Source organism: Amphibalanus amphitrite, unplaced genomic scaffold (assembly GCF_019059575.1).
Source record: "Amphibalanus amphitrite isolate SeventyFive unplaced genomic scaffold, NRLGWU_Aamphi_draft 000491F_arrow, whole genome shotgun sequence".
Lineage (NCBI taxonomy): Eukaryota > Metazoa > Arthropoda > Thecostraca > Balanomorpha > Balanidae > Amphibalanus > Amphibalanus amphitrite.
Genome location: NW_024881985.1, coordinates 138,420 through 210,508, shown reverse-complemented (window position 1 = coordinate 210,508; position 72,089 = coordinate 138,420). Strand labels below are relative to the sequence as shown.

General features: G+C 49.5%; 3 protein-coding genes across 3 annotated transcripts; all 3 read left to right on the top strand.

Annotated features, from left to right (window-relative positions):
* The first annotated feature begins 5,224 nt into the window (after window positions 1-5,224).
* LOC122392574 (keratin-associated protein 6-2-like) lies at window positions 5,225-6,262 on the top strand. Its single transcript, XM_043387614.1, has 2 exons — window positions 5,225-5,347; window positions 5,711-6,262. The coding sequence occupies exons 1-2, from the start codon at window positions 5,330-5,332 to the stop codon at window positions 6,026-6,028; spliced, it is 336 nt and encodes a 111-aa protein (XP_043243549.1). The 5' UTR covers window positions 5,225-5,329; the 3' UTR covers window positions 6,029-6,262.
* Window positions 6,263-11,873: 5,611 nt separating this feature from the next.
* Window positions 11,874-13,703, top strand: LOC122392571 (keratin-associated protein 6-2-like). The gene is made up of 2 exons (XM_043387611.1): window positions 11,874-12,805; window positions 13,152-13,703. The coding sequence occupies exons 1-2, from the start codon at window positions 12,788-12,790 to the stop codon at window positions 13,464-13,466; spliced, it is 333 nt and encodes a 110-aa protein (XP_043243546.1). The 5' UTR covers window positions 11,874-12,787; the 3' UTR covers window positions 13,467-13,703.
* A 13,316-nt stretch (window positions 13,704-27,019) lies between these two features.
* On the top strand, window positions 27,020-71,064 carry LOC122392558 (E3 ubiquitin-protein ligase PDZRN3-like). Its single transcript, XM_043387581.1, has 10 exons — window positions 27,020-27,301; window positions 59,613-59,780; window positions 60,215-60,349; window positions 64,071-64,238; window positions 65,513-65,608; window positions 66,607-66,695; window positions 67,678-68,827; window positions 69,115-69,258; window positions 69,547-69,774; window positions 70,032-71,064. Exons 1-9 carry the CDS (start codon window positions 27,281-27,283, stop codon window positions 69,718-69,720), a joined length of 2,145 nt encoding a protein of 714 aa, XP_043243516.1. The 5' UTR covers window positions 27,020-27,280; the 3' UTR covers window positions 69,721-69,774; window positions 70,032-71,064.
* Window positions 71,065-72,089: the final 1,025 nt, after the last annotated feature.

The window sequence follows — 72,089 nt, the reverse complement described above, 5'->3', positions numbered from 1 at the left end:
GCCAGTGCTCGGCGCAAACCGCGGAGAGCGGGGGATGTTTGAACACCCCCTCCCACTCTCCTTCTGACTCGGCTCCTGGGCCACGCAGCGACATGCGGTAAGAAGAAGCATTCAAAAGATCGTTTAAATCCAGGGTGAAAATATTGTCGGCATATTTTAGGTCAGATCAAAGGTCAGGTCACCAGACGTCATCAAAGATATTTCATTTCATTTTCAACATTTGAACATTTTTCGGAACACTGGCGCGCACCTCGAGTTAGGTATACCAATAGAGCTACAGAGCTACGGAAAAGCGCATTCGATAGCCCTTTTAACGCTCTTTCTAGAATAAAGCCTCAGAATCGTTCCACCACCAACTTTCTAGCCCCAGAGGGCAAATCCTCGAAAAATAGCCGCTTTATGATTTGATTTCATGTAATAACTTTGACTGAACCTGCGCCGTGCTAGTGGCCTGTGTTTTCCGTGTTGTGCTGGGGGGGGGGGGGGGCGTTTCAGCCCCCGTCTAACTCGACTCCTGGGCCACGTAGCGACACGCGATAAGCGCTAATCGAAAGAGCGTCAAACATAATGGCGAAAACATTTGGGTCATTTTTATGTCAGGTCAAAGGTCAGGTCACCAGAGGTCATCAAAGGTCAAATTTAGCCCATTTCAACAATTTTGGAAACTGCCAACGGCTAACTCGGGAACCAATAGAACTACAGCGCCACGGAAAGCGCATTCGATAGCCTTTTTACAACCCTTTCTGAGTATGTTATCAAATTTGACCTCAGGCTAACGGTTTAGCCTCCAGAGGGCAAGAACTCTAGAAATAGGTAGCCGTTTTCACGAATATAATTTTCGGCAATAACTTTTGACTCAAGGGACACACGACAATACTTTTGGCAGCATCGTATTCCTTTCGTCGAGACGCGTCGAATGGACTATTTGTTGACCTTGAAAGGTCATCTTGAAAATATGACCTCAGGTCAAGGTCATGACCCAACCGGAAAAGGTCATGGTGCATGTCAGTCGATCAGTATCGTCGAGGTGAACGCATGACGTGTTTTCACCACTCTAGCACGTCTCTATCAAAAGTTATTGCAAAACAAAACTGCTGGTGGCCGTTCATGGCCTGAGATGACCTCAGGGGCACACAGAGGGGTCACAACAGGTGCACTTTTCCGATTCAGTGTGTCACGTTCTCCTATGAACTGATGTTTGAGAGGGCTTTGAAAGACATTGATCCAAAAGAGGCGCATTTCAATTTTCTCCTATTGACTTGTAATGGAGAGGTCGAAAAATTGACCTGACCTTAGGTTACAGATATTACAAATCCGTGATAAAAATTATATACATACATATTGATATTCTTATCAATCGCTGAAAGTTTCAAAGTGATCGTTTGGTCGGTGCGTACCTATAGCAAGCCTTTGAACGTTTTCTGAGGTAAGGTCACTTGACGTGACCTGGTGACCTGACCTTGAGCGACCCGGGTCTGAAATTTTTACAACATGTGTGTGGAAAAGATGCATGAAAAGGTATACCAAAAACGCTTAAAAAAGAAACAACGCTTCTTAACCCGCGCCCCAGTGGCGGTCTCAGCCAACTTCGCCCTAGTGAGGGGGGGCATATGTTACCACCCACCTCTAACTCAAAAACTAAGAGGGCTAGAAAGACGGGGTAAAAAGCAGTCGATAGCTCTCAATGCGTACGTTTGAAAGTATTTCAGTCATTTTTCACCTTAGAGCAATATTAGGGTCACCAGAGGTCATCAAAGGTCAAAATTTGCCAATTGTCATTATATTTTTCAGAAAACATGCCGCTATCTCAGGAACTATGGTAGCTAGAATAACGCAGGGAATATGTAGTATTAACCCGCACCGCGCCAGTGCTCGGCGCAAACCGCGGAGAGCGGGGGATGTTTGAACACCCCCTCCCACTCTCCTTCTGACTCGGCTCCTGGGCCACGCAGCGACATGCGGTAAGAAGAAGCATTCAAAAGATCGTTTAAATCCAGGGTGAAAATATTGTCGGCATATTTTAGGTCAGATCAAAGGTCAGGTCACCAGACGTCATCAAAGATATTTCATTTCATTTTCAACATTTGAACATTTTTCGGAACACTGGCGCGCACCTCGAGTTAGGTATACCAATAGAGCTACAGAGCTACGGAAAAGCGCATTCGATAGCCCTTTTAAACGCTCTTTCTAGAATAAAGCCTCAGAATCGTTCCACCACCAACTTTCTAGCCCCAGAGGGCAAATCCTCGAAAAATAGCCGCTTTATGATTTGATTTCATGTAATAACTTTGACTGAACCTGCGCCGTGCTAGTGGCCTGTGTTTTCCGTGTTGTGCTGGGGGGGGGGGGGGGCGTTTCAGCCCCCGTCTAACTCGACTCCTGGGCCACGTAGCGACACGCGATAAGCGCTAATCGAAAGAGCGTCAAACATAATGGCGAAAACATTTGGGTCATTTTTATGTCAGGTCAAAGGTCAGGTCACCAGAGGTCATCAAAGGTCAAATTTAGCCCATTTCAACAATTTTGGAAACTGCCAACGGCTAACTCGGGAACCAATAGAACTACAGCGCCACGGAAAGCGCATTCGATAGCCTTTTTACAACCCTTTCTGAGTATGTTATCAAATTTGACCTCAGGCTAACGGTTTAGCCTCCAGAGGGCAAGAACTCTAGAAATAGGTAGCCGTTTTCACGAATATAATTTTCGGCAATAACTTTTGACTCAAGGGACACACGACAATACTTTTGGCAGCATCGTATTCCTTTCGTCGAGACGCGTCGAATGGACTATTTGTTGACCTTGAAAGGTCATCTTGAAAATATGACCTCAGGTCAAGGTCATGACCCAACCGGAAAAGGTCATGGTGCATGTCAGTCGATCAGTATCGTCGAGGTGAACGCATGACGTGTTTTCACCACTCTAGCACGTCTCTATCAAAAGTTATTGCAAAACAAAACTGCTGGTGGCCGTTCATGGCCTGAGATGACCTCAGGGGCACACAGAGGGGTCACAACAGGTGCACTTTTCCGATTCAGTGTGTCACGTTCTCCTATGAACTGATGTTTGAGAGGGCTTTGAAAGACATTGATCCAAAAGAGGCGCATTTCAATTTTCTCCTATTGACTTGTAATGGAGAGGTCGAAAAATTGACCTGACCTTAGGTTACAGATATTACAAATCCGTGATAAAAAATTTTATACATACATATTGATATTCTTATCAATCGCTGAAAGTTTCAAAGTGATCGTTTGGTCGGTGCGTACCTATAGCAAGCCTTTGAACGTTTTCTGAGGTAAGGTCACTTGACGTGACCTGGTGACCTGACCTTGAGCGACCCGGGTCTGAAATTTTTACAACATGTGTGTGGAAAAGATGCATGAACAGGTATACCAAAAACGCTTAAAAAAGAAACAACGCTTCTTAAGAGTGTGTGAGAGAGAGAGAGAGAGAGAGAGAGAGAGAGAGAGAGAGAGAGAGAGAGAGAGAGAGAGAGAGAGAGAGAGAGAGTGAGAGAGAGAGAGAGAGAGTGAGAGAGAGAGAAAGAGAGAGAGAGAGAGAGAGAGAGAGAGAGAGAGAGAGAGAGAGAGAGAGAGAGGGAGAGAGAGAGAGAGATACTAACTAACATTGATTTTCAAATTAGATTACATAACTGACCCATGACTTCATTGGTAAGCGAGCTTTTGCGGCGCGATACTAAAATGTCTCGTGGAACCCTCAATGCCAGAGGATTTTTTTTTCACAGGAAAATGAAAACCCCAGATTTCAGTAAGCTCCCCATGATCTACAACTTCTGCATCTCGTATTGTTTAGGCATAGGGTCATCTGAGATTAGGTTAGTTACGAGAGCTCACCATTATAAGTAAATGGGGATATATCAAGGCCGCTATTTTGGTGTCGTTCAATACTATTTCACAGACACGAAATCATTATTTAATACATTTCTTGCAAAGGCCGATTACTACTTAAGCTTGCGTTTAATGTTTAGCAAAGTGAACTCAAGTATGAATGACCTTACTAAAGTCATTGGAATTTTTCGTCAAAAACTTCGATCAACTTGGACCTGTCACGAAGCGTCACGTGACAGGTCACGAAGCCAGCAATGAACACACCACCGAAGTGAATGATATGTGGCATGACCTTCTTTCATCGCATTTTTTGCCTGAGAGGTTGTGACCGTGCCCTGACCTGACGTCAACACGCTAAGTTGACTTGTCCTAAACAAAGCTAAGTGCTAAACAAATTCCATTCGCCTAATCATGACAAATACGTTGGTGCTAAAATTGCGGCTTTGCAACCTTGTTTAGCCAAGTTTATCACCTAACACCAGACCAATACATTAGAGCGTTCGGTCTGACCTCAGAGGTAATACGTTGACCTGATACATTGAAATTAGAACCTGATTGCTGCGTCGTGTCACTGCATCTCGTCTTTCCTACCAGGTTCTAGCTCATCTGGAGGCGAAAAGGCGACGGAACACACCGGCCTCATACCGCCGTCGGCCGAGTTGTATATGAGAAGCACCAATAGGACCGGAAGGGTGAGGTTGTCGATTTTTGAAAAATATCACTCAGAATCGGTTATGGAGCGTAAGCAGTGAATGACACTAACTAGAAATTGACAAATGTCTGACAATCATCTGGAAAACCAACAGACTGTTCCCGGATACGCCCTGTTAGTGACCTAATCGCCGTGCCGCCGCGAGTTAGACGGTCGGCTGATCTCGTTGGGAAACGGACGACTGCACAGTTAACATGGTGAACATTGCACCAGACAAATGGATTTGAGCAATTGGCTCTCATGTCGGCACTTTGTCATGAGGTGGCTGCGATACCACGAGCACCAGCCATGACGAGGGGCTCACACTGTTCAGAGCGTCCGATGGTCGGTTCCAATTTCCATTGACACCTTCGGTGATACGATGGTCGTTTGGACACCTGGGCGCTCGATGACCTTATCGATACCTAGTATCACGGAAACTTTATTTGCCCATCATCGATACCACGACGATTCCGATGGACCCATTGACATCGAGATAGGATGGATTGTCATCTTGTCATCCTGCAATACACAATAGACATGGCGCACAAGTCCCTTCGGAAGGCCATGGATTCAGAAAAAGTATTTCCAAGGCCACCTAAACCCACAGCCACCGCTCCCGCCCAGCTCCGACCCGCCCGTCCACAGGGTCGGCTAGGGGGGGGGGGGGGGACCGACACACCGCGGTCACCACCGTGACACCCCGAGTGCCATATAAGCGGGGGTCGGCCGTCTGGAGGCACCACTGTTCTGCAGCACCGCCGGAGACTCCCTCCCACACGGCTCAGTCGAGATGAACGCAAGGATTCTGGTAAGACATCCAGAAGAACCCCCCCCCCCCTATTGTCTCGGGTCGGCCAAATAATATCACTTGTTTTGTTAAACATCAGTATAGCTTTGAATCAAGGCATTTTGCAAAACATCCAACGCATCCCTTTAATCAATAAGGATTAATTCCGTCAAGCATTCTATGAATACTTCTCGCCGATTTTTAACTTCAAATATTTTGCCTTGTAGCCTTCAGTATATAAAAAAAAATATTCAGAACGAAAAAAGCCACTTTAATGTTTATTGGTGCCAAATTATTTCTGCAAAATCGTACGGTCTTGTGAGTTGTGAGAGACCGATGAAGGATAAAATATGTTTGTTTGAACCCAAAAAATCTCCTTTTCAGCTTGTGCTGTGCGCCCTGGTGGCCGCAGTTTCCGCCTCCGGCCACGGCCACGGTCACGGCCACGGCTACGGCCACGGCTACGGCCACCGGTACGGACGTTCTCTGGGGCACGGTTACCGTTACGGACACCGACACGGACGGTCCGTGAACTACGGCTACGCCAGCCACGGCTACGGTCATGGTAACCACTACGGCTACGGTCACCCCCGCTACGGCCGCTCGGCTCCCTACAGCCACCCTGGCTACGGCTACGGCTACAGCCATGGCTACGGCTACCTTCACCACCGCCACGCCCGCTCGGCTTCCTACGGCTACTGAGCCACCACGGCTACGGCCACGGCTACGTCGCTGTGAGGAGGCCTGTGTACGGCCCGCACCCGAGCCGCTACCTGCACCATTAGTGGGACCTCTCCGGAGTGACGGCTGCTGAACAGTGCTGCTTTGTCTCGGAACAACACGGCCATGTGATGGGGAGATTGTCTCGGGAGAGAAAATTCTCTCTGCATACTCAAGGCCCAAAACCTGTCATCAAATATATGTCACTGCTAAAATGCCTTTTGTTTTCTTTCAGAAAGACTCCAAACTGTAGCAGAGAAACGTTAAAATCAATAGTTTAGTAGGTAGTTATTAGCCGTTTTCACGACGGCAATCGGGTACACATTTGGTGAACCTCAGGTGCAGATTTGGCGCAGATTTGCTCAAATTAGGTTCATCGTGTTTCAGTTTCTTTAGAAGTTATCAGTTTGGGATGCACAGTTATACACCTGATCTTTCAAATTATCAGACATTTTCGATAAAAACACTGAAAGAAATTCATAATGCGATATTTTTTTTGTAAAAGAGATTTGGTGCAGATTTGGTCAAATTAGGTGCATTCGCCAGGTGGTTCCGTCGTGAAAACGACTATTGTTTCGGTATTGATAAGTCATTCTGGATTATCCCGCGCCCCACTGGGGTCTGCGTATAACACGCCCTACTGGGGGGGGGGGGGCTATTCATAGCCCCCCCTCCTAACTCCGAAACTACTGGGCCGATCGTCAAAAATCAAACGGCGTCTGATAGCCCCGGAAAAACTGTCGAGCGAAACCTAATTTCATTGACCTCGAGGTCACCGATGACGTCACAGGTCACTGGTCAGGTCAAAGTAAAAATTATTAGCATTTTGGCTTGTTCACGTTTTGGGCTCTGGTCGCCGTCTTACTAGTCAGATCAGGCTCATTTTTGGTTCACACACTCGTGAACAGATGCTCTAGATACCATGAGGGTACCAAACTTGTACTTTGATTTTCAGGTCAAGGTCAGGTCATCACAGGTCACGAAAATATTATATCATGCGTCGGTCATGTGACATATGTTTTATGGTCCATTTAGGCCAAAGATTTCGAATTTGATGTCGTTCGTGTCATTCGAGGTCATTTTGAGTCAAATTTAGCTTAGGTCAGGTCACTTTCAGGTCAAAAAAGGTCAAATTTTGAAGTTAACATCTTTCAACAAAAAAGGTACCTATTGGATGCAGTTTGGGCTCAGGATCACGATGGTGCTATTTATATTGGCGTACGATGACAAATACGTGCTGAAAAATTGATTTGAAAAAATTAATAATTGTGATTTTTTTGCAATAATGCGTATAACTTCGCCATTTTTGAAGATATTTAGCTAAAACTTGCTAGAGGTGTTCATGATAAGCCGTTCTATCACATATATTCCGTTTTTTTCGAAAAGTCAAAAACTTTTTGAAAAAAAAATGTAAAAATATAAATTTTGAATTTGATTATATAAAATTTTCAAAAATTTCAAAATTTCGAAAAACTGAGATAGCAGTTTGATATCACAGTCTTTTCTGAGTCCTCTCATGCAAATAAATTGGATCTAGCTTAAAAACTGAGCTCTTGGGAGCGATTGCCGTGGTTCAATGTTTTGCTTCGAAATCGGCCGAACATGACGTCACTCTGACGTCATTTCCGGCCGACCTATGGTAGCTACGAAGTTCATATTTTATCACAAGGTGTCAAATTGATGCAGCCGAAGGTACTGCAAGTTTGGCGTCGATACGTGAAGCCGTTTGGAAGTTATTGCAGAAAAACGGGAGGGGGGCTATAAATAGCCTCCCCCCAGTGGGGCGCGGGTTATAACATTGCTCAAGGCACAACTAAACAAAATATGTAGTATTAACCCGCACCGCGCCAGTGCTCGGCGCAAACCGCGGAGAGCGGGGGATGTTTGAACACCCCCCTCCCACTCTCCTTCTGACTCGGCTCCTGGGCAACGCAGCGACATGCGGTAAGAAGCATTCAAAAGATCGTTTAAATCCAGGGTGAAAATATTGTCGGCATTTTTTAGGTCAGATCAAAGATCAGGTCACCACACGTCATCAAAGATATTTCATTTCATTTTCAACATTTAAACATTTTTCGGAACACTGGCGCGCACCTCGAGTTATACCAATAGAGCCACAGAGCTACGGAAAAGCGCATTCGATAGCCCTTTTAACGCTCTTTCTAGAATAAAGCCTCAGAATCGTTCAACCACCAACGTTCTAGCCCCAGAGGGCAAATCCTCGAAAAATAGCCGCTTTATGATTTGATTTCATGTAATAACTTTGACTGAACCTGCGCCGTGCTAGTGGCCTGTGTTTTCCGTGTTGTGCGGGGGGGGGGGCGTTTCAGCCCCCGTCTAACTCGACTCCTGGGCCACGTAGCGACACGCAATAAGCGCTAATCGAAAGAGCGTCAAACATAATGGCGGAAATATTTGGGTCATTTTTATGTCAGGTCAAAGGTCAGGTCACCAGAGGTCATCAAAGGTCAAATTTAGCCCATTTCAACAATTTTGGAAACTGCCAACGGCTAACTCGGGAACCAATAGAGCTACAGCGCCGCGGAAAGCGCATTCGATAGCCTTTTCACACCCTTTCTGAGTATGTTATCAAATTTGACCTCAGGCTAACGGTTTAGCCTCCAGAGGGCAAGAACTCTAGAAATAGGCAGGTAGCCTTTTTCACGAATATAATTTTCGGAAATAACTTTTGACTCAAGGGAGACACGACATTACTTTTGGCAGCATCGTATTCCTTTCGTCGAGATGCGTCGAATGGACTATTTGTTGACCTTGAAAGGTCATTTTGAAAATATGACCTCAGGTCAAGGTCATGACCCAACCGGAAAAAGTCATGGTGCATGTCAGTCGATCAGTATCGTCGAGGTGAACGCATGACGTGTTTTCACCGCTCTAGCACGTCTCTATCAAAAGTAATTGCAAAACAAAACTGCTGGTGGCCGTTCATGGCCTGAGATGACCTCAGGGGCACACAGAGGGGTCACAACAGGTGCACTTTTCCGATTCAGTGTGTCACGTTCTCCTATGAACTGATGTTTGAGAGGGTTTTGAAAGACATTGATCCAAAAGAGGCGCATTTCAATTTTCTCCTATTGACTTGTAATGGAGAGGTCGAAAAATTGACCTGACCTTAGGTTACAGATATCACAAATCCGTGATATAAATTCTATACATACATATTGATATTCTTATCAATCGCTGAAAGTTTCAAAGTGATCGTTTGGTCGGTGTACCTATAGCAAGCCTTTGAACGATTTCTGAGGTAAGGTCACTGACCTTGAGCGACACGGGTCTGAAATTTTTACATGTGTGTGGAAAAGATGCATGAACAGGTATACCAAAAACGCTTAAAAAAGAAACAACGCTTCTTGAGTGTGAGAGAGAGAGAGAGAGAGAGAGAGAGAGAGAGAGAGAGAGAGAGAGAGAGAGAAAGAGAGAGAGAGAGAGAGAGAGAGAGAGAGAGAGAGAGAGAGAGAGAGAGAGAGAGAGAGAGAGAGAGAGAGAGAGAGAGAGAGAGAGAGAGAGAGAGAGAGAGAGAGAGAGAGAGAGAGAGAGAGAGAGAGAGAGAGAGAGAGAGAGAGAGAGAGAGAGAGAGAGAGAGAGAGAGAGAGAGAGAGAGAGAGAGAGAGAGAGAGAGAGAGAGAGAGAGAGAGAGAGAGAGAGAGAGAGAGAGAGAGAGAGAGAGAGAGAGAGAGAGAGAGAGAGAGAGAGAGAGAGAGAGAGAGAGAGAGAGAGAGAGATACTAAAGACCCATGACTTCATTGGTAAGCGAGCTTCTGCGGCGCGATACTAAAATGTCTCGTGGAACCCTCAATGCCAGATGATTTTTTCACAGGAAAATGAAAACCCCAGGTTTCAGTAAGCTCCCCATGATTTACAACTTCTGCATCTCGTATTGTTTAGGCATAGGGTCATCTGAGATTAGGTTAGTTACGAGAGCTCACCATTATAAGTAAATGGGGATATATCAAAGCCGCTATTTTGGTGTCGTTCAATACTATTTCACAGACACGAAATCATTATTGAATACATTTCTTGCAAAGGCCGATTACTACTTAACCCTATTCCTGGCGGGCTCCGCCGGGACAAGAAACTGGCGGGGGGGGGGGGGCCGATTCGGCCCCCCCCCTGAGATCTCGAGAACGAAGCAAGATAGCGACAAGCGATAAACGGCATCGGATACGCACGGCCAAGATCTACAATTTTTACTAAGGTCATTTTCAGGTCAGGTCAAAGATGACGTCACAGGGGTCGAAAAAGTCAAAATGGCGGCACTAGATATGGAGAGAGTTTTTCTCGAATAACTTTCGAATTAGTCAAGATAGGAACAAACTAAGGGCATCATCGTGATCCTCTCGTCAATCCGCATCGAATGATATATATGTTGACCTCGAAAGGTCAAGGTCAAAGGTTGACCTCAGGTCACGTGACCTCGAGGTCATCATGTATATCATTCGATGCGTCTTGACGAGCTGAACACAATGAGACCATCCACGCGTCTGTATCTTGTTCCTGTACGGAGTTATTTGCCAAAAACCTTTGGTGACCTTTGATGACGTCACATGACCTAACAGCTGCCCAACAGCAAAACAGACCTCAAGGTAATGAAGTTTGATCGTATATGAAGTCATGTATGGTATATGGGGCCATTCCGACCCGTTTTAGTGGTAAAAACAGGGAGTTGATTTTTCCCCCATTGACTTATAATGGGGAGGTCGCGAAATTGACCTGACCTTAGGTCACCGATATCAAAATTCCGAGATATACAAATTGCACATACTGGTACCCTAACTAAACCCTGAAGAGAAGAAATCGATCGGTCAAAAACTCTAGCTCTGGCGTGATTGCAAACTTTTCTGAGGTAGCGTCACCAAACCGCCTCTGGTGACCTGACCTGAGGTCAGATCAACTCAAAATTTTCAGACATGTTGCGTAGAAGCCTTTTAGGAAAAGTCAGAAAATTTGAGCTTCCTAGCTCAACGCGTTTGGGAGATATAACCAAAAAACCTCAGGGGGGGGCTCCTGAGGCCCCCCCCCGCCAGGAATAGGGTTAAGCTTGCGTTTGACGTTTAGCAAAGTGAACTCAAGTATGACCTTACTAAAGTCATCGGAATTTTTCGTCAAAAACTTCGATCAACTTGGACCTGTCACGAAGCGTCACGTGACAGGTCACGAAGCCAGCAATGAACACACCACCGAAGTGAATGATATGTGGCATGACCTTCTTTCATCGCATTTTTTGCCTGAGAGGTTGTGACCGTGCCCTGACCTGACGTCAACACGCTAAGTTGACTCAGGGCATATTTTAAGGCACTTACTGCGTCCCATTCTGGGACGCAGCCCCCTCGCCTTGGGACGTAGCCCCTGCTGATTTGACCCACTGCGTCCCTGCCCTGTGCCCTGTCCGGTTCCCTAAACTGTGCCCTGCTGTGTGCCCTGACCTGTACCCTTCCCTCTAAAATGTCCTGTGCCATGCCCTGTAACCTGTCGTGCCCTACTTTCTGCCCTCCTCAGTGCCCTACTCTGTTCCTTGCCCTGTGCCCTTAGTCGTAGCACGTGCCCTCTGCTCAACTTTGGGACGCAGTAAAAATTTGTTAAAATATGCCCTGAGTTGACTTGTCCTAAACAAAGCTAAGTGCTAAACCAATTCCATTCGCCTAATCATGACAAATACGTTGGTGCTAAAATTGCGGCTTTGCAACCTTTTTTGGCCATGTTATTCACCAAGCACCAGATCAATCATTAGAGCGTTAGGTCTGGCCTCAGAGGTCATATGTTGACCTGATACCTTGAAATTAGAACCTGATTGCTGCGTCGTGTCACTGCATCTCGTCTTTCCTACCAGGTTCTAGCTCATCTGGAGGCGAAAAGGCGACGGAACACACCGGCCTCTATCACCGTCGGCCGAGTTGTATAGAGAAGCACCAATAGGACCGGAAGGGTGAGGTTGTCGATTTTTGAAAAATATCACTCAGAATCGGTTATTGAGCGTAAGCAGTGAATGACACTAACTAAAAGTTGACAAATGTCTGACAATCATCTGGAAAACCAACAGACTATTTCCCGGATACGCCCTGTTAGGGACCTAATCGCCGTGCCGCCGCGAGTTAGACGGTCGGCTGATCTCGTTGGCAAACGGACGACTGCACAGTTAACATGCTGAACATTGCACATTGCACCAGACAAATGGATTTGAGCAATTGGCTCTCATGTCGGCACTTTGTCATGAGGTGGCTGCGATACCACGAGCACCAGCCATGACGAGGGGCTCACACTGTTCAGAGCGTCCGATGGACAGGTCCAATGTCCATTGACACCACGGTGATACGATGGTCGTTTGGACACCTGGGCGCTCGATGACCTTATCGATACCTAGTATCACGGAAACTTTATTTGCCCATCATCGATACCACGACGATTCCGATGGACCCATTGACATCGAGATAGGATGGATTGTCATCTTGTCATCCTGCAATACACAATAGACATGGCGCACAAGTCCCTTCGGAAGGCCATGGATTCAGAAAAAGTATTTCCAAGGCCACCTAAACCCACAGCCACCGCTCCCGCCCAGCTCCGACCCGCCCGTCCACAGGGTCGGCTAGGGGGAGGGGGGGGGGACCGACACACCGCGGTCACCACCGTGACACCCCGAGTGCCATATAAGCGGGGGTCGGCCGTCTGGAGGCACCACTGTTCTGCAGCACCGCCGGAGACTCCCTCCCACACGGCTCAGTCGAGATGAACGCCAGGATTCTGGTAAGACATCCAGAAGAACCCCCCCCCCCCCTATTGTCTCGGGTCGGCCAAATAATGTTACTTTTTTCAAGTATCAGTATAGGTCTGAATCGAAACATGTTGCAGGACATCCAATGTATCCTCATAAGCAATAAGGATTAATTCCCAGTCATACATTCTATGAATGCTTGTCGCTGATTTTTAACTTCAAATATTTTCCCTAGTAGCCTAAGTACGGAAAATGCCACTTTTACTCGTATGTTTATTGGTGTCAAACTATTTCTGCGAAATCATCAGTCTTGTGAGTTGTGAGAGACCGATGAAGGATAAAATGTGGTTGTTTGAACCCAAAAAATCTCCTTTTCAGCTTGTGCTGTGTGCCCTGGTGGCCGCAGTTTCCGCCTCCGGCCACGGCCACGGTCACGGCCACGGCTACGGTCACGGCTACGGCCACCGGTACGGACGTTCTCTGGGGCACGGTTACCGTTACGGACACCGACACGGACGGTCCGTGAACTACGGCTACGCCAGCCACGGCTACGGTCATGGTAACCACTACAACGGTCACCACCGCTACGGCCGCTCGGCTCCCTACAGCCACCCTGGCTACGGCTACGGCTACAGCCATGGCTACGGCTACCTTCACCACCGCTACGCCCGCTCGGCTTCCTACGGCTACTGAGCCACCACGGCTACGGCCACGGCTACGTCGCTGTGAGGAGGCCTGTGTACGGCCCTCACCCGAGCCGCTACCCGCACCATTAGTGGGAGCTCTCCGGAGTGACGGCTGCTGAACAGTGCTGCTTTGTCTCGCAACAACACGGCCATGTGGCGGGGAGATTGTCTCGGGAGAGAAAATTTTCCCTGCATACTCATGGCCTTGTCATCAAATACATACATGTCTATGCTACTTCTCAAATGCACTTTGTATTCTTTCAGAAAGACTCCACACTGAATATGACCAACATAAAAGTTTACTAGTTACACACTGTGTAGGCAATAGGCATTGATCAAATAATGGTCAACCGGGAACATTAGATACCTACTCTGTACTCGTATAGTTATGCAGGTCGCATGGTAAAACTGAGCATAAAGACATTTGGTAGGTATTTGGGATACCAAAATGTAGAGCAAACATTTTCCAACGCCATTATATACGGAGCGAGCGGAGCGAGCTTACGCCTTACGCAGTACGTCTTACGTCTTACGTCTTACGTCTTAACCCTATTCCGGGCGGGCTCTGAAAGGTTCGATTCTGGACGGGGGCCTTTTCGCCCCCCCCCCCCTTTAGATCTCAAAAAACCACACACCGGAGCAACAAATGGCAAACGGTGTTTGATAGGTCGTTTAAAGATCTACAACTTTTACAGAAAACATTGTCGGGTCAGGTCAATATTGCGGCCACGGTCATCATCGATAAAATGTTTTGGAATTAGTTACTTATATAACTTTTGAACTAAGAAGCATACTCGTAGAGAAATAAAATTGATGCTTTTTTTGTTGCTCTCGTCGAGGTGATGCGAAATAAGCATACGATGACCTTCACAGGTCAATTTGAAATTTGACCCGAGGTCAAAGTCAGGTCATTCACCAATGAGGTTGTGGGATATGGTCATGCTGCATACCAAACGACACGCCTTGACCAGGCGAGCAGTTTGGTACCACTTACAAGTTACAAGTCTTTAGCACCGCCACCATCATGTCGTGATTTATTGACAAAAAAAAATATTCATGACGTCACATGACCTCAGATGACCTTTCCCGGTGCTCCTGTCAATAAGCGGCACCAGGATCATCACCCATGATATAAGATAATATTCTATACCTATTAGCCGTTTTCACCATAGGCGGCGGAACGGGGAGGGCACCGGGGCACCGTGCCCCCCATGTGCCCCCCTTTGATTATGGCATTTTAACATTAGCCCTAAGGGCGTTGCATGGAAAGAATGGGACCAAAAGGCGGCAGTGCCCCCTTGCTTGAGGGTGTTCCGACTTCCGCCGCTACTGGTTTTCACGACGGCCATCTGGTACACATTTGGTGCAGATCTGGTACAGATCGTACAGATTAGGGGGTGAGACTAAATGCTTACTTCGAAATCTAAGCTGTGTTGCGGCATTGGCGGTTATGTGCAGCGTGTATACCGCATGATTAGTAAGCGGCGACCACTAAATTAAAGGCTCAAACGCTCCGACCTGTTTTCAATGAATAACACTGCATACCAAAAATGCCAATCGCTCTCGTCATAAGATATTTAGATTTAAATAACTAACAGTTATCTAAATCATCATTTTAAACCAAATTAATACTTTCAACTTGTGACGGGTGTTCGTAGTACCTGTCAACCACCTCTGACAGCTTCGTAACACGTTACAAAGGCACCAAAACTACTTGGTAAATGTTCAAATGGTTGCTTAATTCGAATTCAGCTCCAAAAACTAGGCTAGAAACATATATAACTCGAAAAACTTGCGGCCCTGGTGGCGCAGTCGGTTAAGGCGTCGACCCGCGGTGCGGGCGGTGCCGGATTCGGGTTCGATTCCCGGTTCCGCCCGTTCCGCGGGCGTCGTCCCCGGCTGTGTCACCAGGTGTGGGGTAGGCTCCCACTTCAGCCGTAGCCTGGGGGGTGGGGGACAGGGGCCAGGAGGAGGAGGAGCCCTCCTGTAAATGGGCCACAAGTGCCCGTTGGAGGGAAACCTGAATAAAAAAAGTGAACCGAGGTCACCCGAGGTCACCAAAGGTCAATGACCTGACCTGACCTTCAGGTGACCTTGACACCCACCCTAATGCATGGGAGCAACATCAAATCACATGTTTGAACGTTTGAAACCACGAAAAGCTTGCAAACGCGCGGCTAATGCGAGCCGACATACGCGGAATCGCGATTCCGGCCAAACATGGTCTCGGAAAAGAGGTCACAGGTCAAAGGCCATTTGGGTCAGGGTCATGAAATTTTCAGGGTAGGTGTAAAATTGATTAATGCGAGGGTACTGAAAGTTTCGTCGCAATCGGCCGCTTTTTACGCGAGTTATTCGCGAAAAACCATGGGGGGTCCATCCGACCCCCCCCCCCCTACACATGCGAGGGTTGAAACCCCAAGGGAGGGGCGGGCGCCCCTTCCCCCCCCCCCCTTGGCTATGTCCCTGGTTCGTCCAGATCGGTCTAGTGGTTTCTGAGTTACAGAATGGCTACAAGAGTGACTTTCGAATAGTGTCATCCTAAAAAAGAGGCTGTTGAATAGTGTCGAATATTGAGCATCCTTGATAGATTTATCTGTTACAATTGCGACGCGATATTTATTTATGTTTCGGTGCGCGGGAAGAAAAAAGTGGGATGGTAATTTTCTCAGCACTAAAAACCGGTCATTTTGTGGTATTTTCGGCAAAACTAGGCATTTCCAGTTAATTTGAGGTATAACAGGGTCATTTAGCACCTAATCAGTTTTAACACCTATTTAAGGGACTTTAGCACTGCTTTCAGTCTAAATCGCAGTACTTTTAGTTTGAATAGCACCTAATGGTAGTCATTTCGCACTATTTTTGGTAGATGTTTAGGCATCCCTACTAAATCTAGAAGGATTTTAGTATATTATGGAGAAATAAACTACAATACTAGTCTGTACTAGCTACAGATTGTTTGTTGCCAGGTCGATTAGCGTCTGTTTCGGCGCATGCGTTTTGAGAGGACCGATAGGACCAGCGATGCCATTCCTTGGGATTTGTCCCAAGATCTTGGGATTTGAACATTAACATTGGGATCTTGTGATTTGCACTGCATATCTTGGGATCTGGCAGAAGCTAATTTCACTTTGTCTTCTCATGCTGTCGAATGCCTTTCCTTGGTCGATAATAGATTTAGGATGGATTTGCCTCACGGACGGTTAATCAAACATTGAAGTAACGGACGAAGCTTGCGATGTTTCTAGCAGGCATTATCTTACCGAGATCGCAGGATTATTTTTGTACCATTACTTGTTATATGTATAGTAGCAGCTTTCAGTCATGTCCGTCAAGACAGCCCATATTCAGCCCAGATTCAGCCCGGATTCAGCCCAGATTCGGGACACCTCCGATCAAGCTGAAACTCGCACACAATGTAGGCCATGACATGCCCAATCCACAGTCCAAGTCATTCGGTGGCACTCTCAGCCGTTTGACCTACAGAGGTCAGCAAAGGTCACGTGGCCCAAATTTGCACAGCAGATTGTGGCCCACCCAGTAGAGCTAGAGCGCTAAAAATGGCACCAATCGACTCGCCAGCATCTAATCTTACTTTCCCAACACTCATGTGACCTCTCAAGGTCATGCGATGACCTAAGGTCATTTGTGGGCATTGTCGAAAATACACTTGCACAGCAGTTTTCGAGTAGATGGATTGAACGAATTCCAAATCAAAGCACATCATCGGGTAGCCCATAGGCCGTAGTAACTTTCCTTATAAACTGCTTTTCGATATGTGACGCCGTTTGATCTCGGCAGGTCAAAATGTGCAAATAAACGACACTCAATATGTCGCAGCCCGGATTCATCCCAGATTCGGGACACCTCCGATCAAGCTGAAACTCGCACACAATGTAGGCCATGACATGCCCAATCCACAGTCCAAGTCATTCGGTGGCACTCTCAGCCGTTTGACCTACAGAGGTCAGTAAAGGTCACGTGGCCCAAATTTGCACAGCAGATTGTGGCCCACCCAGTAGAGCTAGAGCGCTAAAAATGGCACCAATCGACTCGCCAGCATCTAATCTTACTTTCCCAACACTCATTTGACCTCTCAAGGTCATGCGATGACCTAAGGTCATTTGTGGGCATTGTCGAAAATACACTTGCACAGCAGTTTTCGAGTAGATGGATTGAACGAATTCCAAATCAAAGCACATCATCGGGTAGCCCATAGGCCGTAGTAACTTTCCTTATAAACTGCTTTTCGATATGTGACCTCGTTTGACCTCGGCAGGTCAAAATGTGCAAATAAATGACACTCGCAGCCCGGATTCAGCCCAGATTCGGGACACCTCCGATCAAGCTGAAACTCGCACACAAGGTAGGCCATGACATGCCCAATCCACAGTCCAAGTAATTCGGTGGCACTCCCAGCCGTTTGACCTACAGAGGTCAGCAAAGGTCACGTGGCCCAAATTTGCACAGCAGATTGTGGCCCACCCAGTAGAGCTAGAGCGCTAAAAATGGCACCAATCGACTCGCCAGCATCTAATCTTACTTTCCGAACACTCATTTGACCTCTAAAGGTCATGCGATGACCTAAGGTCATTTGTGGGCTATGTCGAAAATACACTTGCACAGCAGTTTTCGAGTAGATGGATTGACCGAATTCCAAATCAAAGCACATCATCGGGTAGCTTATAGGCCGTAGTAGCTTTCCTTAAAAACCGCTTTTCGATATGTGACCCCGTTTGACCTCGGCAGGTCAAAATGTGCAAATAAACGACACTCAATATGTCGCAGCCCGGATTCAGCCCAGATTCGGGACACCTGCGATCAAGCTGAAACTCGCACACAATTTAGGCCATGACATGCCCAATCCAAAGTCCAAGTCATTCGGTGGCACTCTCAGCCGTTTGACCTACAGAGGTCAGCAAAGGTCACGTTGCCCAAATTTGCACAGCAGATTGTGGCTTACACAGTAGAGCTAGAGCGCTAAAAATGGCACCAATCGACTCGCCAGCATCTAATCTTACTTTCCCAACACTTATTTGACCTCTCAAGGTCATGCGATGACCTAAGGTCATTTGTGGGCTATGTCGAAAATACACTTGCACAGCAGTTTTCGAGTAGATGGATTGACCGAATTCCAAATCAAAGCACATCATCGGGTAGCCCATAAACCGTAGTAGCTTTCCTTAAAAACCGCTTTTCGATATGTGACCCCGTTTGACCTCGGCAGGTCAAAATGTGCAAATAAACGACACTCAATATGTCGCAGCCCGAATTCAGCCCAGATTCGGGACACCTCCGATCAAGCTGAAACTCGCACACAATGTAGGCCATGACATGCCCAATCCACAGTCCAAGTCATTCGGTGGCACTCTCAGCCGTTTGACCTACAGAGGTCAGCAAAGGTCACGTGGCCCAAATTTGCACAGCAGATTGTGGCCCACCCAGTAGAGCTAGAGCGCTAAAAATGGCACCAATCGACTCGCCAGCATCTAATCTTACTTTCCCAACACTCATTTGATCTCTCAAGGTCATGCGATGACCTAAGGTCATTTGTGGGCTATGTCGAAAATACACTTGCAGAGCAGTTTTCGAGTAGATGGATTGACCGAATTCCGAATCAAAGCACATCATCGGGTAGCCCATAGGCCGTAGTAACTTTACTTAAAAACCGCTTTTCGCTATGTGACCCCGTTTGACCTCGGCAGGTCAAAATGTGCAAATAAACGACACTCAATACGTGGCAGCCCGGATTCAGCCCAGATTCGGGACACCTCCGATCAAGCTGAAACTCGCACACAATGTAGGCCATGACATGCCTAATCCACAGTCCAAGTAATTCGGTGGCACTCCCAGCCGTTTGACCTACAGAGGTCAGCAAAGGTCACGTGGCCCAAATTTGCACAGCAGATTGTGGCCCACCCAGTAGAGCTAGAGCGCTAAAAATGGCACCAATCGACTCGCCAGCATCTAATCTTACTTTCCCAACTCTTGTTTGACCTCTCAAGGTCATGCGATGACCTAAGGTCATTTGTGGGCTATGTCGAAAATACACTTGCACAGCAGTTTTCGAGTAGATGGATTGACCGAATTCCAAATCAAAGCACATCATCGGGTAGCCCATAGGCCGTAGTAACTTTCCTTTAAAACCGCTTTTCGATATGTGACCCCGTTTGACCTCGGCAGGTCAAAATGTGCAAATAAACGACACTCAATACGTCGCAGCCCGGATTCAGCCCAGATTCGGGACACCTCTGATCAAGCTGAAACTCGCACACAATGTAGGCCATGACATGCCCAATCCACAGTTAAAGTCGTTCGGTGGCATTCCCAGCCGTTTGACCTACAGAGGTCAGCAAAGGTCACGACTCACGTGGCCCAAATTTGCACAGCAGATTGTGGCCCACCCAGTAGAGCTAGAGCGCTAAAAATGGCACCAATCGACTCGCCAGCATCTAATCTTACTTTCCCAACACTCATTTGACCTCTCAAGGTCATGCAATGACCTCAGGTCATTTGTGGGCTATGTCGAAAATACACTTGCACAGCAGTTTTCGAGTAGATTGATTGACCGAATTCCAAATCAAAGCACATCATCGGGTAGCTCATAGGCCGTAGTAAATTTCCTTAAAAACCGCTTTTCGATATGTGACCCCGTTTGACCTCGGCAGGTCAAAATGTGCAAATAAACGACACTCAATATGTCGCAGCCCGGAATCAGCCCAGATTCGGGACACCTCCGATCAAGCTGAACCTCGCACACAATGTAGGCCATGACATGCCCAATCCACAGTCCAAGTCATTCGGTGGCACTCTCAGCCGTTTGACCTACAGAGGTCAGCAAAGGTCATGTGGCCCAAATTTGCACAGCAGATTGTGGCTTACCCAGTAGAGCTAGAGCGCTAAAAATGGCACCAATCGACTCGCCAGCATCTAGTCTTACTTTCCCAACACTTATTTGACCTCTCAAGGTCATGCGATGACCTAAGGTCATTTGTAGGCTATGTCGAAAATACACTTGCACAGCAGTTTTCGAGTAGATGGATTGACCGAATTCCAAATCAAAGCACATCATCGGGTAGCCCATAGGCCGTAGTAACTTTCCTTAAAAACTGCTTTTCGATATGTGACCCCGTTTGACCTCGGCAGGTCAAAATGTGCAAATAAACGACACTCAATACGTCGCAGCCCGGATTCAGCCCAGATTCGGGACACCTCTGATCAAGCTGAAACTGGCACACAATGTAGGCCATGACATGCCCAATCCACAGTTAAAGTCGTTCGGTGGCATTCCCAGCCGTTTGACCTACAGAGGTCAGCAAAGGTCACGACTCACGTGGCCCAAATTTGCACAGCAGATTGTGGCCCACCCAGTAGAGCTAGAGCGCTAAAAATGGCACCAATCGACTCGCCAGCATCTAATCTTACTTTCCCAACACTCATTTGACCTCTCAAGGTCATGCGATGACCTCAGGTCATTTGTGGGCTATGTCGAAAATACACTTGCACAGCAGTTTTCGAGTAGATGGGTTGACCGAATTCCAAATCAAAGCACATCATCGGGTAGCTCATAGGCCGTAGTAAATTTCCTTAAAAACCGCTTTTCGATATGTGACCCCGTTTGACCTCGGCAGGTCAAAATGTGCAAATAAACGACACTCAATATGTCGCAGCCCGGAATCAGCCCAGATTCGGGACACCTCCGATCAAGCTGAACCTCGCACACAATGTAGGCCATGACATGCCCAATCCACAGTCCAAGTCATTCGGTGGCACTCTCAGCCGTTTGACCTACAGAGGTCAGCAAAGGTCACGTGGCCCAAATTTGCACAGCAGATTGTGGCTTACCCAGTAGAGCTAGAGCGCTAAAAATGGCACCAATCGACTCGCCAGCATCTAATCTTACTTTCCCAACACTTATTTGACCTCTCAAGGTCATGCGATGACCTAAGGTCATTTGTGGGCTATGTCGAAATACACTTGCACAGCAGTTTTCGAGTAGATGGATTGACCGAATTCCAAATCAAAGCACATCATCGGGTAGCCAATAGGCCGTAGTAACTTTCCTTGAAAACCGCTTTTCGATATGTGACCCCGTTTGACATCGGTAGGTCAAAATGTGCAAATAAACGACACTCAATACGTCGCAGCCCGGATTCAGCCCAGATTCGGGACACCTCCGATCAAGCTGAAACTCGCACACAATGTAGGCCATGACATGCCCAATCCACAGTTAAAGTCGTTCGGTGGCATTCCCAGCCGTTTGACCTACAGACGTCAGCAAAGGTCACGACTCACGTGGCCCAAATTTGCACAGCAAATTGTGGCCCACCCAGTAGAGCTAGAGCGCTAAAAATGGCACCAATCGACTCGCCAGCATCTAATCTTACATTCCCAACACTCATTTGACCTCTCAAGGTCATGCGATGACCTCAGGTCATTTGTGGGCTATGTCGAAAATACACTTGCACAGCAGTTTTCGAGTAGATGGATTGACCGAATTCCAAATCAAAGCACATCATCGGGTAGCTCATAGGCCGTAGTAAATTTCCTTAAAAACCGCTTTTCGATATGTGACCCCGTTTGACCTCGGCAGGTCAAAATGTGCAAATAAACGACACTCAATATGTCGCAGCCCGGAATCAGCCCAGATTCGGGACACCTCCGATCAAGCTGAAACTCGCACACAATGTAGGCCATGACATGCGCAATCCACAGTCCAAGTCATTCGGTGGCACTCCCAGCCGTTTGACCTACAGAGGTCAGCAAAGGTCACGTGGCCCAAATGTGCACAGCAGATTGTGGCCCACCCAGTAGAGATAGAGCGCTAAAAATGGCACCAATCGACTCGCCAGCATCTAATCTTACTTACCTAACACTTATTTGACCTCTCAAGGTCATGCGATGACCTAAGGTCATTTGTGGGCTATGTCGAAAATACACTTGCACAGCAGTTTTCGAGTAGATGGATTGACCGAATTCCAAATCAAAGCACATCATCGGGTAGCCCATAGTCCGTAGTAACTTTCCTTAAAAACCGCTTTTCGATATGTGACCCCGTTTGACCTCGGCAGGTCAAAATGTGCAAGTAAACGACACTCAATACGTCGCATTCCGGATTCAGCCCAGATTCGGGACACCTCCGATCAACCTAAAACTTGCACACAATGTAGGCCATGACATGCTTAATCCACAGTTACAGTCATTCGGTGGCACTCCCAGCCGTTTGACCTACAGAGGTCAGCAAAGGTCACGTGGCCCAAATTTGCACAGCAGATTGTGGCCCACCCAGTAGAGCTAGAGCGCTAAAAATGGCACCAATCGACTCGCCAGCATCTAATCTTACTTTCCCAACACTCACTTGACCTCTCAAGGTCATGCGATGACCTAAGGTCATTTGTGGGCTATGTCGAAAATACACTTGCACAGCAGTTTTCGAGTCGATGGATTGACCGAATTCCAAATCAAAGCACATCATCGGGCAGCCCATAGGCCGTAGTAACTTTCCTTGAAAACCGCTTTTCGATATGTGACCCGAATCTGGGCTGAATCCGGGCTGCGACGTATTGAGTGTCGTTTATTTGCACATTTTGACCTGCCGAGGTCAAACGGGGTCACATATCGAAAAGCGGTTTTTAAGGAAAGTTACTTAGGCCTATGGGCTACCGATGATGTGCTTTGATTTGGAATTCGGTCAATCTATCTACTCGAAAACTGCTGTGCAAGTGTATTTTCGACATAGCCCACAAATGACCTTAGGTCATCGCATGACCTTGAGAGGTCAAATGAGTGTTGGGAAAGTAAGATTAGATGCTGGCGAGTCGATTCGGGCCATTTTTAGCGCTTTAGCTCTACTGGGTGGGCCACAATCTGCTGTGCAAATTTGGGCCACGTGACCTTTGCTGACCTCTGTATGTCAAACGGCTGGGAGTGCCACCGAATGACTTGGACTGTGGATTGGGCATGTCATGGCCTACATTGTGTGCGAGTTGTAGCTTGATCGGAGGTGTCCCGAATCTGGGCTGAATCCGGGCTGCGACGTATTGAGTGTCGTTTATTTGCACATTTTGACCTGCCGAGGTCAAACGGGGTCACATAGCGAAAAGCGGTTTTTAAGGAAAGTTACTACGGCCTATGGGCTACCCGATGATGTGCTTTCGTTTGGAATTCGGTCAATCCATCTACTCGAAAACTGCTGTGCAAGTGTATTTTCGACATAGCCCACAAATGACCTTAGGTCATCGCATGACGTTGAGAGGTCAAATGAGTGTTGGGAAAGTAAGATTAGATGCTGGCGAGTCGATTGGTGCCATTTTTAGCGCTCTAGCTCTACTGGGTGGGCCACAATCTGCTGTGCAAATTTGGGCCACGTGACCTTTGCTGACCTCTGTAGGTCAAACGGCTGGGAGTGCCACCGAATGACTTGGACTGTGGATTGGGCATGTCATGGCCTACATTGTGTGCGAGTTTCAGCTTGATCGGAGGTGTCCCGAATCTGGGCTGAATCCGGGCTGCGACGTATTGAGTGTCGTTTATTTGCACATTTTGACCTGCCGAGGTCAAACGGGGTCACATATCGAAAAGCGGTTTTTAAGGAAAATTACTACGGCCTATGGGCTACCCGATGATGTGCTTTGATTTGGAATTCGGTCAATCCATCTACTCGAAAACTGCTGTGCAATTGTATTTTCGACATAGCCCACAAATGACCTTAGGTCATCGCATGACCTTGAGAGGTCAAATGAGTGTTGGGAAAGTAAGATTAGATGCTGTCGAGTCGATTGGGGCCATTTTTAGCGCTCTAGCTCTACTGGGTGGGCCACAATCTGCTGTGCAAATTTGGGCCACGTGACCTTTTCTGACCTCTGTAGGTCAAACGGCTGGGAGTGCCACCGAATGACTTGGACTGTGGATTGGGCATGTCATGGCCTACATTGTGTGCGAGTTTCAGCTTAATCGGAGGTGTCCCGAATCTGGGCTGAATCCGGGCTGCGACGTATTGAGTGTCGTTTATTTGCACATTTTGACCTGCCGAGGTCAAACGGGGTCACATATCGAAAAGCGGTTTTTAAGGAAAGTTACTACGGCCTATGGGCTACCCGCTGATGTGCTTTGATTTGGAATTTGGTCAATCCATCTACTCGAAAACTGCTGTGCAAGTGTATTTTCGACATAGCCTACAAATGACCTTAGGTCATCGCATGACCTTGAGAGGTCAAATAAGTGTTAGGAAAGTAAGATTAGATGCTGGCGAGTCGATTGGTGCCATTTTTAGCGCTCTAGCTCTACTGGGTAAGCCACAATCTGCTGTGCAAATTTGGGCCACATGACCTTTGCTGACCTCTGTAGGTCAAACGGCTGAGAGTGCCACCGAATGACTTGGACTGTGGATTAGGCATGTCATGGCCTACATTGTGTTCGAGTTTCAGCTTGATCGCAGGTGTCCCGAATCTGGAGTGAATCCGGGCTGCGACATATTGAGTGTCGTTTATTTGCACATTTTGACCTGCCGAGGTCAAACGGGGTCACATAGCGAAAAGCGGTTTTTAAGGAAAGTTACTACGGCCTATGGGCTACCCGATGATGTGCTTTGGTTTGGAATTCGGTCAATCCATCTACTCGAAAACTGCTGTGCAAGTGTATTTTCGACATAGCCCACAAATGACCTTAGGTCATCGCATGACCTTGAGAGGTCAAATAAGTGTTGGGAAAGTAAGATTAGATGCTGGCGAGTCGATTGGTGCCATTTTTAGCGCTCTAGCTCTACTGGGTAAGCCACAATCTGCTGTGCAAATTTGGGCCACGTGACCTTTGCTGACCTCTGTAGGTCAAACGGCTGAGAGTGCCACCGAATGACTTGGACTGTGGATTGGGCATGTCATGGCCTACATTGTGTGCGAGGTTCAGCTTGATCGGAGGTGTCCCGAATCTGGGCTGATTCCGGGCTGCGACGTATTGAGTGTCGTTTATTTGCACATTTTGACCTGCCGAGGTCAAACGGGGTCACATATCGAAAAGCGGTTTTTAAGGAAATTTACTACGGCCTATGAGCTACCCGATGATGTGCTTTGATTTGGAATTCGGTCAATCCATCTACTCGAAAACTGCTGTGCAATTGTATTTTCGACATAGCCCACAAATGACCTTAGGTCATCGCATGACCTTGAGAGGTCAAATGAGTGTTGGGAAAGTAAGATTAGATGCTGTCGAGTCGATTGGGGCCATTTTTAGCGCTCTAGCTCTACTGGGTGGGCCACAATCTGCTGTGCAAATTTGGGCCACGTGACTTTTGCTGACCTCTGTAGGTCAAACGGCTGGGAGTGCCACCGAATGACTTGGACTGTGGATTGAGCATGTCATGGCCTACATTGTGTGCGAGTTTCAGCTTGATCGCAGGTGTCCCGAATCTGGGCTGAATCCGGGCTGTGACGTATTGAGTGTCGTTTATTTGCACATTTTGACCTGCCGAGGTCAAACGGGGTCACATATCGAAAAGCGGTTTTTAAGGAAAGTTACTACGGCCTATGGGCTACCCGCTGATGTGCTTTGATTTGGAATTCGGTCAATCCATCTACTCGAAAACTGCTGTGCAAGTGTATTTTCGACATAGCCCACAAATGACCTTTGGTCATCGCATGACCTTGAGAGGTCAAATGAGTGGTTGGAAAGTAAGATTAGATGCTGGCGAGTCGATTGGTGCCATTTTTAGCGCTCTACCTCTACTGGGTGGGCCACAATCTGCTGTGCAAATTTGGGCCACGTGACCTTGCTGACCTCTGTAGGGTCAAACGGCTGGGAGTGCCACGAAGACTTTAACTGTGGATTGGGCAGTCATGGCCTACATTGTGTGAGAGTTCAGCTTGATCAGAGCTGTCCCGAATCTGGGCTGAATCCGGCGAAAGGCTGAATATGGGCTGTCTTGATCAACATCCCTCTCGCTACTCCCCATTCCTGAGTCTCCCCCGTTCAAACAGACCGGTCGGGGAAGAGGGGCGGTGCCTTTGTATCAATGCAGCGGCTGAGCCGGCGAAGAGGCGGGATGAGAGCTTCAGAGGACCAATATCCGGGGCGAGGGGCACGGATTTGTAGTGGATCCATTTCAAGGAGTTCGGCAAAGATGGGCTTGGAATGGGAAGCTCACATAGTTCATGAATTTTGCTCCGCTGTAACTGCTTCGGTCCCGTTCATGCCTACCAACAGATGTTCTGTTACGCAAAAAAAAAAATGAAATAATTATTGCCTATTATTATGGCTGCTCATTAAATTTCGACTTGAGTTTTGGTTGCGATCTTTGTCAATATATGTCTTTGTCTATAGACGAAGACATATTTACTATTTTTATCGGAACGAATCTGGTAAAAAACAACCACATAAAAACAATTAAATGCCTCAAGTATTAAATTGTCACTTGTCTTGACTATACATTCTACAATCAACATTAGGTATATTTGATCGGTCCGCAATTTCGTCCCGTAGTCTCCCCGCGTCCCGTTTACGAGCCCCTGGCGGCGGCTGGCTGAACTACCCCACCAGCAAGGTCCGCCGTCTCACGGAGCCCGCTCCGGCGTTATTGTGGAGGTAGGACCGGGAGGGTGCGGTCACGCCCGCTCCCGTGGGTGTGCGAGGCGCGTGTGCAGGGAACAGTGCCGGCTGGGGCTCAGTGGCGGTCTGTGAGACCGCAGAAGGGCCCCGGAGCGGTGCAGAGACCCGAGAAGGCAGACGTGCAGAGGTGTGCTGACATTTTGGACGAGAAAGAGGGACTGATAAAGAGTGGTGGAGGGTCAGAAAAGTCAACCATCACACCAGAGATACACCGGAAAGCAAATGGATTTCATTATTCTCAAGGTGAGGGCAGTGGTGGGGATGTTTGTGCACAGTGCAGCTGTAGGCATTATACTGTGTGGCTGTGATTTGCCATTACCTTGACGCACTTGCTACCAATTTTATTCGACGCCTGCTATAAGAATACCTTTTATTCCAGGATATTTATCTAGGATTTTTTTTATAGCAATAATAAACATGCAAGATATCCATTTATCATGCGTTGATATTCGATAAACGAGTAAATCTTCCATTTTTCTCTTTATCTGCTCACTCACGCATATGCACGCATGATGATTTCACCTAGAACAGTGCGGATATACGCATCTGTATTTTGCCCCCCCCCCCCGGGACGTTAATATCCGGCGAGGATGACCACCCTAATCCCCCTAATCCCATCAGTGACCCGCTCTCCCTCCCCTGCTCTCTCCTCCAACTCTGCCGCGGTACTCGCTGAATGGTGACAACGTTTTTATCGACTTCAATATCCGGTCAAAGGCTCTGGTTTATGCAGAGGCGATTATCCCTGGGGATGGGAGATTTTTGGTGACTTTTTGTCGCTGTGCAGGCTGACGTGCGAGTTTCTGTCTCGGGAATGGGGAGTGTTACGCGAAGATGGAGGATTTGTTTATGAATCGTATGAGGTGATCATCAGTGAATCTCCTGCACCCATTTGGATGGCAAATGTTTTGCCTGGCATGTAAGATTAAAAAGGAATCTGGAAAATTTACTGAAACTTCAATATTCCTTGGATATATTTGTTTAAGAATTAACTTATAACTTTGAAAGCACATTCCAAAGCACTCCATTTTATAGAAATCGGAAAGATAAACACTTATCAAGGAAACAAGTATTTTGAACCTAGAGCTCTTTTGGTCGTTCTGTTTTGACATGAGATTGACAACGGGCATTCATTTCATTAACATTCTTAACGACAAACTGGGTCGACCGCTTGTCTTCTGAGGGCCAAGGTGACCGAATGGAATTTGTCCTTCCTTATCGAGCCCATTCCATTCCGCATTTTTCACTTACGCCAAACATCCAACTTTAGTGAATTTTCTTGACAGGAGATGGGATGGTGTCGAAAGTAAAATGAATATGTTCTGCATTCTTAACCCTCGCACGACCAGGCCATTTCTCATAACACGAACGACCAGGGGGGGGGGGTTGTTACGACCCCCCCCCCTGGCGTTTCGAAACGGAAGGTCGTAGAGCTTAGCGGAAAAAAACCAACGGATTGCTCTCAACGAGATCTCGCGATTGGTGGTATATTTTTTGGTCCTAGGTCAACATTTGACCTACTTTTGACCGGTCAAAGGTCAAATTTTCGGAAAAAATAGACTTTTTTCAACTTTCGGCGGCGATTGCGGCAAAACGGTGGGAGATATCGACTTGAAACCTTCACTATCGTGTTCCTTGATCAATTCTCTATCGTTTGGTATGTATTTCGTTTCCCTAGCTCTAAAAATGGCGCGTTGGGAGCGCCGGAAGTCGGCAAGGTCACAGTCGGCGGCAGAAATTCGAAAAATCAAAATTTAAATTTTTGAAATCTGATTGTATTTTTGGATTTGGGAGGTCCATTTGCTCCCTATAGAAGCTAATATTGCTGCATATTCCCATTGAGGTGACAAGAATTAGCAAAATAGTGGTTCAGGGCGCTTTTCAAAAATAGTACCGGACGCTGTTCCTCTTGTGACGTCATAGCTCCGTGACCTGACCTGACCCGGTCAAATTTCTTATACCATATGATAGCCAATACTTGCCCCAACATGCATGGGAAGTTTCATCACGATCCATCAACCGATGTCCGTACCACCGGCAGGAAACCTCGGGCGTTGGCACTCAGTTTGTGAAAATCCGGCCGGAGGCTGTACCTCTTATGACGTCATAACTCCGTGACCTGACATGACCCGATCAATTTTTTTTCGGCAAAAGATGCGCAAAGGTTGCCCCATAGGGTATTGAAAATTTCAGCCCGCTACGACAAGCCGTTTAGCGTGCACTTCGAAAAAACCTCAGGGGGGGGTTGATACAACCCCCCCCCCCCCTAGGCGTTCTAGGGTTAATGATTTCGCTGTCACATGATCGAGGACCGCTGGCATAGATATAAGGGAAGACAGCATGACTTGATGAATTTCATACGAAGGTCAACTTAGTTACTTAAGCCATATTTCGGCAATATTTCCCAGTCTGCTCTCGCCTTCCCAGTCTGCTCTCATTTACAAAACGCGCCATGTTGTCATACCGGCTATGGTATATTAGTAAGCATAATAGGGGTGTAAAGGTTTAACATGTATCATCAATGAGTATGATTTGCTGATATCGTCCGCCTCTTCCATATGCGAGGCCTACATACCGGCTTTTGTTCCAGCCTTACAACTAAAGACGAAACAACGAAAATAAGGTTAAGGGAACAAAAGTTCGTTAATGAATGACTGATGACTCTGTACCACCTCGTAATATTCTATTTCCTTGCCGTCATGTGTAATGTTCCGTGACACGAACCGACATGACGCGTCATCAATCACGGCTCAGGGACCCATCACCGCTTTTGTGACCACCTACTCACGGATACCCACCATTCACGGATCGTTAAACCTCGCAACCACCCGTGAGTCAATGAGACGCGCAAACTGTCCTGTCGACGAACAGCGGCGCGCCGTCGACGAATAGCGGCACGCCGTCGACGAAAAGCGACGCTCTGTCGACGAGCGGCGGCGTGCGGTCTGCGGTCGCCGCCCAGCTGTGTTTGAGCACGGCCCCGAGTTTTCCCAGCTGGCACACCGACTATCGACGCTTGATTACGCTATCTGATTGGCGTCGAACTCCGCCTTCCTGTCGAGGCATTCGAACGGGACCGGAAAACAAAACGGGGACGCGTTATACCGAACGTGGCTGGTCCTGTGCGCCGTGCGCGTGGGCACGTGCGAGCGCCATCGCTAGTTTCGTCCATCTATTAATAAGTCTAAAATTTCAGCTGCACAGTATATAGTGTCCTGCCGCCTATAACTAATAGCTAAAATGAAAGTAACAAACAATGCATGCTAGACAATATTTTGTTGGATGATGGGTATTTACATACAATTCATACCGTTTGATTCGAGCATTAGTGTAATGCAGAACCGACGGCTCGAAGAGTGAAGAAGGCGCATGCCCCGATGCACCAACCATCTGGCATGTTAACGCTATGCATGAGCTCTGATGAAGGCAGCGAGAAAGTGCTACCCGGGCCGCCCCACCGCGACCCCTCGCCACCCGCGGATGCTGGCGCTCGTGCGCATGTTGATGACTCGCGGGCGGGCAGAGACTGGTAACTCAGACTCCCAGCGCTGTAGGACGGCTGGCCGGTGCCGCTAACTGATCACCCCCCCCCCCCCCTCCCCACCCACGGGCCGACCCCACTCCGACCTCCCGTGACAGAGGCGGAATAAATGATCCCGATGACGGTTAGGGAGTGAGCAGGGGAGGGGCCGCGTGGTAGGTCGATGTGATCTGCTTTGGTGAAGAAAGGGATTGGAATTCGTTGCATGGCTGAACAGTATTCACATGTGTGACTGTGTGTGTGTGTGGTAGTGTGCGATTGCCCAGGCCCTGTAATTGCATTACATAGCTCGCGCTAATGGTTTGCAGGTTTGTGAAAGACAGAAGCGCACAAGATGTTTTCAGTTAGTTATCTGATCGCACAGTATCATTTTTTAAACGTGTGTGCACACAAAGACCACATGTATTGTAACATTCTGCGTTACAGAAAACTAACCTCTTATCAACTCACGTCATCTGTAATTTTTCGCCAACATTAATGACCAGTGACTGGGTCAGCAAGCGTATCTGGCTCCCAGACACTGACCCCTCTGCGACATTCCTGTGAAATATTGGAAATCTGAGACGGTGTCAGTTTTGCGGCAGCTTTTCCGAACTGATGCTCAATCACGTCGCCCTCAGAGGCGGTCCATCTGATGGTTCGGTGCCTGCTATCGCCGCCAGGAACGGCGCTGCAAAACACCCGTTTGCAGAATACTTTCTCAGACATAAATATGTTGCAGATAAGCGATCGCCGGCACTTTTCCCGAGTACCCCGCTCACGATAATGGACTGAAGCGGGATCCGCTTTCAGCAAACCGGCACTCTCATTTTAGACAGTAGCGCAGTATCTCTCAGTACATCGTTAACAGATTATTTTGACTCAGGTATCTGCAGAGCGGCCAGACTGGCCAACAGACAGACACCTTGCGCAACCACGAAACACGCCGTGTTTCAGACGTAAAACGCACAACAGTCGAGGTAATTTACGGGTGCTTCAAAGGAGCGGCCGCGGTAACAATTTATTGCCAGGCGCAGGACCAGATTTGCTCACTGGCGGCTTGATTCAGTGCTCGGTTGGTCCGGCTGTAGCTTTCCGACCGACCAATTGTGGTGGATCGAGCCTTGGGTAGCTCCAAAGCTGCCCCACAGAACGAAAAACGAGCCTTACCGAGAGTTATTCCTCCAAATGGGTATCCATTGCGAATCGAGACGAAAATAAAGATAGGCCCAGGTGAGGAAGTTTTAAGGTGCGCACTTCGTCTGATCTTTTTATGGTGACTGATAGACTGGTATGAGCGCTAGCCCCATAATAGAGAAATGCTTAATTTCAATAACTGAATCTGTCCATTAACCGTTGCAATTACCAGTCCTACCCTTTGTCAATTGATAAAAGAGGAATCTGTGCGATCTGGATCCGGTATACATAGACGCATACAGCCAGCCACGCGCTTGGCAGAACTCCATTGGGTCTGGAGACTGATGGCCTGCGAGACAGCGATACTGCGATACCCAGCACGTGCTGGCAGCCTTCACTGTGACCTGGGGCGACACGAAGCAGGCGGACAGGGCCGATACCAGCCGATACGGTAGTGCCCGCGGCTGGCTCCTGGAGTAACGGGTTGCGTTTATCAGCGGGTGGTCCACGTCACAGGGGTCTGCTTGTGGTTGCGGTGATTTGGCGAACGGGCAAAGAACGGCCACGTGCCCTTTGTGGTTACGGGTGTTTGAACTCCAATACGGAAAGAAATTCAGAATTTGGGATTGTCTTTGTGGTAGCATAGACCTCTGTAGACCTCTGTAGAGGTCTATGGTGGTAGATTTAGATTAACTCTTATGTAAATTGCGGCAGTGCCACACAAAATCATTATTTTACGTCGTTCGTTTTCATTGAATCATTTGACGGTACAACTGATAACTAATTTCCCTTGTGTGTCCTGCCGGTAGTTCGAAAACAATAGCTCTGTGTTACACGAAGTGCACTCGTTAACAACTGGACCACGGCAGCACACTTCATTGTCACCGTGAGTTCGTGAAAACGATATTGTATCAGCAATGGAAGCATGTCTCGTTGCTGGCTTTCTGTTTGGTTTCTTTATGTCGGTTTTATATAACGTAACTTATCATTATTATACTTAACGACACGGGATGTTAAAGAAAAGGTCGGTTTTCTTTCAACTAACTACTCTCAAACACAAGCCTATGTTTGGCGTCATACTTTTTATCCTTTGAAACACATTTAACAATCACCTGGCTGTTATTAGCCGAAACCAGGTGCTTCCCGCCGAAGTTAGCTTGTTTTGTAGAAAGTATTGGTATTTCTGGCAAAGCTGACGGCTTAGGGCATTTTACCACCACGCTGACGGATATCATCGTTTTGGACTCTTTGATATTTGGCTATTAAAGTTGACTGCAAAGTCCAGTTAATTTGGTCGTTTCCACCAACCCACTCTCTAAATCAGGAATTACATTTGCAGCTGAGCAATGATCCTATTCAATACGCAGATCATTGTTAAACATTTTTGTACTGGGTCTAAAATCCTCAGACCCTTAAAAACCACTGAAGCAGGTATAGCATTCACACGGGAAAATAGACAAATCATTGTCCTCAGCGATCTCACACGAGTTTGCGCCTTAGGTCATCGCCCTCTAGCTGTCATCATGCCATCGTTCACTGCATCCGTCACTGCGCAGAGTCTCCCCGACTGCACCCAGGTCACAGCGCGCTTAGAGCGCTAATTACTGCCACTGCCGGACTCTCGGCAGTCCGGTGTAGGCTCAGACGCCAACTTCCACGTTCCATGACCATGTCCCTGTCCGTCAGCTCCTGTCCACGCGTCAGGTTAGCCGTCAGGTCAACCGCCGTGTCAGCTGACAGGTCATCGCCTCTGGCCAAATTCCGCACGTGCCTTTGATAGTTTGATCACCCATGCGGCGTGTCGCCTTGAACTTCAACGTAGATGACGAGCGCGGGCAGGTCTTCAGGTGGAAAAAAGAGCGATAGTCCATGGAGAAGCGAATATGGCGAAAAAGGTGGACCCCCAGGGAGATGAAGGAGCACAAAAGATGGAGGAGGGATGCGTCGAGATCGTATCGGAAAGACCACTGCTGTATGAGCGACGTCAGGGTCATGGTCACACCATGACGCTATTGTGCTAGAAGTGATAGAAGGTCAAGGGAGACGATTTTCTTCACGGGACCGTTTTTCATAAGATTCGCTGTTCTAACTATCATGGTATCCGAAAATTATTAATGGTTGTCGAGTTTTCATGACGAATTACGCTGGATAGATTGTCGCAGCAATTAGAGGTAAGCTAGAAAACGACTCTGTTCCTCTCAGTGTTTCACACTCGTGCCATGACTGTCGCTCGGGTCCCATTCACTCCGCGGCGAGCTGACGAAGCCGGCACACCGCCGTTTAACCCGCCGCCAGCCCATCCTTCCACGCAGCAGTGCCCCGTGCTCCCCCGCCGTGAGCCCCGCCGTGAGCCCCTGGCAGAGAATTCATGGCACGTACAGACAGACGCAGCGGCTACGTGCTCAGCCTGCATGGCCACGGTGATGTTGGCTGACCCTCGACCGCAACATCCCGCCGGGTCGGACTGTCCAATAACGGTCAGCAGCGCTCAGCTGATGATCAGAAAATGCCGGCAATCAGCTGATGATGAGCAGCTGCCGTTCCTTGCTGATGCATCGGATTTGGCAGTAGGTACGTACCTACTCAGATTGGGGCTAGCAATTTGCCATCATTTACCGGTTGTCTCATCCTTGAAAGCCTTGCATGCTTACATAAAGCAGCACTTTAGTATGCCGGAGAGTCAGAATAGAACTTGTTCTTGAAATAATTCGTCATTTCGCTTCCAGAAATCGAGTTAGGCTTATCAGAATCTAACCTTACAAGGCGATTGACTCGGGAAGATGAAGCGGAGGAAATGCCAGGAGGCTCATAAATCTTGTGACTTTGACCTCCCAGCTCGAGCGCTGTAATCGTTCACGCGATTGGCGTTTGAGACTGGCCTTAGCTGTGATTGATATTAGTGATTGAAACACTCAGGAAGGTCGGGAGGAGGAATAATAAATGAAGTGGGATATTTCGTTAAAGCTGAACGGTCAGTTTTACCTAACCGATGGATTGACGAACGGTTGGAGTGCTTGTAAATAAATATCGAGGCTCGTACATTCATCCCATAAACATACACTTCTAGTATCTGACTGAACGTCGCATCGTTTTGGACATAGAAATGCACAACTGCAACGTTATTCTTCCTTCAAATAAACCTGTCATGCAGTATTCAGTGTTTGAATAGCTGATGCACCTATGTGCGGTGTAAGACAGTTCAACCTGACATCCATCGCTAATGCAACGCAACCAACGCAATCATCACATACCTACCCAAACTCCAACCAAGCTCCAACCAAAGTGATCCGCAGCGTACTTTGGAACATCGAAAGTCTATCCCCCTCAGCCAGACATGCACGGCGTCGCATGAGCGATATCGTCTGTTCATACATGCACAGATAATGATGTGCGGGAGCTTCTAAGGCTCCGAAAGTGCTTGCATGCGATATCATGTACCGTAACAGCCTGTATATCAAGTGGGCGATTGTCGAATTGATCAGCGATGTAGTTTCCAGAAACGTTACAAATATGTTACACTCGGTTATTTAGTGATTTCCACTATGATATTTGATGTGCAAGATAGCGGCTGTAACCGTGTGATCCACAGAAATGTCTATAGACACTACCGCGCTGTTTCAACGGTGGTATCGATACTTTAATCAGAACTTGGAAATTGTATAACTCAATTTTCCAGCGTATTCCGTGTTTCTTCTGCAATCTACGTGTTTGTAATTGAATGCCGAATTCAATAATTTACTTATGAAAAGTAATGACCCTTTTTAATATCCGTTTTAATGATGCAACCGTTAACCAATTTCTTTTTCATTTCAGGTAAGCGCAGGCAGTGAGCTTACCAGTGTCGTAGCAGCGAGCACCTGTACTGCACAATGCCCACTACTATGGGTCTTCCTCACAGTAAGTTTCCTGTTGTATGCTGATCGCATACGTGCAGTACGCGGTGAGCACACGCCGCAACATACTGCGCCAATTGTAAAATGACGATAGTAACTCAAGTTTAGTTATTATCGTCATTTTACATCTGTCATGGATTCGTTACAATACTGCGCCAAATCATGCAAGTACACACATGCGCCATACCATTCCGCGCCTCACTGCACTACAATCCCAATTCCCAGGTGACCAGTGCGGTGACCAGGTGTCCTGCAGACTGCACTATCCCAGTGGACGCTTGCGGCGACAGAGACCAATCGTTCCTGCGGAAACCATTCGTTCCACTGATTCAAATGTCGATGTGTGGCGACCCGCTGATGGGAGCAGTCGACGAGATTGACGTGGTGGGAACCTATAGGGGATCTGAATGGGTGAGAGACGTCGAACGGAGGTAGTGGTGGAGACATAACCGATTGTCTGGAAACTGGAATTTCTTCAACTGCTTCATTATTGTCCTTTTCACCTCTTTTCACCTTATTACGCGTATTTCCATTTGGCGCAATGTCCTTTCAGCACACGTCGCATGGTTCAGTGCCTAGTCCGATGATTCTGCACTTTGGAACAACATTGACACTTGCCGGGCCTGAATTTATGTCCAGCGAAAGTTTTGCAGGATTTTGCTGAGTTTTCCCGTAAACTAGCATTGTGTCATCAATGGCGTGTCTTCAGAGGTTTTATCATTGCAACAGAGGTGATCAAAGCCACCGACTCTCCTTTTGTAGGTACAGTGGGTCTATTTAAGATCTCCAGAGCCACCACGTGGCGCTACGGTCGGGGTAGGGCGAGTCCAAATCCCGAGGGAAGTGAGGTCACCGGTCATTGTGGGGGAAGGAGGGAGGGGGAGTGACGCGGTATTACGGCGCATGGGGCGTGCGTAGCGCCGGGAGTGGGCCGCCCAGGGCCGCCCGCCACTGCGCCGGGGCTGAGGGGAGGGGATGATGGTTGCGGGTGTGTTCACTCCGGTATGGTGGTAACCTGTTCAAGTGGAACCGGCAAGAATGCGACTGAAGGGAATCATTATCTCAAACAAACGGGCAGGCCAGAGGCAGCGTCAGTTCCAGCTAAAATGTTGAACAATGATAATTAAAACCTAGGACGTATTCATAGCATGCAACTATTCAGTCGATAGTTGCATGATGCTTTTCATGATGCCTGATGAGCTTTTCTAAACTGCTATTTGGATTTTATGTTAGATGTTTTTCATCTAACACGTTCAGTTTTGGTGAGTTTTATCGGGTCGAAAAGAAGCAGAAAAGAAAAAAAAGAGTTCAAATGGCTGCAGACAAATGACCAAAAATTGTTTCTTAAAAAAAATGAAACTTAGCTCAACATTTATAAGCGATAATTTTGACTTGAGAGAGGATATTGGGGGAAAATATTGGGGAAAGATGTCATCGTGTTTATCTGTGTTGCAGTAGAAGTAAAGGTTTTGGTTCGTGTCTATGATAAAACCAGACCCGGGAGTGGGGCTCGAACTCACGACATCGCATTCAGCTCACAGGTTACCCAACCTCAACGCTACGAGCACCTATCGCCCTGGGCAGCTTTCTCAGTGTTTCGGCTAAAGTTCGGTCAAAGAGTCTGTCAATGTCACGAGGCGAAACCTTAAGGTAAATGTCCGTCCCGGTAGCTCGGTCGGTAGAGCGATGGACTCCATGTGCCATGTGGTGAGAGCGCACGTCCCGGTTGCAAAAGTCCGGGCTCGAAACGTGACGTGTGCTTGACGTTTTTGAGCGGCTCCTGACGGGTATGGTTGTGGTTGGTGGCAGGCCGCTGCCAGGCGAAGTCAGTGAAGGGACCGGCCGTGCGCGGCTATGTGCGCACGTTAAAATTTGGATTCTAAATTCTGCCATAGACCAGGAATTGCATGATCGGAGGGTAGAGAGCAGGGTCAACGCAACAAGCTCAGCTTAGCGGGGACTTTGTCCTTGTGATTCCTTTCTTTGAAAAGGTTCGGGCCAAATTTATATTAAAATAGGGGGAGCCGAACCAGGTTGGGCCGGGTTGAGCCCGGTTGGACCGGTGTCTTTCACTCATGGTCAGACAAAACAGAGGCTAATTTGGGGTCAAATATTTTTATTAACTGATCTTATTGTTTTTAGCTTACACTATAATGACTTTTAGCTTTTTTTAAACTCCAGACTTCATGCACAAAAATGTGGCATTCGTCCACTTTTCCTCATCTTCTCTTAGCGACTTGATTTGACCTTAAAGGCCCATCTTACCAGCAAAAAAAAAATCACCTGCGTGGTAATTATTTGCCAAAGAGCGCTCTACGCATGAAACGCCAGCCGGTAAAAAAAAAAACTGGCGAACGATACGATCTTTCTATTGCTTGAATTATATTCAATGAAAATTTCAGGAGACATAAATAATCTTAATCCTTATAGCTACTGGGCAACCGGAGCATTCGCTAGCGTTCCATTGCCAGCTGCATTACCAACACCACATTTGCATTACTTTGGGTTCACCATAGTTGACAGTAGATGAGCCGGACACAGCAAACCCATGCCTCACTATCCTTTCCTTCCAAGCAGCCAACTGCCAAGCTAACCGGCCGCCCGGCCCACCACCGCGATTTGGAACAACGCTGGAGTGCGCCATTTGCCTGCGGCAGTGCCCCGCCGCGCCGGGGCTGTTTGACAGGTCACCCGCACCGTGACCTCGCCACCCCCCCCCCCCCCGCCCACCTCTCCATCGAGCCCAGCTCGGTAGTGACCTCTCCTTGAATATCACATGGACTCGACTAAGGCTCAACGCCATCTAGTTGCGTCTGGAGATCCTTACTAGATCCACTGTACGTGTCAAAACATTTGATCAATTAAATGATGGCTAGATCATATCGTCGCGCCTGTCCATTCATTTGTTCAGAGGCGTTTTGCAGGCACCTTTTATCACTGCACGGTGTTGAAGATGTGTCATTGTGTGGCCCGCCTAGCTGGGTGGTCCAGCGATGACTTCTGCAGTCTCATATTTCCTCATGTGGAGGTCAAACAAAGGGCTATCTCATCCTGCCAGACATGTCAGCCTGAATTTTGATAGCTAGACTCCCAGTCAAAACGTATGTACGAGTCCTGAGCCACTAGAATGTAACGAAATGTTGTTTGAGTGCTATTCCGAAAATCTCTTTTTTATAGTTCTCTGAGCATTTACAATACATTTGATAAATTCGCCACCGTGAAAGTCTGCTAGCAAGATAATGTTGAAAGTAAAAACACCCAGTTTCCCTTTTCACGCCTTTACTACCAGCTGTGCTTCTATTTCTGCCACCGAACCATTATCACCCCTGCTAGATTCAGCAGGGACCTTCGGATGGCCCGGCCCGGCCCGGATTGTATGGAGATCCCGCCAGCCCCGTCCCACTTCCTGCTACCCGCCGCCGGTCCTCTAATGCACGAGTGGCGTTCGCGCTGTTTTTGTGCGCCCTGGCGCGGCAGCCTGACCCGGAGTCCCGCTACGCTGCCATTCGGCCCACTGTGCGCTCCCCACCCGCTCCCCGAGGTGGGTTACCTCCCTCCGGCGCCGACCACCGCTGGTTACCTCCCCTCGCCGCGGCGCCCGCTGTGTCCCGTCGCGCTGTGCCATGTTGGCACTTTTCTCCCGCTACCGGAACACTCTCGCCCCAGATTATGCACTAGTTCCTATGCAAGTTTCCGCAGCAAGTCTTGTTCTTTTCGGTTCTCGCTTTCCGCTGCACTATTCTCTCCCCACTGTGGTCCTTTGTGTCAAACCGACGTTATCTGCACGTGGGTTCCTCCCCCTTCCCCAGGGACTGATATCTGTCGTCCACCCGTGCGTGTGGTCCAGCCCCTGTCCACACCAACGAAATCTGTTATGAAATCCGACACGTGGTCCGGCAGGGGTTTGGCACGGCCAGTGTCGGGCCCACGGGGATAATTGAGCACCCACATAGGCGTCGCGATCCGACGCTTTCCAATCCATCAACTGTGATGTCGCCGTACCCCGGGGAACAGGTGTCACAGTGTCAGCGACCGGCACACGACACCCCCTGTGTGTGGGGAGAGAGGAGGGAGAGCGCTACCACTTGTGGCTTCCTTCCAATCCCTAGCGCCGGGGCGGTCGGACAGAGGAAGAGGATGGGAGGTGGCGGCTCCGACTGATCTTCCTCCCTGCTCTCTCGGGCGGACAGCCGCGCCGCGCCGCCGCGTCGAGAGGCCGCTGATCAGCAGGAAGACAAATTGCCCTCCTGACGGCTGGTGGGGACAGGCGGAGTCGGTGTTTCAAACACGCGCTGCGGACCGACTGGCCGGCGAAATGAGGACCGGTCGGCGAAATGAGGACCAGAGGCGATCTGATGAGGACCGGCATGTGGACTGAAGACTGACTGGTGGAATGAAAAGCGGCTGAATGATTGGAGCTGCCTTCCGATTATAATCTGAGAACTGGGCAACAGACTGATGACGGCCGGCGGAATGGTGACTATAATTAGTCAAGCGAAGACTGTGTGCCGGTGGAACTGAAGACTCGTTCATGGTTCTAGCGGACTGTAGGATCGAGAACCAACTGAACAGTCTGAGGGTTTTCGCTTTTCACCTGTATTCCTTCAGTTTGAAAAAAAAAATTGAAGCTCAATCTGAAAAAGATGCACTTAAATTTGAAGAAAAGATGTGATTCATTTCAAATTGAATGACATCTTTTTCAAATTGAAATGCATATTTTCAAATTGGATTCCAACCTTTTCAAACTGAAGGGAAAAAGATGTAGCTTGCCCCTGCATCTCGTCGAGGCGGTCGCGCTCGTGGTCGCTGGTCATATGCCGGTAAAGGTCAGTCGGCTCCACTGATACCCGGCGCGTGGCCGTGCCTCCGCCGGGGTCAAGTATCGCATCTGCACGGGTGGCTGCAGCGCCGGCATAAATGACACATTCGGCGAACATCCACGGCCGCGCGGTATGTGCTACAGCGCTGTTTGTGAGTGTTAGTTTGGGTGGTCATACGCTCCAAAGGTGACGGGCGGAACGCCGCGTGAAGGGGTGGAATGTAAACGGCGCTGCCGCTGGAAAACGTGCAAAGCTCGTGTTTTTGAAATCATGGCGTGATGGTCGATGGAAGTTGCATTTCCACTATATCGGTCGTATTCCGACATTCATATAAGCAGGCGAAATCGGTGACAAAATAAAACGGAGCTAAAGCATGACGGATAGTTACATAAAACCTCACTCCGTAAGTCCATAGTCCACTATGGGAATAGCGCGTCAGTTGTTTTGACGTCAAATACGGCCAGGCAAAAATTTCGATAATAAAATAACTCACATCAATCGGTACACGATAACAATTCGATCACATGACCAAACATTTATCCTGTGATTTCCTTATGTCTCTGAACTGGCGCCTGCCTGACCCAAGCAACCAGCAGACCCCTACTGATGTCAAGGGACCCGCACGACCACATGACAAGACACAGGGTGGGGCGGCACCCATTGAAACGAGACACGGAACCTGCCGCGCCAGCAGACGCGCCGGAACGTGCGCCACGCGGCCGCTAATGCGCCGTTTTTGCCGCATTGTCGGCACCGCGCCGGTCGTCGCATCCCGCTGCTTTGCCTGGACAGAAATATGTGAGACGATAGGAATTTGCTGAGGGAGAAACGATGCTGGAAGCATCTGCTGCAAAGCTTGTCCAATAGATAGAAGCTGACGAAAATATCGTGCTGGATTCTGGTAGGTTGGTAAAAAACGATCCCTGGTGGCTAGGTTTGGTGCAGGTCCACGATACGGAGCTGGCATTGGTATTCCTCAAATATGTTTCGTCGAGTGTTTTTTATTACACATAGGTATCGCCAATATATCAAGCAGAGGGTTCATAACCGATAACCTGTCACTTCATTTGAGGTTTACTGCCTTAATGAACTGTGTTCACGGACTACCTTAATGAGAGTCTGGGCCTTTGCATGAATTGACCGTTGACTGGTTGTATGGTCACGTGACCCGAGCAGTTCCGAGCGTATCTGTCGGACCAAAACCGCCTCAGGCGAGGCAGGTGTGACGCTCAGCTGCTAAGCAGTCAGCTGACGACCTCCTCCCCCCCCTCCCCGACATCCCAAGGAAAGCAGGTGGGGAACCAGGATAACTCCCTTCTCCAGACGGGCAAATGGCGCAATGTGGTTCTCCAAATTGCATGTAAGAAATATGATTATGGTCTACACGATGAGCAGATGTTGATAAATTCGCTGATACCAGAGGCGTGTGCCTGTCGATGTTAGTCGTGCAATATTTGCAGCTGTTTATGTTGCTTGCAGAAAGATGTCCAGCGAAGATAATACGTATGATTTAAATTGAGACATGGGTAATGTACCTAATTGATGAAATGGATAATGTACTTCTGTCGAGAGCCTGATAGATAATGAACAGCTAGCTATATATTGTGCAATGGCTAATGTATCTTGCATCTTGCAACTAAGGCATTAATGCACTTATAGATATCACTCATTATTTTGCTGTTTGGACGACAATATTCTGTTTCAAATGCCGAGTGCCGAAATGTTCATTATTCAACCATATAAACATGAAAGCCTGTTGATTGGATGTGCTCTCCGCGATTTGAACGGTGATCATAATGTAGTTTCATTGCACCGCTCTTGTCTTTTTGGCATGCCATTTAGCAGAAGGTTAAGCAGAAGGCTTAGCAGTTAAGCAGAAGCAGAAGAAGTAAGCAGAAGGTATCACTAGGTAAGCTCTTCACTGGCAAACTTTGCGGCCAGTTAACAACTTCTGATCGTGATGAGTGTAGTAAAAACTCCATACTTACACATGCGTACTCTGTTCACCCTACATAATTACCATGTTTACCACAAAGCGGCGGTTGATTCACACATTCCAAGCTACATTGGCCGCGGCCATCGCTCGGAGCAGCACTGAGTTAATTGTTCGTGAGTCAGGTTTTGGCCAAGGTTCTGTAGTATGGCCCCTCAGTTTGTGTCGATTTACGACTCCATCTACCGCCCCATCCCCTGTCCGACCTCTGAAGGACCCGCCCTCTCTGTGTGGCACCATGGGACCGAATCAGAGTGCGGGCCGCCCCTGCTACCCGTCGGCAGCTTCTGAGGAAGACCGGCCACGTCCCATTAACTGGCCGACGTTTAACCTTCGGTCGGCCTTTTTTCTCTGAAGCGGTGGCGGCGTCCCTTTGGGCTGACTCAGAGGGCCAAGTAATCGGTCAGAGGACCTCAGGGCGTGCCGATGGGGTGGCGGCTGGAAGCGCCACCATCATTTAGAGGCTTCTGAAAGGTGAATAAGCATAAAATGGCGTCTTCGATAACTTCATATAAGGGATAACTGTTGTGTTGGGAAGGATTAGTGATGTTTACGAGCTTGATGGCTTCCTAAGATCCTTGGCTCAGGATGGATAAGCCAAATCGATGCGGGGTTTACAAATGTCGTATTGAGATAAGGAGTGAGCTCGCCTACCACAAAATAACTGCAGATGTGTCATGTGGAAACATTCAGTGATCTTGCGCATTGCACATTTGCGTCTTTGACTTATTTTCCTCGATACATGATTTATTTATCATTTGTTTCGCTTAATTCCAACTTATAACATATTTCCTCGAGCTATTCGTTTCGTGTTCTTCCAAGGGTAGTTGTCACAAGACAACACGTGCAACGTCTTTCCACAGCGGTTGCAATTTGCATTGCAGGCCATGTGACCGTCTGTCATTATGTTTTGTGTGCGTGACCCCGACAGTCAAAGCTCGTTAGCATAATAAGCCGGCTCCCCATCGCAGCAGCGCCGCTTACCGGAACTTTCTGCCGAATAAATTATAGCATGTTGCTCGACGCTCATTAGCTTCCTGGCCGGGAGGCGGATCACGATCAATTATCTGCCGGATCATGATCAATTATCTGGTGGTTGGTGTCACTTCCCTTGTGGACACAGGCAGCGGGCGGGCTGCAATTTGGCCGTGTTGCAAGCAGTTGCAGGTGGTCGGTGGCACGCGGACGCGGCAGCTGCCGGGGTCACCTGGCTCCGGCGTCAGCGGCCGGATGACGCCGGTTTGAGGAGCGGGATGACGCCGTCACCGGCTGATAGGATGACGTCTGTCGGCGATAGGATGACGAGTGCTGATGTGTTGAGATAAGGCGCGGCATCTCTGTGGTCGGCGACAGGCTTTTTGTTTTGTTCGTGAATTAGCACCGTGCAGCTGCTTTGCAATGTGATTACCTCGGCTGTGACGAGTGAATGGTGGGCAGAACTGGGCAGGTGTTGCCACACAACAGACAAAGGGCGCTGCTAAATGACCGATTGTGCGCGGTTTTATCAGCGTAAAGTGCGCACAGGAATGCATTTTTTTTCATATGGCAGGTGGTACTGAAATGAGAGAGATATAATTGAATAGTCAGTCAACAAATTACTTGTGGTATCAGCGCAGGCAAATCTATTTTCTTTTTCGTGATGCACACAAGATGTAAATTTAAAACTAAAAAAAAAATACGAATCACATCCATCGACCACAGTTACTTACTCCCCACTGCGCTCGCCTCAATGCGCCATGTCTGCACCCACCGCGCCAGTTTTGTGGCGGCACGGCCTGTGTCATTACTGCCTCTTCCCCGGCCCGCCGTGAACCGTGCCTTCGTGATGTTTACGCTCTCGAGCTGGCCGCCCTCTGCAGCTGCCGAGCCGAATTGTGCCGTCAGCAGGCTGATTTATCTCGCCGGAGATCTTCGCCTCGCACGCACTGCCGTGCGCTGCCGTGCGCTGTCCGTGCGCCGTCGTGCGTTCCTGTGCGTTTGGTGCTGTTGTTTCTAACTCGAATCACGCAGCTCGTATCTCTCAGCTCACAGCAGCTCGTAGGCAGACACCGAGTCGGATCGCCTTGCGTGCGTTTCGAGCCGCAAGACGATGCAATGTGGATGATTTGCTGCCGAAGGAGAAGCATGCTTGTGATTTGTTCCTTGCTTTGTTGAACGGAGGGTCGGCAAGTAAACACGTCTTCCGTTTGTCGAGGCTGCGGTGCTGGCCAGACAGTATCGATATTTTCGCGGTGCAAGCGTGCATAACGCATGCTAATGCGTGTGGCACAGAGGATCACCCTGCCAGACGGTAGAACGCTGAATAATATCAGAAGAGAAACAATACTGGAGTATGAACGAAGATTCATCCCTATCCGCACTGCTGAGAGAAATGCATAACAAACATTTGGACTAATATTATGTTCACGTTTGTGAGAATGCCCGTTGACTAACTCTTATGACAATTGCACTGAATGACGTGCAAACATCAAAGCCATTGTCCGTCGAGTACCGCTGCAACACTGCAGGCTGCAGCCTTCAGCAGTTACGGCGCGACACAATGCACGCGTCCACTGTTTATGACCAAAGCGCACCGCCCGCGGTCCTAGAATCAGTCCTCACTGATTTTTTGCTGTCACTTCAAACACCCCCGGGCGTCTCTGTCCTCCGCCCGCCGTGATTAACGCCTCCTCTTCTGGTTCAATTGACGGGATTGGGAGGATAATGCAGTAAAAGGAAGCCGACGGACTGTGCTCGGCGGCAGCAGTCCAATGTCAATTGGTGTCAGTCTCGGTGACCTCAGTGTTAGTGGTCCATTGTGCTGGCGGCGGTCTGCCGAGCGGCTGCGTTGACTTTATCGGGGTACGCTCATATTGGGAGGTGAGTTATTGTCATGAGGACACGCAATAATCACCGTGTTCATACATGGAAACAGAGTATAGGACAAAAGGTAAATCTGGATTGGGTAATTACCGGGTATATAGAAGATCCCGTTTGTCTGTCCACCCTGTCCCAAATCTAGCCTGCGTCACAGTATTGTTTTAACGGAATCGTGTGCTCAGGTCACTTGTTAACCATAAAACCATTTCATAGCTGAATGTGTGACCTGGAAACCTTCGTGGTACTGCAATGTCATAGCGGCGTGCAATTGTTTTGTTCAGTTAGATATACCAAGCGTGTATGACTTGGTGAACTTATGACCCGACTGAATGAATTGACGTTATCATGCGCTGAGTGCTCCATATAAATGCGTATCATTTGAATTACGTAACTGTTGTTCCTTTACTAAATCAAGTGGAAATTGGCGTACTCTTATTCAATGGGTATAATGTCACATGAAGATTGATATCTCTCTTCCGCTTTGTTTGTAACTGTCTGTGAAAATGTCATTTTCTTGATTTACCGACCATTCTGTGGTTTGATTTTTTCGTATGTTGATGCACTCATCACCTTTGCGAGTACCTGCTGTTCGTTCAAAACAAACAGATGACTGCAACAAGACGTAGCTCATTGCTCTTGTGCCATGTTCCAATTATGCCGTATGACTCATAATTGCAATGTTCAGCAGAAGCTTCCCGTTTGAATGGCGTGTTGCGGAATGATCTGTGGTGAGCTGATGACAATGCAAACGCGGTGTTGTGTGTCGAAATGCACCCGATTACTTATCAGTGCCCGGGGTAGATTACTGTAATAACCGGCCGGAACATGCTGATTGAATCATACTAGTCTGGTTGAAATGACAGGGAGTGTGGCAGCGGGCCCGTGTTTTTCTCCATGGTCGGATAGTGACTGCCGTCGTCACTGCCATAAAAAGCGCATTGATGATACCACTGGAGCTCATGAACAGCAATAAAACGTGCTAGCCTTGTCTGATGCTGTACCATTTATGACCTGGCAGTTTCCGTCGTCATGCATGAACAAACAAGCGATGAAATGCGAAAAAAAAAAGAAATCAAAACTCACTGGACACTGGGCATAGACCAACAGTCTTCGTAAGCAACATCTCACAGAGAATCGCGTACATTTATCTCGTTTCAGGCAGCTCAGAGAGCCTCCATTAGAGTGCCGGATCCCAGGCGGGCAGACAGCGTTGTAACTCCCATTAGCGTTCCACATTGGCCCGAAAGGTGGCGTGACGCTATATACCGTTCGTGATATATAAATCCGGCTCACTAATGCGCCAGGATGAGTCTGCTCTTCCGCGGAGTGAACTCTCAGCTCAAGCCGTTTTGAGCGACGGCTGAAGCCTGAAGCGGAGAGCTAGGCCGCTTCTTCGACGTCAATGTCAGCGCACTCTCATCTGTAGATCTGTAGATCTGTAGCTGCCTGAAGTGAAGCGGTAGTCATCTTGATATGCCTTCAGTGGATAACTCAGCAACTGTGACAGGCTGGATCAATGCCTGGGAACGACCCAAGCACTATACCAAACCCCAGATTCCAAGGTGTTTACCGGGTTGGTTGAGGTTGCGGAATATTGCTGTTGAAATTATTTCCGGTCCTGTCAACGAGATGAATTCATTTGAACATAGAAGAAACCACCCTATTTATCCCGCGTAATTTTGCCGAGTTTGGCTCTCCATCGACTCTCCGACCGCCCCACAAAGCTCCTCTAGTTTTCGGCCGAAATGAGATGCAGTTATGCTGATGATGCGCGGAGAAATTACCTCGTCTAGCGGTATTTGGCCGCTGCCTGAAGGCGCCTATTTGTGGTATCTCTAGCGGCTGGGAGATGGGACGGCGGCAGCACCGGTTGACCCTTCTCTGACCCGTGCTGGGAGGTAGAATGCGCCGCGTAGCCCGACAGGTGGTGGCGGGATAAGGCAGGGCCTTATTGGAGGTCATGGGGTGATTTTTCAACCTGCCGGGAACTGATGACAGGTGCCAGACGAATTCCGCAGAGTTATGGTCCGTTATGCGCTGCTGAGTTTAGGAAAGAGCACGGTGTGCCAGTGAAGTGTAAACAGGTGGTTGAGATGAAGCTGTGGCTGCATTTTCAGCGGATTGTACAGGTAACAAAAAAGTACCGACCGACGTATTCGCTTCATCATTCTATGCACCAACGGCAGTTTCATAGTTGCCTGCTGGGATTGGGTTGTTGTCCAAACAAACATGACTTATTACACGCTCGGAAAACGACGTTTTACTTTGTCGGCACCACGCCAAATCATAGCCACTCCCGCCTAACGTTTGAGCAATTACGGCCCATGCCATGAATGGCCGTTACGTCCGGCTTGTCGGCCCTCCCCTCTGACCACAAATTAAGCACCATTTATCGCTGATTGTGGTCGTGATTTAGGGGACACCTGCTTCTGTCCCGCCCTCCCCCTGTCCCCTGTCCTCCCCTGTTCTCCCTTACCCGCGCCGGCAATGACAATGCACGCCATCGTCGATAGGGCATGTGTGTTGTTTGGGGGTGGGGGTCGGTAGTCGAAGGGACCCTCCCGTGCTCTTTTGCTTTTGTGCTCCATTGGGGACCGGCACAGCAGCTGTGGACGAGGACGATGGGTGGCTCAAGTGCTGACAGGATGGGAGGGGCTGGTAGGGAGGATAATGGGACCGAACAGACAGATGTGGAGAGGTTTTCAGTGTGGCTAGGCTTCTATGTAACGTTGCGTCTGGGCAAAAAGTTGGCATTGTATCAACTATCAACGATCGATATAATCATGATGTTACTTTTTCACTGCATGCCATTTTTTTACGATGATATACCGTACTGCAAAACCATTTAGTGGCATACTTATGGTCCTAATGCTTTGTTGTCAAATCAAGTCGGTACATAATGAAGCAATACCGGCCTCTGACCCAGCAAATAATCAAGGTACCCACGGGCGACAGGGCCACTTAGCCTCGTGGGAGAAGACTCCCGCCGGCTCCCAGGCTGACCATGACCGAGCGACGGCCTCCTCTGCATAATATACGGGTGCATTGTGGCACAGGGGTCGACCGGTGACTTACCTCTTTGATTACTTGCTAACCCACTCGCCTGACTGCATGCCAGCCCCCTGACTCGTCACCCAGTGACCAATTACCTACTGACCACTGACCGACTGACCGATATAAATTAGAGATGTCAATCGGATACCAACTCTTTGGTATACCGATACCAAACCGATACCAACTCGGTATTTGGTATTTCAATCCTAATGTGTTTGGTATTTTGTTGGTATCATGAACCGTCGCTAATGTTTAAGAGGCTAAGAAATCGGTAAGAGGTTGGTATTTTCCTCATGTTCCCAAGTTGGTTTGGTTTCGGTATTTCTCCACGGTTTTGGTTGGTATTTGGTTTGGTATCGGTATTCCGATTTTCCGTAATTGACATCACTAATATAAATATTGTGCTTTTACTTTTACCTATTTTTTTTAAGGAAAATCTAATTGCCATATTCTGTACGATTATAAGGGATGTTTGCATCGTGTAGAACACAAATCTGTCAAGCATCGTCAGTCAAAAATCGACAACGATTTGGTATGTGTAGAATTGCTCATGGAATTACGTTAGGACGAGCTGCACATTCTTCCTGTTTAACCTGATGTGATATGCTGACTGAGCTTATTATGAAATATTGCGGTGATGGCCTTTTCGTACCATAACCACGTACTCACTGGCCTTCGCTATAAGGTCTTGCATCTGCGGGAATAAAAATGCATATTGCATACGTATTTCGAGAAAGCAGGACCTCACCAGATTCCCCATGTTATGTGAGTACGAGTAGAATCAGCTATCTCAACTCGATCACGGAAGTTGTAAAACATGTCAGGGCATATCCGCACACGTGTTTTGGGTGATTCTGAGCAGACTTACGACTGCAACGACTCAAGTGATAAAAAAAAAAATTCTATCTAAATGGCGCAATGAAAACCTGGCAATTTCACTGCGATGTGTACATACAGTTCGGCATCAAAAACACATACGTCTCCCACTGCCCAGCGCTGCCCAGCGCCTGGTATCCTCAGGTCTATCTGTTGTATGTCGTCCCATCCACACTCCACAGTCCACCATCCACCGTCCACCGTCCACTGTCCACCGTCCTTCGCTTACCATCGTCCGTGCTCGAGTATACGGACGATGGTGGACGTCCACCAATGCTCCGTCCCCTCCCCCTCCCCGTCCGTCCAGTCCTGTCTCCGTGCCTGTTCAGACATGCTGACCACGCCGGCCAGCCAGGCTGTTTACGGCCTGCCTTCAAAGGGTGCGCGTCGCTGGCCCCTCAGATATGGTCTCGTATTTACGTGTCTGCCATTGACGATTGGTTGCTGTCTTCCTTCCTCCGTGGGTGGCAAGAGGCGGGAGGGATTCGCAGCGCGTCCAGAGGTGCAGAGGGAGGGAGAATACAGAGAGGGAGAGGTAGAGGGGTGACAGTCACGGTAGAGAGGAAGCGGACGTGGTCGTCTGGGCTGGGCTGCATGATGCATTGCAGATCTATCATGTTGTCACTTACTGACGACGCAGTTCTTTTTAAAATATTGAACTGGTCACTAATCAGCCATCATGCAATCAATTGTGCTCATGCTATAGTGCCTGCATTTGTCGTATCACGGCTGCTATTATTAGCGCATTATTATGTTTTGTATTAATATAAGATTTAATTGTTGCGATTGACACAATCCATTAGCAGAGATGCTTCGGATTTGGTCAAGATGTCAGATCAAATGTGTTCAGGTTCGGGTTTATTGTATTGGGTTTATTGGGTTTATAGTAATCACGTGCTTTATCGCGGTAATGAATTACTTCTAACCACCCACTTTAATTTGGCAGCTCTGTATTCTCAGCATCATGCCATTTTTATGCCTCCCACACGTTATATCTTCCACGGTGCCATTTACAACACTGGATTTACATTGAACGCCTCCATTGCTAGGGAGCTATAAACGGCCGCCCGGCGGACGCGTCACCCCAGTACTTCCTCGTCTGCCGGTCGCCACTCCGCCGACCAAGGTCACGGTCAAGGTCACGCTCCCGAGCCGGGCCCGTTCGCCCCCGGGGGGTCCACTAGGGGTGTGGCTGCCAGCCGCTGGGTGTCCATATATGGCCGCCGCCGCCGCCTGTCCAATTCGCACGTAAAATGCGGCAATCAGGCCCGAAGGACGCGGGTCGGCTTCCGTGCAGGGTCCCGGCTAATGGTTTTAACACTACGTGATGGGTATCTTAGAGGAAGTATAGACCAGAGTAAACAATTTTCTTTTTTCCGGCACTTTCAGATGTAGCTCCAGTTTTTAACGTAGCGGGTAATGTTTTTTCCTTCCATCCAAGTCGTATGCCACGGTTTACAATTGTCTGTACGTTTATGCCATATGGCATAGACCTCTGTATACATGCATATTGTCATTTCATTATCAGAAATGAAAAAGCCTTTAACTCCGCGCCTATTGGATCGGAGCACAAATTGGAACAATGGTCGACACATATGCAAAATGAACGCAACTTCCGACGATGACGACTCGGACTGTCATATCGCTGGTTTCGACCCCGTCAGTGGCAAGTGGATTGCCGCCAAGTCAGGCCCAAGCGAGACCCGCCCAGAGAGCCAGCAGCAGAGCCACCAGCAGACCGAGGAATTGCAGCGCTGCACAGCCTGCCCCCGTTGCGATACCACAAACAAACGGAAGCGGCGTATCCAATGCAAGTCCTGCAATCGCCACTGGCACCTCACGTGCGTGCGTCTCAAACGGGCGCAGGCCGACGTCCTACCCTGCTGGTGGTGCCCTGAATGCATTTTCACCAGCGGTAGCCCCTCGCAGTGCTCTGCCGGTGCCTCCAATGCTGACCCATCGGTGTCAGCGGAGGTGTCGTGCCCGCCGGCCGACCCGGTTCAATCGCCAGCTGCTGCTACGACCATCTGCGACGGCGGTGATCTGGCACTCAAACTGGCTAACCTCAAGCAGACGCGCCCAGTGGTTCGAAGGATCCCGAGGGGAGCCAGAATTCAAGCTGCTGGTGCCCTGGCAACCCTCATAGAGACGGCTGTGGGAGAAAAAAATGAGGCAGCATGGACGAGACTGTTTTTGTTTGCGTTCCTGGCGCTTCATCTGCCAAGTACACACCAGGCTTCTGCTGACAGCTCGACACTGACAGCAAAAGTAAAGCGACAGATTTCTATGTATATGGATTCCGACTCCAGCCTTCAGAGAGCTTCAGCGGCTGCTGCAGGCCCCAACCGAAACGGAACTGTCCATCGCAAGATGGAACGTCACCGACCAGCGGAAATGTCCGGCGAGATCCTGCAGAGAAAGGTGGCAGCCAAATTGTCAGACGGAGATATACAGGGTTCAATAAGGATGTTGGCTTCCAGTGAAGAAATTGTGCAAAACTCAACGGACGTCGCAGAGAGCTTAAAACTTAAACACCCGCCCGCTCCGTCTGACCTGAACATGCCTCCTCCTCCCGACGCAGGGACACAGCCCTACTTTGCTAATGAAGCGGAGGTCAGAACAACGATTAACTCCTTCGATACCGGCTCTAGTGCTGGACTGGATGGTCTGCGACCGGCTCACCTCAAGGACCTGACCAGCCGTTCGGCAGGAGAGGCCGGCGTGCGACTGATCACCGCCCTCACGGCCCTCGTCAATATGGCGCTCAGCGGCGAGTTGCCTCGTTCAGCACGAGCCGCCTTCTTTGGAGCAGCGCTAACGGCACTCCGCAAGTCAGACGGTGGTGTGAGACCAATCGCTGTTGGTTGCACCTACCGCAGGTTGGCGGCCAAACTCGCCCTGAGACCCCTCAGCGCTGAAGTGGGCGAACAGCTGAGGCCCACGCAGCTGGGATACGGTACGCAAGGAGGATGCGAAGCAGCTGCCCATGCAACACGGGCTTTCAGCCGCTCGCTCGGAACAGAAAGTGTCATGGTAAAAATTGACATGAAGAACGCCTTCAACACGGTTCGCCGCGACCATTTTCTGCGCCGAGTAAGGGAGAGTGCGCCATCAATGTACCACCTGCTATGGCAGGCATACAGTGAGCCCACACCATTGTTCTACGGCACTTCCGAGATCTCCTCCGCCACCGGTCTGCAGCAGGGTGACCCCTGTGGTCCGGCAGTGTTCTCCCTGGCAGTGCAACAAGTGATCAGCGCTGCGACCGCGCCCTTCAACTGCTGGTATCTCGATGACGGTACCCTCGGTGGGAAGGTCAGCACCATCTGCGCGGATCTGAAAGAACTGACCACAGACATGGCAAAAATTGGTCTCGACATAAATCCGGCTAAGTGTGAGATTATCCTACCTTCAACTGCCACAGACGAGCAGAGGGTCTCAGCGGTAGGCAAGATCCACCAGCTGCTCCCGCGCGCCCCCGTTGTGCCCGACGCCGAGCTGACGGTTCTCGGGGCTCCCATCACGGACACTGCTGCCCGAGCAGTTATGGCGAAGAAAATGGAGGAACTGGACCTCATGATAGAGCGTCTCCACCACCTTGACGCACACAGCGCCTTCTTTCTGCTCTGCAACTGTCTTTGGCTGCCGAAATTGCAGTATCTTCTTAGAGCCGCCCCCCTGTATGAACAGCCTGACCTGCTGCAGATGATCGACAAGAAGCTCAAGTCTTCACTGGCTGGCCTGACCAATGTCAGATTTGATGATGCCAGTTGGGAACAGGCGGTCTTGCCAGTCAGGTATGGCGGTATTGGGCTCAGGCGAACAGAAGATGTAGCTCTGCCTAGTTACGTGGCCTCACTGCACCGCAGTCAGCTGAACATTTGTGCACTGCTGCCAACCGCATGCACCGCCTCTGTCATGCAAGAACGAGCAAAAGTGACAGAGGTCTGGCAGAGCAAAGCCGGGGACAGATCGGCTCCAGATGGTGAGGCCAAAAACCATCAGAGAGCATGGGATTCTCCCTTAGCCGAGCGTCATCTTGACTCCCTGCTCTCGCAGGCAAATCAATTTGCCCGTGCTCGAATGCTGAGTGCAGCAACTCCTGAAAGTGGAGCCTGGCTGCGTGCCATACCGTCAGCCACCATCGGTACGCTACTGAATAACGAGACGCTGCGGATTTCGATCGCTTTGCGTGTGGGAGCCGCAGTGTGTAGCCCTCATCGCTGCAGATGCGGCTCACTGGCAGATGGCCTGGGCTATCACTCACTGACCTGTCGCTACAGTGCTGGAAGGCATCCCAGACACACAGCACTGAACGACGTGCTCAGGCGAGCTCTGCTCTCAGCCAACATCCCTGCTCTACTCGAGCCCATCGGTCTGGACCGTGGGGACGGAAAGCGCCCAGATGGCATGACGCTCTACCCGTTCTCCAGCGGCATGTCTCTAGTGTGGGACGCAACGTGTGTCAGCACGTTCGCCGACTGCAACATTGCGTCAGCTGCTGTAGCTGCTGGCCAAGCAGCACGGGGCGCCGAGGTCAGGAAACGGTACAAGTACGCCGATCTTGCTCAGCGCTATCGTTTCGAACCGGTTGCGTTTGAGACCGGCGGTGCCTGCGGCCCTGGAACCAGAACCCTGATCCGAGAGCTTGGTGCGCGTTTGACCGCTGCGTCGGGAGAGAAACGGGAGACAGAATGGCTCTGGCAACGGCTGTCAATTGCCGTGATGCGGGGAAACGCCACCTCTGTCCTACTAACATCTGGACTACTGCCGCAACAGGTGAATACAACTACCAACACAGCCAGTGTGAAGCCACCAGCCGTTGCGCTGGCGACCAGCCCCGCAGCGGAGGCGGCCAAGTCGTTGGCCGGCGGCGCGCCTGCCTCCGTGCCGACGCCCACGTCCAGCTACAGCAGCGGCAAGAGCTACCAGAACGACGACAGCGGCTCACGATGGCGCTCCTCGCCGCGGCGGAGCTCGTCTCCTCTGCGGGCGCGCGAGAACGAGTTGCCGTCGCCGCGCTGGCTCAGCGATGTCTCCCGACGAGGGGGCGGCTCGCCGCATCCGCCCAAGGCCAGGCGTCCGCGACCGTCGCGATCGGTTGAGCGGGCGTCCAGCTGCCCGGACCGCGCCGTCAAGGAAAACTTGGAGCGGCTGCAGGTGGCCAGCGCCGGCTCACGTCGGTGCTACGGTGACTTGGCCGACCCCGGCGGCTCGCGGTTCGCCGCCAGTCAACAGATGCGGCCGCCGTCGTCATTGCGCAAGTCCAGTGAGGGCGGGAAGAGCCTGCAGCTGCACTGCGGTAAGGCGCAGACGGACAGCCGCGACCTGCAGCTGATCCCGACCATCCGGCCCCTAGACTCCGACAAGGACGGCAAGGACCCTCTGCATATCGGCCTACCCAACTACGGGAACTCCTGCTATCAGAACGCCACCCTGCAGTCGCTGCTGGGCCTGCGACCGTTCGTTAGTGAGATGGTCTCCCTGATCTCGGACCCGGGTGTGAGCGACCAGTGTCGCACGCTGCGCGCCGTCGCCAAACTGATGGTGCTGCGCCAGAAGGCGCTTAGCAAATCAGTCTTTAGCCATCTTAACGACCTACGCGACGTGTTCGCCGAAATTGATCCGGCGTTCCGAGGCATCGAGATGCAGGACGCCAACGAGTTCTTGCTGCGCCTGCTAGACACCCTGAAGGAAGAGATCGACGCGCAGCGGCCGACCGACAACCCGGTGCGAGACAACTTTCAGTACCAGACCATCGAGAGCTACATGTGCACCAAGTGTCATGAAACGGTACTGAGACAACAAGAGAACATCAGCTGGTTTGTCAGCGTGCCGCACCACCAGGGCACAGAGGCGCCCACGCTGCTGGACGCGCTGCGGCTGAGCATGCGGCCTGACCGGCGCGAGTTGCTCTGTCAACACTGCCGACACGACGAGTGCCGCGTCACCACCAAAATAAGCCAGCTGCCCAGGACGCTGATACTCCAGCTCAACCGGTACGCCTTCCTTGGAGGGAAATCGATAAAAATCCGTGCCAATGTTGACATTCCGAAGTTCCTTTCGCTAAACGAGTATGTCGCGGACGACGTCACCCGGCCTCCCGAGTGGAAGTGCAGGAAGCCTTCCCTGTGCACCCTCTCCGACTTCGAGGAGTCTGAGGCGCCCAGGTCGGGTCCGTCGCCGCCGCCCGCCGCCTGTGGACCGTCATCAGTGCCGACCGCCAGCGCCGGCCCGCCGGAGTCCGCCGCCGCCGGATCGCCGGTGACAGCCGGAGCCGCGGCGCCGGCGCGTCCCATGTCAGCGACCGGTGCCGAGCCACCGCCGTTGCCGCCAGCGCAGGCCGAGCTGGTAGCGCAGGACGCCGACCCCGAGTCCAATCCGGCGCGGACCCGCGAAGACCGCGAGCTCAAGGAAGCCATGATGAGGTCGCTGGAGGAGGGAGCGCCGGCCGACGCCTCGGAGCAGGTACATTTCCCGAAGTCCTGCGTGGAAGACGACCAGTCTCTCTGCTCAACGGACATGGCCGGCGACTTTACCTACCGACTGGTGAGCGTCGTCAGCCACCACGGCGGCAACACGCACTCCGGACACTACGTGTCGGACGTATACAGCGTCGGCAGGGACCGTTGGTACCGCTATAACGATAGCCGAGTCAGCTGCGTCGACGAGGCCGAAGTTTTGGGCGAGGGACACCAGAGAAACGGATACATATTCTTCTACCTCCACAAAGACCTTTGCAACCAAGCAGTCAGCGTGGAGGGAGCCGGAGGGGCGCTGTGACCGCGGCGCGCTAGGGAGCACAGGGTAGCGGCACCGACGGCGGAAAGACCCCGACCGGCTCTGTGTGTATAGGTGTATGTGTATGTGACGCTTGACTTCAGTTCTTGAGTCATTTCTTTGTGCAGAGTTTTGAGCAATCTGATCAAAAGCTTAAACACGTATTGAATGTTGAAAGCACACAACTGAAAATACATCACATGTCCTTGCACAAGAAGATAAAGTTTCGTTGCGTGCAGAACATATAATGAATTATGACATCATTCGGTGTCAGTTACGCTGTAGCGCCGCGGGCTGCCTATAGCCGTGCGGCGTGCACGTTGGCCCGTTACCGCTCATAAAGCCTAGTCCGAGTATCATCTGCCTATAGTCCTCACCTGAATGGAGAAGCTGCAGGCATGATAAGAATGCCGGATATTTGACCGCCAGGTTTTGACCGAGACAGCATGAGAGGATTAGTAAAGAAAGGGGGGAGAGGGAGGAAGGGTCAGTGAACAGCTAATTTGAATGATCGGGTCCGTGGATCATCGGGTTTTCCAACAGTGGCGGCGGAACTCCTTCAATAAGGGGGTGGGAGGGGGGACTGCCGACTTTTGGTCCCATTCTTTCCATGCAACGCCCATAGGGCATAATGTTAAAATGCCAAACTCAAAGGGGGAACGGTGCCCCGGTGGTGGCCAGTGCCCCCCCCCCCGTTCCGCCGCCTATGTATTCCAACTCATAGGCGGCGGCCGGTGCCCCTCAGCAAAACTCATCATGCACGCTTGGTTAACATACTCGAATGCTTACGGCTGGAGAAGCTGTCCCCCGCGAACAACCGACTTAACTTGATGGAAGCCACCGTTTATTCAAGATTACAAGGATTACTTTGAAGGATCCTTGCATTTTTCTTGTTAGTGGGGTTATTTGTCTTCTGCGACTGCCGCTCATGATTAACTTATATAAGCCTCCTAACGACACAACAGTACTCGGGGTAATTATTTGCGAGAATCCGCTCTGAGACGCAGGATTAATATAGCTTGTTGTACAAAGCTTACCTGACCACAAATAGTCATAAGGCTGGCATAACTGCAGGACATCAACGTAGGCGTTTTTTGCACGGGTTAGATACCCTTTCTATACACGCTTGCCGACTTTTAGCTCTTATTCGGTATATTTTTTTCGCTTTGTCCTTTATCGAGCTGTTGCACTCCAATTTCAGAATCAATGCATATCCTTTCAAGTTTGATATTGTCTTTTTAAGCAGTAAAATCCTGAAAAAAGACTTATCAAGTAAAAGTGTAATCACAATTACGTAGTGAATTGCTGGATCTGCTCTTTATCGTAAGTCGAAGGGTAGGCCAGCACACTGAACAGAATCCCATGAGTTAGTTCCAAATGTTCTCTTAATCATTGTCCGCTATCGCCAAACTTCCTGGGGCCTCGTCATGGGCGCCACGCCGACTAGACCGCCAACCGCCCCTGCCCCCGCCCCCTCCCGGCCTACCCGCCCCCGCTTCCTCCCCCAGCCTCGCCTTCACCGCCCCCGCCCTCCCGAGCCCGTCCCCAAATGTTGACCCTTGCATCATTGCAACAGGCCGACACACCTGGCTTTGCAATTCCGCTCCGCTGTAAGCATTGCGCCGCCTCCACTTCACTTCCGCTGTGCACGGGGACGCTCGAAAGCATGCGCATTCTTTGCTTCAATCGGCCCCAGCTGTGTGGAACGACGCAAACGACCCCACGGCCGCGACCTATGGACTCGAGCGCGTGCAGCAACTCAGACTCCCTGGCGGAAGGGTGGGTGCGGAGGGGAGGGAAGGGGAGGAGAGGGCGAGGGAGGGACGGGTGCAGCGTAACGTGTCTCGTCATGCCGTGGCGGGGACTCCAAAGCCTCCTATCTCGCCAGTAAATATTGACGGTTAGACGACGGCGTGAGGCCCTCTGTGTGGACAATGACAATCCGTGGACCAACAAGGAGTGGACCGCACAGAGCTGGACAGAGGAGCGGGCCCGACAGAGGGAGACAGTGATGGCACCTTTGTGGGAAATAGATAAAGGGGTTAGTTGTGACGACGCCTGTTTGATGTCGAGTTTTCTGAGAGAGAGAGAGAGAGAGAGAGAGAGAGAGAGAGAGAGAGAGAGAGAGAGAGAGAGAGAGAGAGAGAGAGAGAGAGGGGGGGATTTGAGGGGGGCAGCTAAAGAGAGCTGCATGCAGCTAGTGCTTCTGTACAAATCCTGCACTAGTGCACTGAATGATCAAAGACTGGACTTCATGGGAAGCCATTTCAGGGTCAAGTTTCTTATCCGTCGGAAGACTCCACTGAGTCCACATCAGAGCATTGTTGTTTAACCTCAAAGGAGCTACATCGCCGCCGTACGCATCATAACCCTGCAGGGGGCCGGGAGGGGGGAGGGGAGTGTGTCCAGAATGAAGAACGGGAAGCGTTCCGGGGGAGTCCGCCAAGGTCTCTGTTTTGGACCTCCTGCCGGGCAGCTGCGGCCCAAAAGGGCGCGATCCGCCATCTTTATGAGTGACATTCGAGGCAGGCGAATTTATGCGGCTGTTTTTCGGCGCGGCTGTTGTTGGTTGCGGATAATGCGCCGCGGAGACCTTGGCCGGTTCGGTGCATCCCGTGCAGGTCCGCATATGATGGCGATAAACGCAGAAATTGCCGGCAGCTCGCGGGGCGATTTATGTGTTTGGGATGCGGCCAGACGGACGGTGTTTACGCCGTTTGCGTTCCGAAACTAATTAAACGGACTAATTACGCCACACCGATTGCAACGGTGAATCCCTGGGGCACTTTGTGCGAGAGCACGCTAAATCATTTTAACGGCGAACGCTTCCACTGTTCACGCATTCAGCCGAATGTACCTACTCAAAATAAAAAGAAGCAATTCCTTAGAACATTTTTGTACCTGCATTACCCCGTGCCTTCGCTACCTTTCTGCCAACAAACAAGTTAAATGCACACTCCGAAAGACGACACAGTGAATGCCGATGACAGCCCCACCAAATTTCCGTCATCTAATCGTAGCCAGTCCCATCCCTTACCAAATTGCAACCGACCCTGATCACGTAACTCCGTTCGGCTGATCGATCACGTGACCGTCGTCAGCTGACGGGTCGTTAGCGACTGCCGGGGACAGCGCGGAGGTCGCTCGCGTCTCACCCCTGTCGTATGCTTCACTGAAGTTCCTTCCCCGCTGGGCGGCGGGCTGGCTCTGATGTCTGAGCGGCTTGAACCCCCACCTGACGAGGGTTGCCGCGGGTCGACTTCTAGAGACGAAAGGAATGGGGATGAGCTCTCACACGTGGTTATCTGTTTTTTTTTTTGTGTTTGTCTTTTTTCGGATATTCCATGAAATTGATTGGATTGATGTGGTGCTATCAAAAGGTGTGTATCGAAATAGATATAAAACAGTATGCTACTGCATTCTATTTATGTGCAGCTCAACCAATCGCTTACCTCACCTTCGTCATGGTGGCAATAGATAATAAGATATCGATATCACTTCGAACCAATATCGATCAATATCGATATCACCCTGAATATGAAATGAATATCGATGTAAAGTTGGACCCCTGAATCGATGCGTGTTGACCCCTACTGACCTCTACGTGACCCTGTGTCGCCAGGTGAACGGCCAGGACGTGTCACGGGCCAGTCACGAGGAGGCCGTGAGGGCCTTCCAGGCAGCTCGTGAGCCGATTGTGGTCGAGGTCCTGCGCAGACCGTCGGCCGCTGATGCAGTTCGCAGTGACGCCAACCTCAACCCCCGTCAGGAGAGCGACGATGGCACAGAGGTCAGTGAAATAGAAAAACGCAGCTAAGACCACCATTTATACGATATTTGTTTGTGTTCACTGTTCAGTCTGGTAAGCATCATGGGGTTTGATTCCTTATTTTAGATGTTTTTTAGGAATAATTGGAGACGATGGGCAAAGTTACAAATGCATTCATTTTTTAGATCGTTTCTGTTTTATATGGAACAAAGTTGTAAGATGTCATACACTGATAATTACCGCGATTATCTCAATATTGATTTTCTTTCTATTATCGTTATTATATGCATTTACCTAATTCATAAGCCAGACTAAGGGTCCATCTAATCGAGTGGTGACTGCTGAAATTAAGCGACCGTCTCGTTCACTCCGTCGGCTACCCCCATGCACTCGCTGACCTACGCTCCATCGCATTGACCCCGCGACGACTGACGGTGACCTTGTTGACCTCCCAGGCGGTCGGGGTCACTGCGGCCACGCAGACCGTCTCATGGCCCGAGTTTCCGCCTCCACCGCCGTTCGAAGACGATCTCCATGACGAAGACGACCCGTGCTTTGACGAAGAGGGCGACCCGCAGCTGGACTTCCAGGTAAGAGGGAAGATGGTAGGTTTAACATTTATTGGAAGCCAAGGGATGCCTGTACAGTCTGTCTTAAAAGTACCGCGCAAAGTGACGGTGGATCCATCAAGCCTGACCGAGGAAGGGCCTGCTATAATTTGAAAGTCACCGAACCAATGGAGCTGGGGAATGGACGAGGATGTCCATTGCTTCGGTGACTCAAATTTGGCAGTCCTTCATCGGTCAGGCTTGATGGATCCACCGTCACTTTGCGCGGTACTTTTAAGACAGACTGTACGTCCGGTGGGATATGACTGAAGTCCAACGTCATGCTACCAACCAAAGCCCAATCAATTTCGCTCGATGTGTGTCTGTTTGTCTACTGTTGACAATGCAGATGCCATGCCGTATAATTAGTTAAACAATTTTGAATTATACTGTTTGTTTCACCGAACTTCTTCCTATGCATAATGCACGAAACAGTCCACATTGCGCACCCTATTTGGTCGTTGCGTTAGCTAGACTATAAGCAGTGATCGTTGCTATAAGCAGTGAAGTAGTTCGTTTTCCGATAAAGTGCGATAAGCTTGTCCGTTGACTCGAATGGATATGCGATGTCCTTAAGTAGCCCATAACACTTGAACAGCCTCTAGCGCCAGGCACGTACCCAGGATTTCGCCCAGGAGGGGGCCACCTGCTTCCGAAGGGGCCCTTAGGTCACCCGGGGGCCCCCAGGCCGCCCAGGCGACCAGGGGCCCCCAGGCAACCAGGGGCCCCCATGCGACCAGACCCCCGCTACCAGGGGCCCCCTTGGCGACTAGGGGCCCCAGGCGATCAGGGGCCCCATGCGACGAGAGGCCCCCATGCGATCAGGCCCCCCGGCTAACAGGGCCCCCTAGGCGACTAGGGACCCCAGGCAATCAGGGGCCCCCATGCGACCAGGCCCCGGCTACCAGGGGCCCCCTAGGCGACCAGGGACCCAGGAAACCGGGGGCCCTCGGATGACTGCAGGGGCCCATCGGGTCATCAGGGGCCTCTCGGGTAACCAGGGGCACATAAATGAAACTTTGATATCATTTTTTCTTCCTAAAAATATACCGGGGCCTGAGGGGCCACCTGAGCGCCTTCGGCGCTCAGGAGGGGGCCATGGCCCCCGTGCCCCCCCCCCTTGGGTACGTCACTGTCTAGCGCCCTTGCAATGGAAACTAGTTGTATCACGCGACGAAATCATGTTCATCAGCAGATTTCCAACTTGCCGACAAAGCAGTACGTCACCCAAGGCGCTCGTGGCACCGTTTTTCGAACGAAATGGTTTTGTGTCGGTGCCTTATATAGGAGTGTGATTAAAAGACAAGCCGACAGCTATTACATTCCACGATCGCACGTTGAGAACCTGTGAGTCACGACACCGGTTGGATGATTCCGTGAAAAGTGAGTGGCGAATGCCACTATACGTGAAAGTACGGTCAGTATTGCTGGATGTGAATTGTAAGTGTTGCCGTTCAAATTCGCGTCTCTCATATGCAGACTCCCGTGATGCATCGTCGTAGCTATGCATTGTCCGTAAGTCATTGTTGTTGGAGTCAAGCAGGCCTCGCGCGTCTCGCCTTTTAAGTGCTAGGGGAGGTTCTAAGATTGTCAATAGGCACACGTAGGTACCGCTTCTAATCAAAGCCTTCCCTCTGTCCAAATGGAAAAGAGCGGAGGGGAGCGTTAAACAATGAACTGTTTGTGTGGCTTAAAACAAGGAACTTCGCTGGTGTTTAGCCACCAACGGGGTAGATTATCAACACGAACGCAACTGTGCACAACTGTGCAACAACCGTGCTTGTTCGTGTCTATTGAACATGCTTTCAGTGCTTTGCCGATGAACAACACCATTTTAGGCGAAAGACATGCCATTAAATGTGTGGTAGTCGGGCTCAACACTTGGTACAAATGCCTCACAGTGCTGACTGCTGCACGTAGCTTAAAAAAAAAAATAGAATCCCCCACGCCGAAAAAGTCATCATTTTACGCGTGAAAAAAAACTCAGTAATAAGCGTTTGCACAGCGCTGCACCTGAAATAAAGCCTGCAAATGATAATAATGTCTCTGGATTGTGACACTTATTTTTGCACGTGCTGTTACATTTCACCTTTTCTACAGAGCGGCGGATGAGTAATTAAGAAGTGGAGCGAAACAGACAATGATGGTCATTTGAAGCCAATAGAGCCAAGTTCAATGGCTGTATAGCGCGCTGCCGTATATGATCCGCTGGTCACTCCTGTTCGCACGTTGACTGCTAACGCGATTTACCATTAATTGCTGACACACGCTGATATGTGATGCGACTCAGCAGTGGTGCTTTATGTCTGCACTGATGTGTTGTTATATGACCACGGGTACCAGTCCCACTGACGTCTGCCCTGATATCTGCACTGATGTTGTTTGGTGTGACCCACGAATACCGTTAAGGTTTTCTGATGTCGGCCCTGATGTCGGTCACTGATGTCGCTGTGACGCCGTCAGACACGTGTTGAAAAGGCGCCGTCAGCCGTCAGCAGACAGGACCATTGTCCAGTCTTCTCGTTGCGAAAGCAGCACTGGCGTGATCAAGATGGCATTGGCCACCCGCACTGGACAGTGCCACCCGCGCCGGACAGTGCCACACGCGCCGGACAGTGCCACTCGCGCTGGGCAGTCCTGGGAACGGGCAACCCGGCACCTACCCAGCGTGACGCGAGCTTCAGGGGCAAGCCATTAGGCTCTTTACGGATGCCGTGTTGCCCTATGTTCAATAATGTCTAAGTACCTACCACGATAAATTGGGATTGCTTAATACCAACATTTCTTTTTTATTTCGAGGATTAAATGCGTGTGCTGTTTAAGCCAGAATGATTGCATTGATAGTGCGACCTTTTTTAGTGGAAACTCCAGCGTCCCGTTTACTACTGCGTAGATCCATTGGTCACCGTCACACCTTGATTTCTCCCTTTACAGACGGTCGTGTCGCGCCGCTGACTGATCCTCGTGTGCCAACACACCCAATCACCAAACAGTAAACACCGACTACCACATTCCATCCCATGAACGGCCATTAGGCGCGCATGTCGTGACGTCACGATTTCTGGCGAACACTAGGCGACGGCGGCGGGCCGCTTTGAAGTCCCGTCAGAGCGACAGAGAGCTAGCTGCCGTGTCGCCTAAGTGACACGAGACAAGTCCAAAGTAGCTGGTCACTGTGTGAATGTAAGGCGCCTTGTTTCGGAAAAAGCACCCCAGGCTTTGATCTCTGTGTCGCTGAGGGTCTGGCTATTACGTTCGTGAATCAGACAAATCCAAACTCTCCGCGCTGTGAAGATGTTTGAGATGGTGATTAATCGGGTTGTTTCGGTAGTGAACAGCTATGTGGAATGTGTCACGTCGTGGGTGATCCCGGTGATGACAGACGCTCTCTGAAGGTCACGCAGAGACTCGCTATAGTATTTGGCATCAATTTTCTTACATAAGTGAACACTACAATCCCGGCTAACTTGCAACACATTCAGGCTTTGAACTGAACACCGAGTCACTCTTTCGATGAGACATCCTTCACAAAGTAAGGGGTAAGGGATAAGGGCTACATCTACATGACCTCGACGACGACCTTGTGCCCCCAGGAGGTGACCCTGAGCCGTTCGCTGACCTCTGACCCCCACGACCTTCTGCCCTCAGGAGGTGACCCTGAGCCGTTCGCTGACCTCTGACCCACACGACCGTCTGCCCTCAGGAGGTGACCCTGAACCGGTCGCTGACCTCTGACCTGCTCGGGCTGACCCTGTTCTACCCCGACGGTGATGAGGCGGACGAAGAGACGGACGTTCTCGTTCAGGACATCGAGCCCGGAGGGATCGCCGAAACCGACGGCCGGATCCAGCCGGGGGACCAGATCGTGCAGGTCAGTTCAGGTGGACTACTTACGAGTGCTGCAGGTGGTAAAGTCATCAACTGCTTCGTTTCCTTATAAAGGAATACACTGAACTGAAACGGAAACTGAGAAGTTCACGATGTACGGACTCCAAGCAGAAAGGAAGTCGAATGTCGTTAAAGGCTTTTTGGCAACACCAGGCGAAAGTTCAATGTCAACGACTGAATAATTATAAATTGATGCAAATTGCAGATGTTCATCTTTAGTGGGTAAACATGCGATAAGTGATTAGGCAATCACAAAGCATCGTTTTCTGTCTTTGCATACTCCACTGCCGGACAAATTTAAAAGCAATTGGCGAATACAAAATGTGATCTAGAATAAGGAAGTTAATGTTATTATCTTGTATTTCAACGAGCAAAAAGCATAACATCGACAAAAATCAAAGGTAATCAATCGCACAAATCTGGCATGTGCGGTTATTTGAACCCGAGAACCCCAAGTTACCGTTACTTTGGACTGCAGCTCTGACCTGACGCGTGTCGCCTTACACCCGCGTCATGCACCCCGCTTCCCAGGGGTGTCGGAATGCCTGTCCTCCCCCCTCCCCCGTCCCCAGGACACGGCCGGCGCTCTCTCTCTGCCTTGTTTGCCTGTTTCTCTCTCGCTCCGGGTGGCAGCATCAAAACAGAACGCGTGGCGCGTGACTGCTGCCGCGCTGGCGGCACCTTTGAACTGTCGCCGCCGGCTGAGGCCCAGGTCACGCTGTCTCTGCCGAGATCAAATGCCCCGCCCGCCCTGCTGTCCCCACCGCCCCCCCCCCCCTGATCAGGAGAGGGGGATATTGGTATGGGGATTCTGGTATGTGGTTTACGCTCCTAAAAATGAATCAGCTTGATGAAGGCTTGTAAGTCCGTTGGAGGCGAAACTGTTGGAAGGTCGGTTCTGCCACTGGAATCATGGTGTTTGTTTTAACTGATCAACATTTTTAACCCAGTGTAAAAATGCAAGTGTCAGCAAGGCCGTTCCGTCCCTCACTAAGTTGTAAAAAACACTTTAACTCCCTAAAGTTAACTCCCTGGGGAGTTAAAGTGTTTTTTACAACGTAATGAGCGACGGAACGGCCTTGCTGACACTTGCATTTTTACACATCTGTCAAATAATTATATTAAATTTTTAACCCAGCCTGTATTGTTCTAACTGCGTCAACTGAGAAATGGACGTGGTGTTCTGTACACTGAGCTTTTCATTATGCCCTAACCTCGCACAGCATATGACCTGACCCCATGACCTTCTGACCTCAGATAAACGGTGAGGATGTGTGCAGCAAGGAGCAGGCAGAGCGGCTCCTCTCGAGCCAGCCGACAGTCACACTACTCGTCTGTCGGCCATGGGAACAGGTCAGTGGCTGGCCAATGTCTCCAGCAGACAATGAGGTCGAACCGTGAGATTGATAGTGATAGCGGTTCTGATTCCTGAGAAATTAAGATACATGATGAATTGAAGCTTTGTTAGGATGGATGAATGTGTATGGATGGATGTGTATGTATGGTCCTCTCTGGATGCTGTATTAATATTTCGTATATTTATTTATCTGATGCATGATATAGCGCGTTTATCCGTTCATTTTCCATATTGTTCTCTTTCTGACTTCGTGCATTCTCTTGTGTTTGGTACTCTTCCCTTCACCGCCGAAATACCAAGCCATTTCTCATTAATTTTCAAACCACCCTTCTCGTCATCCTTGAGACCACATAGTGCGCCATGTCTGGAAATTAATCGTCCGAGAAACCCCAGACGTCTGACTCGACAGCAGACACCCTGTCACCCTTCCCTCCCCTCCCTCTTTCTTCCTGACCCTCTCCCCAAACACACACATGACCCTGGTCCACGACACACGGTTTATATTACGAGCCCATGGTTCCTATCTCGCCTCTCCATAAGACACCGGTAGCCCGTGACGTTTAACACGGCGGCCTCGTCTTTTTGTCGGTCTTTTGTCTGGTGTGAGCCCCTTCTCGGAGTAATGTGATCGGGTGACGAGGGATCCTGATGACAGTTCGCACAGAGTCTGGCCATGGGTAAACTGTCAGAACTGTCAGCGATATGACAGGTGCCGACGGGCGTGGTGACAAAAACTGACAGATTTCTCACGCGGAACGGTTTTTGCCGTAATGGGGATACCGCCACTGTCGCGGATTATTTCGTCCTTTCTTCTCCTTCTACAGGAGAACTGTCCGAGCTAATTTTCCGTTGACAGTTTCCTGTCTAATTTTGTTGTTTGCAATTCCTGTTCCAGTCTTGGGTCTCTTACACGGCCTTGGCCTTGGGTAGGGTGGTATTCCCTATATCAAACATTCCACCAATATGTTAATTCGAGTGTGTTTTATATTTTCAGGACGACGATGGCTGCCACCGGAACCGTGCTGACGCCGAAGAAATTAATCACTCGTCTCCTGAATATGTTGAACCACCGTTGGACAATAGGTAAGTGGCTGATGCTGTAATATTCAGCTCAAATTTTAAAAATGGTTTAAGTCCTAAATAAGTAATTGAGTCTGCCCGTCACATTTTGTGTTTTGTGTAAACAAGCCGCACTGGCAGTTTGAAAAGAAAAAAGAAAATGTATTTGTCGCAGAAAGACAATATACCTATTTGTTAACTATATTTTGCGGCAGACCCAGGTCGTCGCAATGGTTCCCCTAGTTGATCTTAAAGGGACCCTCCCAGACCCACCTTCAAAAAGTTTAAAGAATTGGCATAAAAGTGATGTCCATTGGTTCGGAAAGATCAAAAATGAATATCTACCAAATTTCACCGAAAAATATTCACTGGTTTTCAAGATTTTAGGCTTTTACTTTTGTTTACTTTTTGGGATCTCCGCTGTTCCTAGCGACTTAGTTGGAAGCAATAATTTGGCAGCCTCGAAGTGCGGCAGACGTTGCGCGCAAAGCAGTGTATACAAAAAAAAGAGTTGGTATATGTACTGTATCATAGTGTATACCACCACGTGTTAACGATGGTTTTAGTCTAAGATTTAAAAATCGTTAGATCTCCGCTGACGTCACAAATTCTAAGGGGGCATTACAATGCATTAGCCCCTTAGAATCCGAAAACTGCAAGGTTGAAATTCCATATCTCCGAATTAAAGCATTTTTCGATGGTGTGAGTGCCCAAACCGGTATTTGCAGGCCATGGCCAACAATTTGGCTATCTCAATTCTCAACTCAAAACTAATGTTAAGGTGGGATGGTCACTTTAGCAGTGACTAGTCCATCAGCCTAGTCCATCACACGGCGTTGGCTATAGCTTTCAGGCCAGCGGCTCAGCAGCCAGCTCGCTGTGTCCAACTCGCAAATTACTTAATTCTCTCAGAGAGAATAACTTCCATTCCGACGACGGGTGGAGCCATTTACTCCGCGCCACTCCCTAACTGGATTTAACGGACCCCATCCATTTCCTGTTTCAGGGCGGTGGACACACTATCAGGGGACATTGGCCCCGAGCGAGACTCCCAGGAGAAGCGAGACACAATGAGAAGTAGCAGCACCAACAGCAGCTCCAGCAGCGTCAGCAGCGCTAGTAGCGGCAGTGTTAAAAGCTGTAGTTCTCAAACTGACCGCCAGAGGCGCGGCGATCTCTCAGTCGACAGTGAGATGAGGTCGGTGCACAGCCAAATGGCGTTGATTCAACGAGAGTGCGAGTCGCTCGCTCGGAGGCAGAGAGCTGCCCGTAGGAGGATCATCGAGGACCACATCTACGAGACGATCCCGGAGGACGGCGAGTCGGACGAGCCGCTCTACTGTCAGCCGTTCGAGCCGCGAGCGCCTCGCGAAGCGCCCGGCGACTCTAAATCGCCCCCCGAGCCACCCTCGGGCCGACCAGTCAACCACCTTCCCGGCTGGATGCGGACGGCAGAGCCCTGGACTCGTAGAAGCTCTACCAGTGACAGTCGCAGCAGCGGCGACTCGCGGCCGGGAGAGAAGCGACGCGAAGCGGGTCGCCAGCCGGTAGCCCTGGAGCTCACTGTCCTGGGAAGCGAGAAGCGAGAGTCAGCCCTGACGCTTCCCACTCGCGAATCGGCGCCTCGCGCTTCCCGCTCGGGAGAGAGCAAGGAGGACCGGTGTAAACGGTGTCGCCACTGCTCCCGGACGACCAAAAACAAGAACGATATCAACAGCGCAAATACAGCTGAGAAGAACCGCAACTACGTGACGATTCTGCCGCAGGGAACCAGCTACACCAGCGCAGCAAAGCTGGAGGAAACCATCCACCAGCAGCAGCGCCAGCTCTACCAGCAGCTGATGCGCCGAACGCAAGAAAGAGCTCCGAACAGCAGCCAGCAGCCGGCTAACTCGCCGTTCACGGGCTCCCTGCGACAGTACCGCTTCGTCAGCTCCCCTGGCGGCGGTCAGCAGAACCACAACCTCACACTGCCTGCCAATAGAGGTCAGGACGAGCAGCCGCAGTACCAGTACAGGGTAAAGGTGCGTTCAGACGGATCTCGTTACATCGCTCGCAGACCGATGAGAAGTCAGCTGCTGAAGGAGAGAGCGGCGAGGATTGCAGAGGAGAGGACAGGCATCACGACCGACGACGACGCCATGTCGGAACTGAAGGTTTGTTGGGGCTGTAGACTTTGTAGTGAGGGATAGGACGACGTTTGAATGCGAAATATGCAATGCGTTTCTCACAGCTGGTTTGAAGTGTCTGTTAAGTGTTCACGAATATCGAAGCAACAGCAGACGATTCTTGATAGTTTTATTCTTAACTGAACTGAACGTTGAATTGATATCGGTGGTATGTGAAATGGAGCAGCAGTCTCCCATGTAGGAAGAATGTTGTTTGTGCGTCGCATCTTTAAAATCAATCGACTTTCATTGACGATCGTTTTATTCCTTCTCAGCTCGGGAAGTATTGGCCGAAGGAAGAGAAAAAGAGACAGCTGGAGCACGCCAAGGAAAAGAAACTGAAGCTACAGCAAAGGCTCAAGATGACATCTGTTCAGGAAGAAGGGACACAGGACGAACTGAGTTTGAGAAAACGCCAGGTGAGCGGCAGGCCGGATTCGCATGTTTCGCTCTCAGCAATATCATACCATTATTTACCAGACAGTTGACATTTCAACAAGTTTAAATGGAAAAAAGTAAAGGAAGTATTTTATTTGGTAAATCCAGCAGTAGTTACGTTACATAAGCATTATTCGTGCGTATTTTTGCCTTATTACATAAAGGTAGCATTTGATTGTGCAATGTGCATTTATATATGCATTTTTTATGTTTAAAAAATTGTTTGATTGAATTCCACTTGACCTTTTCATGTGCGATCTCCGTCTCAGGTCCTGCCTCCCGGCATGAGTCCCAGTCTGTCGAAGAAGCCACCGCCGACACCGTCCAGAAGGCGACCTCACCACGACACCGGGGTCCGACAGGGGCCTCCCCTCGGCTCGGGTGTCCGACAGGGGCCTCCCCGCGGCACGGCCGACCTCCTGCTGTCCGTCACCACCGTGTGACGTCACAAAGTGTCCACCAGTGACGTCACTGTGCGTCCGCGGAACTCAGGACGGGTAGGTACGGCAGATGACAAATGCAGTAAACAAGACGCTTTGTTTCTGTTGTTTCACCTGTTATAGCATGGGTCGTTCTTGCCTAAATTTATTAAGTTGTTTAGGCAATTGCAGGGAAAAAAATATTATACATTTTAGGCAATGTTGCATATGCTTCACAATCGCCTAAAAATGCATTACCATTACAAATGTAGTACACAACATATTTACTCAATGTCTTTCAACCCTTTGACATTGCGTCTGTTGTCTTTCGGCAGCCAGTGGAGCCTGCGGCCAGTGTGCTCAGAGCTCCCTCCGAGGCGGCATTCAACGCCCACTGATGGACGGCTGGCTTCTCCCCTAGTCACGAGGTCACCGTCCATGCCCTGATGCACCGGCTGCTGGTTTCAGAGACGCACTACTAAGTGACCCTACTAGGGTCAGAGTCCTACTACTGTGTGGCGCTGGCTAGTGACTCCAGATGTCTCCGTCATCTGTCAGTTCTAGCATAGCGATGTAAGTTGCTGATTTGCCGTCGTAAAGTGGTGTAGTGTAAAGGGTACACGGGGTATTTATATACCCTCAGTAATGTCTTGTGACACAAGTACTGTACCCGTATGTACTGCCACAGCATTGTCCTTGCATTATCGTCGAAAGTTGATCCTCATAAGCGTTGTCGTATGAGGGGTAAAACACGAAACGTCACCCACGAATTAAGTATCGATAAGGCCTTCAGTCGCGTCGAGAAGAATTTATCTTGATGACATGCCTATGTATTTTCTTTTCTTTATGAATGTAATGGCTGGTGGTGTGCTTTGACTGGACGTAACGGGGTTTGGTGTTGTAGAAAAAAAAAACACTCAAAATGTATCAATTAGGAAATAAATCGCCGGCAAAATGTTTGTAAGCACTCATAAGGAATATGTGACGATTTTTTGTCATTTTTTTTGTAAGTGATGCTTCGCTAATTCGTGTATTTTTATTACAAGATAGTTAAGGTCTGGCACACGTTGGTAATCAATTGATGAAAATGTTAAATCAGCTGTTTGTTTAGATATAAGTAACTATTATTGGCACATTTGCGCTGTCAGTCAAGCTCCACCTGAGAGGGCATGATGAGGAATGTTGAGCGATGGTCTTGTCGTGGTCAGGTGTTCACGGTTTGTTCTCCAATTAAGTAATTTGTGACTGGTGCCCAGCTAGGTACGGTTTAGCGCTAGCACTCTTATTTCTGTGATCGTTTTTAAGCAAGAATTTGCTGGTGCAATGCACATGGATGTGACCAAGAATATATTCGGCCAGAATAATAAAGAGCGTTTGAAATATTACAACGAGCATAAAAATTACGACGAATATCGAACATGAATGGGTGACGCGTCTTTTCTTCAAACCCGGGTGCTATAGTATTACGTAACATAGATGAATATTTGTAATTAAGTAGCTCACGCTATGCTGGTACTTGGTGCTGTAACTAAGATAAATCTTCAGAGAAAATCCACCGTCGTGTTGTACTAAGCGGGCATACCATGGTCTCATCCGCACCCTACGCAACCGCCTTCATTGGTATGCACCGGTGGATCCCCGCATACTTGTATTACGCCTATCCACAATCCAGCTTAACTTTACCACCGAGCCGGACTCGCGGCAGCAGGATACAGGTCTAAACCGCTGAACACTGCGCAATGGGTGTCGAAATTGGACAAATCCGCCGCTCGTGAGGCGTTATTGCCCATTTATCAGGAATGTACGCGGCGTTCAGGCGAAATGGTGGCCCTTTGTGCGCTGTGTGAACTTCTTGAGGCGTTATTGAGCACCACAGTGCGCTGCCCGGTGGTGTTCAAATCACATACAACGGCTATATTGGCTCCGTGGGTGCCAGAGTGAATGATTTGTCGCCTCACTGGGCGGCCGGGAGAGCTGTGACCGAGTTGGTAAGCGATCGTGTTACTGAAAAATGGCGAACAGAAAAGTCCCACAGCTGGTGGAATTGCTCGACTATCGTGTGGCTGTATGATAGACGGCATGTGGTGGAAGTTCATTTATGCGATTAAAAAAAAAAACTGTCGCCGACATCTTTGTTCGTGTCCAATTCCATGATAGCTGTTAGATGATCTTGTGGCAAAATAATTTATGATATATAGGAGCGCAGAGCTTATTAGAATGATGAAAAGTAACATGTTGCTCATACTTATGAGAATTATTAAAAATTGGTTTATTGGTTTCTCAACAAACGGTTTATTTTTCATTCTCGTAGGTATGAGCACTGAAAAACGGGTTATTTTTTGTTTCAATAAACTAATTAGCAATTCTCAACTCAACGTTGAAATGCCTAAAAT

Coding starts and splice junctions, on each gene's coding strand:
- LOC122392558 (XM_043387581.1), top strand. CDS start 27,281: ATGGATTTCATTATTCTCAAG. Junction 65,609..66,606: donor TCTGTCGGCCATGGGAACAG/GTCAGTGGCTGG, acceptor TTATATTTTCAG/GACGACGATGGCTGCCACCG. Junction 66,696..67,677: donor GAACCACCGTTGGACAATAG/GTAAGTGGCTGA, acceptor TTCCTGTTTCAG/GGCGGTGGACACACTATCAG.